We start from the raw sequence: 72,089 nt of genomic DNA, 5'->3' as shown, positions 1-72,089 counted from the left end.
TAGATTCAAGGCCTTTCACTTGCTAGGTAAGCACTCCACATCTCAGCAATTTTTATTTTATTTTGAAACTGGGTCTTCCAGAGTTTTTCAAGCTGGACTCAAATATGCACTCCTTTCGCCTTAACTTCTCAGGATGCTAGAATTACAGGCATGCATCACCACCTAGATTTGGTCACTCATCTGCATTTTCTAGTAAACCCAGGAATGTCTATTTCCACTAACTGAAATTTTATTTTCAAGGTTTATAACAGTAATCTCAGCAAACATTACTTAAAGGATGAGTGAAAAATTCAAGGTGGAAAAATTAATCAGAGATTTCAAAGAATTCAAAATAAAAAAAATAAGGCTGAGGGTATATCTCAGAAGCATTAAAAAAAAGTCAGAAAGAGAGCAAAGGTTTGAGTCAGATGCTGCAGCTGAGCAAGGACAGGACACACACACACACACACACACGCACGCATGCACGCACGCACGCACGCATGCACGCTGTTCTTGGCTGCACTCCTTGGAACCTTTCTCTGAGCATGGATGCCATGCTAAGGTCCCTGAAGCATCTGACATTTAAACCTTAACAGTGAACAGTGTCTATCTGGAGTCCAGCAAATGAGTGCATTGTTCTGCTGCCCCAGAGTACCTTTTTGCCTGCTCTAGTGCCATGGTAATAGTGCCCCTAAACACCTTGTACCTCCTATTTACTCTTCTTCCCCATCCCTCCTGCCAGTGCCCAAGAGCAGGCACTTTCCAGGTGTAGGCTCTGATAAAGTGGGACCCACAGAAACGAAACAGGCAAAGGAAACCAGAGCTTGGAGGACCTTTCTCCAGTGGTTAGCAAATGACAGAAACTTTTTTTATTTTTCTCATGCTAGAACCCTTAGTCCTTCATCCTTTTCTGGGGTGTACAGGTTATATCTGGCCCAGGTAAGCAAAGGGCATCTTGTGGTCTGGGAAAAGCACCTGCTCAGCCGTGGAGGGACACCAACCAGGAGGGCAGACAGATGACTCCAGGACAGCAGACCCCTTTCCCTAACCACCTCTTCAGAATCTGAGGCCAAAGAAGTGAACCCCCCACATCTTATGGGTCTAACAATCCAACAGAAGACAGAAGAAACCTGCAAAGCAGATGCAAGTCCACAAATCTCCACAAGCCACAAGTCAAGATGTAGGCACCAAATCAATAACATTTTAGATCTGAACTTAAAATGCAGTTCTCTTTTTTGCTTATCAAGGAAACCCTAGTCCAAGGTTCCAAATCAATTTTTTTAACTGTGGCACTGGGGATTGAACCCAGAGGCATTCTACCTCCAAGCTACAGCCCAGTCCCCCTTTTCCATTTTTCACTTGAATGGGTCTCACTAGGTTACTGAGCATTTCACTAAGTTGCTGAGGCTGGTCTTAGGTCTCTATCCTCCTGTCCCAGCCCCGGAGCACTGGGATTATGGATGGTTGTGTGTCATCACACCCAGCCCAAGCTTCCAGATCTGTCTTATGCAAAATCACTTCTCAGTAGCATTCACTCTGACCAGTGTGCCTTGAAGGGACCAGTCCAGTTAGGCCTTTCTTTTACTACAGACACGTTTAGTACTACAAATTTTTCTCATGCATTGCTTAGTTGTATACCAGAAGTTTTGTTCTGATGTGTTCTCAATATTATTCGATTAAAAATATTTTAAAATATCCCCATCATTGCTTCTCTTGCGTCTATGCATTTGTATGGGAACTACAAAGAAGAATAAATGGAGTGTGCTTAAAAGGAGGGACTGTGCCAGGCCAGGACTTGTATGTCCTCAGAATCTTTCCTCGCCTTCCCCCTACTCTCTACTGCACGCTGGCAGCCTCAGACCAAGGGCTGAATGTCCCAGGCTTTTGCATAAACTGTCTTTCAACAGGAACTGGAACACTTGAGAGACTGAGAGGAAGCCAATGTCACCATGCTTTTCCTTTAGGTGTACAGGGCACCATCTTCTTCATAGTCCAAGCCTCCACCAGCCACTGCTTCTGGGGGTAGAAAATGTCACCACCTCTCTGTTCTGCACTTTGGGTGGGGGGCTGTTCCCCAATAATACTCTTCTCTCTCTTATTCTACTACCTCTTTTCTGGTTCCTCAGCAGAGACACTGTAGCGCAGGCTGCTGCTGTAGCACTGGTCCTGGGCTCCTGGTGGCCAGCAGAACCCAGCTGCCAAGGGCTTCTCCTGACCCTGACCTTGGGAGGATTCATAGTGCTTCTGGCAAGACACTGCCCCAAACTATTTTTTTTTTTTTTTTTTTTTTTTTTTTTTTTTTTTTGGTCCTGGGGATGGAACCCAGGCAGTACACCCCCAGCCCTATTTTTTATTCCTTATTTGGAAACCGGGTCTCACTATGTTGTGGAGGGCCTCACTAAGTAGCTGAGGCTGCCTGAAAACTTGGATCTTCCTGTCTCAGCCTCTCAAATGCTGAGATTATAATCATGCGCCACCATGCCCGGCTCCTTTCACCAACATTTTGTACAGAAAGCAAGCTTTTAGGGAGTTTGCAAATGTGAATTTGCTGCAAGTTTTGCTAACACAGCACCAGGGCAAGTTCTCTGCCATGGAGTGAAGCTCATGGGGTGGGGAACTCTTCACAGGCTGCTCCCTGCTGGCCCTAGGGACAGTGGCCACTCTTTGTGTCTGTTATTCACAAATAGAATTCTCTTTGTTTTTACAGGGTATGGGGCACACTTTTGTAATACAAGCATTTGGGAGGCTTAATCGGGAGGATCTGGGTTCACAACCAGCCCCGACTACTTAGTGAGGCCCTCTGCAACTCGGTGAGACCCTGTTTCAAAATAAACAATAAAAAACAGGGCTGGGGGTGTAGCTCGGAGATTGAATGCTTCTGGGTTCCATCCCCAGTACTGCAAAAAAAAAAAAAAATTCTCTTTGCTTCTCACTAGATAATATTTGATGGTTTCAATGCTCTTATAGTTAATTATCCTTCGTATTACTTTCCCCTGTGTGGTTTCTCCTGATGGACCTGAACTGATAAATGTAGCATTCATGGAAGTGAATGCTGTGCCTTAAGGAAACCTGATGGTCTACAGCTACCATGACACAGACACACCTCAAAAGCAAGTGAAAAATTTAAGAATGGGAAAAATACGCATTGTATGCTTTTATTTGTAAAACTTCCAAATTTATACAAAGTTAAAACATGTAAGGGATACAGCTATGTATGATGAAATTATAAAAAAATACAGAGGAAGTTTGGTGCAGTGGAGCCTGCTTCTAATCCCAGCTAATCGGGAGGTGGAGGCAGGAGGGATGCAAATTCAAAGCCAGCGCTGACAACCGAGTGAGATCCTGCCTCAAACTAAAAAGTAAAATACTTGGAGATGTGGCTCAGTGCTGGAGTACCCTAGATATTCAATTTCCATATATGAGAGAGAGAGAGAGAGAGAGAGAGAGAGAGAGAGAGAGAGAGAGAGAGAGAGAGGGAAATTATTTAAATTTTAATAATTTTAAAATTTTAAATTTTAGTTTTTAAATGTTAATAATTAATAAAATCCACTGTGCTAGAAGAAGGGGCACAACTGCTCAGTAGTATATGAGGTCTAAAGCTATTGAAAATGGTCTTTTTGTTTGTTTTGCAGCATTAGGGATTGAATCCAGTATCTTGTGCATGCTTGGCAAACACTCGACCCCTAAGCTGTACCCCTGGACTGGATGTGGTCCTTTCTAATATGATTCTTGAATTTACAAATGTCCATTTAATTATTATTTTCTGTGTATATATTTATTAGTCTGATATAAATGAGATGTTCCTTAATAAAGTAATTCTCCTTTGTGATATATTTAGTAGATGTGTGAATAGATCAGAATTTCCCAAGTGGGGTAGAAAGACAGCCTCTCAGCCTTGGGAGGCCAGGCAGGACCTGGATGGAGCAGCCTCTGCATTGGCCCCAGCGTGCTCCATTGCAGACAGGTGAGTTTCTATGTGTGCACGGACACAATCAGACACAAGAGTGCTGTTTTTAGACTTGATAATGTAAGAGAAGAGTTTTACTATATTAAGGCATTCTTCCTCTTGATTTTAATACTTGGTCCAACTTTTAACTTCAGAATAACATCCTATATTTATAGAAAGAAATTGTCCATTTTTCTTCTTTGATCTGCAGGGAGGAACAAAGGCACATATAATCTCCAACTTTTATTTTTTAGTTTATCAATATACCCACTGGCACACCATACCAATTCAGTAAGGGTTCTCTAAAGAACCTTCTAGGCTACTTCTCTCAAAGTCCCTGCCGCAGCCTGCACTGTGAAGGCGGCAATAGAAATCTGTCTCTTCACCTCTCCCCAGGCCTTGGAAGGGTCCACTTTGCTTTCAATGCCAAACAGAGCATCATAAATTCCTGGAAATGACTCCCCTGCATACTTGTTGTGGCTGCTCGGAGCATAGATGACATGCCTGTTGGTGAAAGAGTTTGCCGTCTATTAGTTGAACAAACAATATACAAGAGAATAACACGAGCACACAACAGTGCTAAAGGGTGTATTCTTAATATTTTTATTTCAATAGGTCACTTGTCAAGTGGACTCACTAACTGAACAGTCTCCAAAAGACAAATCTGTGCAATATATACTAATTATACTTTCACTTTAAGCATATACCTCAAGGTGATTCAGAGTGATAACCGTAACAGTGGTGATAGCAATAGCTGATTACCTAGTGTGGATCATGTTTGGTATTAAAGAATTTACTTACAATTTGTCTATTCTTAAAAAATTATCTCTACAAAGTTGGTATGAATATTTCACAGACAGAAAAACTGAGATCTGAGAGGCTAAGTAAGTGCTAACTTTTAAAACATCTCTCTACCCTCGAGTTATAGCACTACTGTGATCATTAAAGCCCTGTGTGTAACCAACTAACACTTCTATTGTGGTGCTTTCTTCCCTTTAAAAATAAACTTAAGTCAGGCGTGGTGGCGCACGCTTGTAATCCCCGCGCTTGGGAGGCAGAGACAGGAGGATCATGCAGGTTCGAAGCCAGCCGCGCGCGCTGGCTTAGGAGACCTTGTTTCCAAATAAAAATGTAAAAATAGGTCTGGGAGTGTAGCCCGGAGGTAGAAGGGCTTCCAGGAACCCCAGTACTACCAAAATAAATAAATAAATAAATAAATAAATAAATAAATAAATAAATAAATAAATAAATCCAACATATTAGAATAAGTATACAGGATGGAAAATCATTAAAAATAATTTTGTAATGTTTCACATGATCTAGAGAGAAGATTGTTCTATAAAATTGGCTAAGGCAGTTCACGAACTAGCCTGGAGGAGGACAAGTTCTGAAATAAGGAGATGAAGAAGTAAAAAACTATAATACTGCCTTTGGCAAAACAGTCACTTGGTGGGATGCTACCTTTACCCCAACCCTGGCCCTTTGATGATCCCTCACAGCAAGATGGGCTGCTTCTGTCTACTCAATGGTCTGATTCATCCTGCATTACGTGGTGATCAACCCAGGAACAGTTGGTATTCATCAGAATAAGCCAAAATTCGGGGGAAAAAAACCTTATATGTTAAAATTAGGAAAATATATTTATTGTATATTATACATACATTTATAGATTAAATATGTGTTGTGTATATTCATAAACACAGTTAAAAAGGATAAAGACTAAAATAATATACACCCAAAATATAAATATGAAAGCCAGGCATAGTGGCACACACTTGTAATCCCAGCACTTGAAAAGCTGAGACAGGATGATCATACCAGTTCAAAGCCAACCTCAGCTACTGAGAGAGGCTCTCAGCAACTTAGTGAGACCCTGTTTCCAAATAAAGTATAAAATAGTTCTGGGAGTATAGCCCAGAGGTAGAAAAAGCCCCTGGGTTTCACCCCTGGTACCACAAAAACAACAATAACAAATAGAAACATGATTATAAATTTGACTGATGGAGCTGGAAAGAGTTTTGTTTTCTGCTTGTGTTCTGAATATTTTAAATTTCCTACAATAAACATATTTTCTTTATAAGCAGAAATAGAAAATGATTTCTAAAAAGAAAGATTTACATGAATCATATTAAATTTATGAAAATTCCTATATAACATATAAATTATTTATATATATGTTTAAAAATATCATATTTGCTTCCAAATAATGCACTATGATATTTTTCATAATGTGAAAACTTTCTTTTCTGGGGAGGGTACTAAAGTTTGAACTCAAGAGCATTCTATCTCTTAATTACACTCTCAGCCCTATTTTATTTTATTTTTTTTATTTTGAAACAGGGCCTCACTAGGTCCATGAGAGTCTCACTACTTGTTGAGGTTAAAGTCTAACCTGTGATCTTCTTGTCTCAGGCTCCCAAGTACTGGAATTACAGCATGTACCACCATGTCCAGCTCAGTGTAAAAACATGTTAAAAACTGATAGTAGAGTGAGAAATCATATTTTTTTGCTTACCTAAAAAAAGGCCTGTCTGGTAACCCTAAGGGATTAATGAATGCTTGTTCCAGAAACATCAGTTGATCATTCATAATTCTTAATAATATTGGCCTAAGAAGAAAATGAACATAGTTTTTGTGAAAATAAGTGTGCTCCCCAAACTAAAAATTCAGAAAAATTAGACTTACTAATGAATTATAAATTCACATAATATACAAATGAAGAATAAGAGCATACATAATTATCATATTTTAAAATCCTATAAAATACTATTCCATGGAGTCTTATGAAACCAATGAAACAGTTATTTTTATGTATACTGAGAAGTAATTAATTGATACAACCAAGTATATAAATACAGGCTATATTTTTTCACCTTAAGGATCCTAATAATCTACTCACAGAAGTAATATCAATATTAAATGAGGTAATTTATATATATTTAGTAAGGTGCTTGGCAAATTGTAACTATTTACCAAGTAAAAAGCAATAGCATTTTTCTAATTGTTAATGGTACACCCATTATGAACACAAAAGATGGCGTTTACTTCATCCTTTGGACAGTATTTGATGCCTGCTATGTGTCAGACTCTCTCAGGAATGAAATTATGTTCTTTACAGATAAATGGATGGTACTGGAGGATATCATGCCAAGAAAAATGTGCCAGACTCAGAAAATCAAGGGTATGTTTCTGTCATATACAGAGCCAGGGAGAATAAAAGGATAAGAAAGGGAACACATAAAAATAAAAAGAAGACCAGTAGAGTCAAGGAAGGGGATGGGGGTAAGATGAAAGAACAGGATTGAGGGAGTTACTGGGAGATGAAACTGAACAAATTATATTACGTTCACGTATGAATATATCAAATGAATTCCATGCTCATGTATAATTATAATGTATCAATATATAATAATAAAAAATCCCCACAGAACTCACATTCAAAACATTGGTGGTAGAAACTGTTATAACAAAAATGGTTCAAAAAATAAAAAAATTTGTAAACAAGCCTTGAGTGGTTAAAAATGAATATTGAATTCAATATACTACTTATGTCACAATTTAATTAACAAATGAAAATTATTATAGAAAGGGATGATTGTCTTATTTATTGATTTACTTAGATCTTACTTATTTAATATCAGTTTAATAAAACAGCATTTAGTAATCACTGTTCTGCATGTTTATACAGTATATTATTTTTAATCTTCAGGGCAACTCTGCAAGTTAGATAGGGTAATAACTCCATTTCATAAATGACATAACTAAGGATCTGTAGTTAATCAACTTACTCAGTTTTACAAGTAAAAGTTTTAGAGTTGAATTGAAGGTCAATGTTTTCCTGTCAACCATACTACATAAACAAAACCAAAATAGAATCAACTAAAGTCTCCATAATTTGGATTTGAGCTTTTTTTCCTACATCCATGTTTAGCATCATGAATTCAGGTTTTGTGATAGGATAAAGGAAGGATACACTTTACCTGTTAGTAGTTCACATAAAGGAGATAATTTAAATAAGAAATTACAGGTTTTTGAGCCAAATCCACAAAGCATTGCTACAAATACAAGAAATCACATGGATATAACCCATGTAAATGCACATAAACATGCCCTTCTCTTTCCCTCTTCCTCCCCTTCTCTCCTCCATGCTCCCCCAACCCTACCTCTCTCCCATCTTATGTCAACAAATAAAAACCCTTGCATGAGTCCTTGAGTTAAAATGAAAGTGACCCTGGGCTATAAATGCTCAGAGCAGGATAATCCAGCAGTCTCCTCACTCCTGGGCATGCTAGCCTCTGTGGCATCGCCAGAGGACTGGGGTTCTTGAGAGGACTACAGTGGAAGCGTTGAGGGAACTAAAGAGCTAACACCAAGTCCTCTGATGGATCCAGGCATGGAGACTTGAAAGGCAGGGCCAAGAGCCTTTATTTAGATTCCAAAGTTTTAGTTGAGCAATTCAACATTCAGCTTAATTTTCTCATTCATTATTTATTAGTTTGTACAATGCACAGGTGTTTTAGGATTTGTATCATCATATAAACACAGAGATTGAGCCGTGCGTGGTGTCAAACATACACCTGCAACCCCAGGACTTGGGAAACTAAGATAGGAGGATTTCAGGTTCATGGCCAGCCTCAGCAACTTAGGGAGGTCTTTAGCAACTCAGTGAGATTCTGTTTCAAATTAAAAATAAAAAAGGGTGGGAGTATATCTCAGAGGCAGAATGGCCTTGGGTTCTTTTCAAATATCATTTTTATTCTGCCATTCCTGGCTGGATAGAAAAATGAAAAAATATAATAAATATAGAACATTTAAAAAAAATTAGAAACTTCCAAGGTCATCCAGAAGTTCTGATTCACTGTTAATTGATTAATTTCCCCATATTTCTTTACTTTATTCAGAAATTTTTTACTTTCTACTTTAATACTGGTCGTTACACCCTGGGGGCATTGCACCTCTGAGCTACACCCTAATCCTCTTAATTTTTATTTCATGATAGTGTCTTGTTCAGTTTCTGAGGATACCTAAACCTGCAATCCTTCTGTCTTAGCCTCCCAAGTACTGAGATTATAGGTGTGTGTTACTGTGACCAGCTACTCTGTTCAGAAATTCTTTATCAAAGATCCAAGAAATTGTACAATCTAGCCGACTATTCCCTACTTTCCCCTGAACTCTCCTTTTCCCAAAGCAAACCATTCTCCATTCCTTACATAAGACATAGTCTGCATCTGTGACCTCTGTCTATCCTGTTGGCCCCCACCCCTCCTGCTGGCCCCCACCCCTAATGTTTGTTCTCATCTTTACTGATTCCAATCATAACTGTACTTCAAGATTCTGTTAAGTGCAGTACCCCATAAAACATTTCTCACCGATGCATGGTGTCCTCATGGACTGTAATAGCATGGTTGATTGCAGAAAGAAAACAGTTATTCTTTCCTTCTAGTTATAATTATTATTATTAAAAATTTATAGCAGGGTATGGTGGCACATGCCTGTGTTTAAGATGCTGAGAAAGGAGAATCACAGGTTCGAGGATAGGCTCAGTAAATAATGAGACTCGCATCAACCTAGTGAAACCCTGTTTCAAAATAAAAAATAGGACTGCTGGTGTAGTTAAGAGATAGAATGTTCCTGGGTTCAATCCATTGTACCACTATATATATATATATATATATATATATATATATATATATATATTAATTTCCACATATTTCTTTACTTTATTCAGAAATTATTTTCTTCCTAGTTTAATACTGGTGGTTAAACCCTGGGGGCATTGCACCTCTGAGCTACACCCTAATCCTCTTAGAGTCTTGTTAAGTTGGTGAGGATATCTCAAACCTGCAATCTTCCTGTCTTAGCCTCCCAAGTACTGAGTATAGATACAGTATACACACACACACACACACACACACACACACACACACACACAGAGTATGCAAGTGGCACGCTCCTATGTAATTGTAGTGCTTGGGAAGGTGAGATAGTAGGCTCTCTGGTTCATGGCCAGCCTCAACAACATAATGGGAACCTTCACATCTTAGTAAGATCCTGTTTCAAAATAAAAATAAATGAGTAGATAAATAAATAGAGCTGGAGTTGTAGTTCTGAGGCAAAATGCCCCTGGGTTCAATCCCTAGTATCCCCCCCCACACACACACACAGTTATAACTAGAATAGGATTATGTGTAATTATCCCAGTTACTTTAACAAGGATTGATTTTTTGCCTATTATAAAAGACAGTGGGGGGCCCGGGTCGCAGGACTCTGGGCCTCGAGCGGGATCGTGTGGAGCACGCCAGACCCCTAGAGAAACCGGGCCCAGTCGCAAGGCCCTGGGCCCCGGGTGGGGGTCAGACAGAGCACACTAGACCCCCTGGAAAACCGGGGCTGGGTAGCAGGACCCTGGGCCCCGGGTGGGATCGCACGGAGCACGGGAGACCCCTGGAGAAACCGGGGTCCGGTTGCAATACCCTGGGCCCCAGGCAGGAGTCAGGCAGGGCACGCTGGACCCCTGGAAGAGCCCAGGTCGCAGGACTCTGGGCCCCAGGCAGAGTCGTGAGGAGCACGCTGGACCCCTGGGGAAACCGGGCCCGGGTCACAGTGCTACTGAGTGCCTGAGCCCACAACCTCCTCAAACCACACATACTGTCTTCTCTTATTAAAAAAAAAAAAAAAAAAGAAAAAGAAAAAGATAAAGGAAAAAGAAAAATATTGGAGAGGGGTCAAGAAGGCCGTGGCGGATGCCAGGATACTGGAGATACAGACAAAACTTATCCAAATGAACTGGAACTTTTGGAAAAATTCCCCGTGAAGGAGGACTGCTTCTTCTCTACATTGTTAAGAATCTTGGACATCACCTGTAAGGAGAGAGTTTAGCGGAAACCTAGGAGAAAGTTGGTGTTGAAACCGGTCTGCGTGATGGCGGTGGAGACTTGTATTCAGGAGAAGCAGAAATCGGATCCTACCAACCTTATTTTTCTGGAGAAATTACACCAAATGTTGAATGCTACCATCGCGCATGCTTAGGAACACTGGACAACATTCAGGGTGGAAAAATTGCTTGGGAAAGATTTGAAATGGTGGAGGCAGTGGCACTGGCAGTGGCCAGTACTCAGGGGAGGCAGAGATCTGATGCATTACACCTGGAACCTTTGAAGTAATGACCCCAGAGGCAGAATGCTACCACCACGCACCCTCGAGAACATGGGACAAATGGCTGGGCGAAGAGAGTGCTCGGATTGGAGGCCAGAGACGGACACAGCAAAGCTGGGATTGGAGCCTGCCGTGAGGCAAGGCCAGTGCTGGGGCCTTCGAGGCCAGGATTGGAGCCTGCCGAGGGGTTAGGCCAATGCTGGGGCCAGCGGCCAGCGGCCAGCATCGGAGCCTGCAGTGAAGCAAGGCCGGTGCTGGGGCCTCCAAGGCTGTGATCGAAGCCTGCCGAGGGGTTAGGCCAGTGCTGGGGCCAGCGGCCGGCATCGGAGCCTTCTGTGAGGCAAGGCTGCTACTGAGGCCAGTGAGGCCAGGATCGGAGCTTGCCGTGAGGCAAGGCCGGTGCTGGGGCCTCCGAGGCCGTGATCGGGGCCTACCGAGGGGTTAGGCCGGTGCTGGGGCCAGTGGCCGGCATCGGAGCTTGCTGTGAGGCAAGGCCACTACTGAGGCCTCCGAGGCCGGGATTGGAGGCTGCCTTGAGTCTAGGCAGGTGCTAGGGCCACCGAGGCCAGGATAGGAGCCAGCTGAGGGGTTAGGCCAGTGTTGGGGCCAGCGAGACCAGAATCGGGGCCTCCCATGAGGCAAGGCCGCTGCTTGAGCCAGCGAGTTCTGGATCAGTCCACCGGGTAGCCAGGCCACTACTGGGGCTGTTAAGAGTGGGATCGGTACTTGCAACACGGCATGCACAGAGAAATATCGCAGAAAATAAAAATCAGATGCTTCCCCTAGTCAGCAATAACTAGGAGGAAAGGGGCAACAGGAAGAGGTCGAGCTATAGGAAGGGCCCTATAGTGAAGCAATTAAGGTGACCAATCAGAGGGTATGGAATAGGGGAGGATGAAGCCTCTTTAAAACACAGGAGGTACATAAACAAACGTATCAAAGTTAATCACTAAACAAGCATGGGATTGAGGGAGGGGGAGGGAATGGGATGGGGACTGGATGAGGGCTAATTGAATGATGTGTGCTTGTATATCCTCTCAAGTCTTGTATTCCAATGTGATATATGATTACAATGCACCAATAAAAATAAATTAAAAAATAAAAGACAGTGGCCAGATGCAGGTGGAATGTGAAAATAAAGACTCTGCCTTCAACAAGTTCCAGCATTATTCCTTTAAACAATGGTTTGTAATGGGCTGGGAGCATAGCACAGCAAGCCCATGGGCCTAGGGTTTTCCTTTAGCATCAGGATACAAAGCAAAACAAATAAATAATCCATATGCCTGTGTTAAGGCAGTGGCCTGCCTGAAATCGCAGCTATGGCCAGAGGCTTGTGAGTTTGAAGGCAGCTTGGACAACAGAGCCAGATCCTTGTCTCAATAAACAAATAAATATAAATGATTGATTGATTGGTTATTTGTGGTACTTGGGATTAAACTCAGGATCTTTCTAACTTCAAGCTACATCTCCAGTCAGTCCTGTTTGTTTGTTTGTTTGTTTGTTTGTTTGTCTTTGAACTGATCTGGAGAGGTTACTGAGAGTCTCACTGTTTCTGAAGCTGGTCTCAAACTTGGTTGGTAAATTCCTGTTTTAGCCTCTCAAGAACTGGGATTACAGGTGTGTGCCATCATGCCTGGATTAATTTTATTTTTTAAATGGAGGACAATACCCAAATATTTATAAATAACAATGATATTCATTAGGAGAGCCCACCCTCCCTTACCATTCAACCATACAAGAAAATATGTGGACCGAAAGCCATCTTTTCTGTTTGGATTTATACTGTATAGTACTGCAAAGTGCTCTGTGTGTGTGTGTGTGTGTGTGTGTGTGTGTGTGTGTGTGTGTTGTTAATCCGGGGCTACACTCTTGGTCCTATTTTTTTTTTTTTTTAATCAGAGTCTTGCTAGATTGCTGAGAGTCTAGCGAAATTGCGGAGGCTGTTCTTGAACCTGTGATCCTCCTGGCCTCAGCCTCCCAAGTACTGAGATTACAGGTGTGTGCCACCATGCCCAACTGTTACATAGTATTTGATAGCATTTTAGAACTGAAATAAAAAAAAAGTTATGAAGAGGTGATTGAGTCTATTAACTAACTAGGAGCCTGATAGGTTCATATTTTCCTAGGCATACTGAGGAGGGTCCTGTTGAGTGAGAGGAGTGGAGAGAGAGCAGAAAGTAGCGGTGCCCCAGCCTTTCTTATTAAAAAAAAAAAAAAAAGCAAAAGTGACATTTCCAAAAGAAACTTTCTTCTTTTTCTCCTAAGCGCCTCTTGAAAGGGGCCCAGTTTGCTTCTGGAGGCACTGGAGGCAGAGCGCCTCCGCCTCCTTGGCCCCGATTGGTCGAGAGTAAGATAGAACTACTCTTAGGACCGAGAAACTGGACCCCGCGCAGGGAGTGAATCCCAGCGGCCGGGCCTGGCGGGCGAGGCCGGGCAGAGCAGCAGCTGCGGGTCCGGCGCCCGGGGCCCCGCACAGGCTCAGGGCCGGCGGGACCGGCCGACCGGAGCGAGATGTGGAACCCCCTGCAGGACGGCGACTCGGGGGTGGTCGCCTGCCGCCGGCCGCGCTGGCTGTGCGCCGGGGCGCTGGCGCTGGCCGCGAGCCTCTTCCTCCTCGGCTTCCTCTTCGGTAGGCGCGGCGGCCACAGCGCCCTCGGAGCTCCCGGGCTCGGCGGTCGGGGCCCCGGGGCAGCGCCCCAGAGGCGCGGGGACTTGGAGCGGGGCCCTGCGGGCAGAGTCCGGGCTAGCCGGCGGAGGGCTGCTGGGGCGGTGCAGGGCTGAGCTCCCCAGCAAGACAGTCACATGGGTTAAGGAAAAGAACAGAACCTGAAAGTAGACCTAGAAAGGTTCTTCTCGCCGGAGCCCTGAAAGATTCAACACTTCTGGGCACAAGGGGGTATAACTGTAGGGCTGGTGGGAATTTTTATTTTTATTTCTTTGGTGCTGTACTAGAGACGGAACCCAGGGGAATTCTACCTCCGAGCGACACCCCCAGCCCTATTTTTTTAGTCTTTATTTTGAAATAGGGTCTCACTGAGTTGCAGAGGGCCTCACTAAGTAGCTGAGGCTGTCTGCGAACCGCGGTCCTCCGGTCTCATCCTTCACGCTCAGCTCTGTTTGAGGATTTTTCATCTATAGTACCTGGAGCGGCTTCAGGTGTATGTAGAATTCGGGGCGTTGCCGTAAAGTCTTCTTTTCGCATCCTTTGGTCCTTGGGAATAGCAGAGGGACGTTTGAGAAATGAGGGAATTATTGTCCGTACCTTACTTCTGCCTTGTTTCCTGTGTACTAATATACAGAATGAACACAACTACAAGAAACCCTGAGCAGTGAAGTCAGGCTCAGATTTTTTTATTTTAATGTTTATTCTACCACTTTGTAACGTCCTTGAACAAATTACCAAGTTTATTTCAGCCTTTGTTTTTCAATTGATAGCATGAGGATAATATCTGCAATTTGCTGATAATAGTCAACGAAACAACATTCAAAGCTTCTAGTCCAGTACTGGGGTGTTCGGTACTCCCTTACTTCTTGATAAGGAGATTCTCTCAAGAAAAATAGTGTAAAATATCACCAAGTTGGCTGCTCATTCTCTAGATTCTGGATCCCCTTCCTGGGATTTTGAAGACCAGTGTGGATCAGTTGAGTTTATGCAAATTCACTGTCTTTTGCTGGCTTGCCCTGTGACCTTGGAGTTTTAGAAGCCTGGCATGGTGGCGCTTGCCACCTGTGAGGCTGAGACAGGAGGACTGCAGGTTTTCTGCCTGCCTCAACTACTTAGTGAGGCCCTGTTTCAACATAAAGAATAAAAAAAAAAAATAGGGCTGGAGATGTAGCTCAGAGGTAGAATGCCCCTGAGTTTAATTTCCAGTACCCCCCCCACCAACTCACACACAAATTTAAGATTTTTGAACCATATAATGTGGTCATAACTAGCATGAGAATATTGGTAACCACTGGGGATGCAGTGGTCTTGAATGATACACACGTTCAATGAGGATACAATTCAGTTGAGTTTCCCTTTCTTCTACTGAAAATAGGGGAATTAATGATGCCTTAAAGGCATCATACTCTTCCTGCTATTGTCCACCCAGATCCTCACATTCTCTGCTTAATTGCTGGCATAGAATCGGTTCTCTAGTTTATGTATTGATTTATTTATTTGCCTTAGGAGTTTCTGCTCTCCTTTCCCCATAGACCTCTATGGTTTTTATTATGTTCATTTTCAAATCTCAGTTCAAATGTCTCATCCTCAGCGTGTCCTTCCCTGATCCCACAGTCTAATCAAAGCCTTTCTTTAGTTTTATGCACAGGTGGAATCACATCTTTCTTTGTGTCCAATCATGTACTTAATGTGCATTGTTTATATGCATTTGTGTTTCTATATAAACAGCAGTCATTCATTGGAACATGCCACATAAGCTGGCTGGGTGCTGAGTATTAATCCCAGATCATATAATTTTTATTTATCTGTCTATTTATTTATTGGTACTGGGGATTGAACCCAGAGGCATTCTACCTCCAAGCTACACCCCTAACTGGTTTTATTTCTTACTTGGAAACAGGGTCATACTAGTTTGCTGAGAGCCTTCCTAAGTTGCAAAGGCTACCTTTGAACCTGCGATCCTCCTGTCTCAGTCTCCCAAATTCTGGGGTTATAAGCACACATCACCGTGTCCAGCACATAATTTTTCTAAAGAATTCCTGTAATGATCCCCTCTCCCTCAGATTAAAAGGCAACTGAAGAGGCCAGTGGGCTGTGCATGATGTATCCGTGCCTTGCCTCTGGTCTTCTGTGTACTACATGCCTTGCCAAGACGTTGGGTAAATTGTAATTTCAGTGTAACTTTCTCAGCTTCAACTTCTATAGCCTGTTTCAACTGGAAACAAAAATCTCAGCTTTTTTTTTTTTTTTTTTTTAGTTTCAGAACCAGAACAAGTTAAAAGTCTTAGTTTTCTTCAATTCTGAAATAATTTATGTACTTGGAATATATTCTTAATTCATTATAAACATTTGTTAAATGCTTATTCTAGGTCAAAAGATAAGCAGTAACTAGAGAGAGAAGCTTTATATAGAAAAAAAAGTAGATCTACACATATTTGGGGGGGTGAAGAATACTGGATATTAAACTCAGAGACATTCTGCCTCCGAGCTATATCCCCAGCCCTATTTTTTATTTTTTATTTTGAAACAGTGTCTCACTAGGTTGATGAAGAATCTCACTTCTTGGTAAGGCTGTTGTTGAACTTGCAATCCTCCTATCTCAGCCTCCCACGTACTGGGATTATAATAGTGTGCTACTGGGCCCTCTAAAAGTAGATCTACTTTTATCTTCTTTTTATTTTTTATTTTTTGTGTGTGTGTGGTGCAGGGTGAGGTGGAACCCAGAGGCTTTCTACCTCCAGACTATACTCCCAGACCTGTTTTATGCTTTATTTGGAAACAGGGTCTCACTAAGTTGCGGAGAGCCTCACTAAGTAGCTGAGGCTGGCTTTGAAACTGCAATCCTTCTGTCTCAGCCTCCCAAGTATGGGGATTACAAGCATGTGCCACCACGCCCGGCTTATCTTCTTTTTAAAAGGATATTGTAGCACCATGTGGTGATGCATGCCTTCCAAGTGGTCCTACTACTTGGAAGGCCAAAACCAGAGGATTGCAGGTTCGACAGCCTCAGCTACTGAGCAACAGCCTGTCTTAATAAAAGAGCTGGGGGTGTAGCTCAGAGTTCCAATGCTGGGTTCATTTCTCAGAGTGCGCGCGCGCACACACACACACACACACACACACACACACACACACTGTTCATTTCTGTTAGTTGAAACTATCCATTCATACCATATGTGATTTGGGTGCTGGTTTCCTTATTTTCTAGAACAACAGCAATACATACCCCTGAAACTAAATTAAAAACACGTTGCAGTGCTTTGAAATTTAAAAATCTGCTTGCACCATCTTTATTCAGTGGAAGTAGGCAAGGAAAACTAAACTACAGAAAAATCTCAGCAAATGTCAGAGGTAATTCATAATTTCCTTCACATAGGAAGATACTTCACATAGGAAGATACAATAATAAAGAAAAATAAGACATGTCTATGAGCTCATATCTCATTTATATATTTCGATGCATTTCACAGGGTGGTTTTTAAAATCTTCCAATGAGGCTACTAACACTGCGGCACATTGTGGAATGAGGAAGGCATTTTGGGACGAATTGAAAGCCGAGAACATCAAGAAGTTCCTATAGTAAGCATGCACTTGAAAGTTTGTATGGATGTTTCTTGAAGAAATTTATCATTCTGTTAGAAAGTTTTTTTTTTTTTTTTTTTTTTTTTGTGTGTGTGTGTGTGTGTGTGTGTGTGTTACCAGGATAGAACCCAGGAGCACTTTATCTCTGAGCTCCATTCCCAGCCCAGTTTGTTTGTTTTTTATTTTGAAACAGGGTTTCACTAAGTTATGGAGAGCCTCACAGGTTGCTGAGGCTGGATGGCTGCAAATCTGTGATCCCCCTGTCTCAGCCTCCCAAGTACTAGGATCATAAGTGTGCGCAACCATGCCCGGCTCCATTTAAAAGTTTTAACCTAATATTTTATGTGCAGAAAATAAGATGTCAAAATTTTTTAGAAAATATTTATCTGTTGAGGATCTTGTATTGCATCTTATATGGAGAGAATTCCACTCTCTGTTGTACTTTATATCACTACAAAGGCTCCAGAGCAGAAGGCAGCAAACTTCTCTAAAAGGAGCAGCCTTTGTGAGGCAGCAGATCTCTATCACAACACCTCAGCTTTGCTGTTGCAGCATGTAAAAAGCCATGGAAAATACCGAAGAAAATAAGTATATCATTTCTGATAAAATATTATTTATGGGCACCCAAATTTAAGTTTTGTATACTTATGTATCACAAAATGCAATTATCATCACCATTATTATTATTATTATTATTATTATTATAAATTATTATTATTTTGGTACTGGGGATTGAACCCAGAAAGGGAGGGCCTCTCTAAGTTGCCAAGGCAGGCTTCAAACCTGTGTTCTTCCTGTCTCAGGCTCCCAACTCAGAGAGACCCTGTTTTAAAAATAAAAAGACTAAAAAAGTAGAGCTGGGTGTGTAACTTGGAGGTACAATACCCCTGGGTTCCATCCCCAGTACTGCAATTATAGTACTGGGATTACAGGTGTGTACCACCAAGCCTAGCTTTATTTTATGTAGCTATTTAAATGTAAAAAACACTAGTTTGTGAACTCCACAAAAACAGGCAGTAGGCAGTAGGCTAAATCTAGCACAAGGAACTTAGTTTGCTGATTCATGCTTTAGAAGATAGTATATTTTTAGTTTTTTTAAAAAATAGACTAGATTTGGACAGATTTGGCCATCCTAGATTCTATCTTTGCCCATTAATTATAAAGTAATTATGAATACTAAACTTCCTAAGCTTTCATTTCCACATCTATAAAAGGGGGATAATGATACTGCTGCAATGAAGACAAAATTAGAGAATAAATGTTTTACATATTTAAAAAATTATTTCCTTGCTTCCTGAAACAGTATAAAGCAAAAAGATAAATAAATAAATTTAAATATATTTTTAAAGCAACTAAAAATAAAACACACAAAACTAAAAATAAATTAAACAAATTAGCTAAGTGCGTGTGTCCAAAAATATTTGCAGTTCCTCTAGTGGTTTAAGAATCTTCTAGTCAATACAACTGATGGTTTTATGTAAAAAGACCATAATATATACATAGATCTGAACACATATAATTATACAAGCACATGTATGTCTCTACTAATTACAAAAGAATTAATTCTACATGTAAAAATTTGCTATGAGTAAAAATTTGGCACCTCCCAGTTTTTAGGAAGGATTTCTTCAAGTGAGAGACCTTGAAACTGAACTGTCCTTACTTTGTAGAAAACCCTCCCCTGCCTCCAACAATGATTCTACTTTAGTCATGTATAATAGATGTATTAAAAATGCAGAATTTTTTTGTTTATTGATGTGGAATAAAAGCTGATGTAAGATTCATTACTAATCACTTTTAATTTTTGTTCACCAGTAATTTTACAAGGGTACCACACCTAGCAGGAACAGAACAAAACTTTCAGCTTGCAAAACAAATTCAATTCCAGTGGAAAGAATTTGGCCTGGATTCTGTTGAGTTGGCCCATTATGATGTCCTCTTGTCCTATCCGAATGAGAGTCATCCCAACTATATCTCAATAATTGATGAAGATGGAAATGAGGTAAAAAAATTGGAACAAAAAAAACCCATCCTTCCCAACATATTCTTTTCAAATACCTTCTATGAAAGAACACCTAATCTCATCTTCAAATATTAATAGAAATTGAAATTATTGAAGCTTATGAATAATACCTTTAACATCTCTTTACTAGTATCAAATATTCCCTTAGAATGTTTGAATTCAATCTTGGGAAATTTCTGAGAAATTAATGTTTGATGATAGTTAATGTTTTTATTTTTTTCTTCTTTAGCTTTCTCTTCCTCCTCCTCCTCTTCCTCGTCCTCTTCCTCCTCTTTCTCCTTTTATACTGGGAATTGAATTCAGGGGCAGTCTAAGTTACATCTTCAGCCTGATTTTAATTTTTAAACAGGGTCTCACTAGGTTGCAAAGGGTCTGGGTAATTTGCTGAGGGTTTTTTTTAAAACCTGTGATTTCTCCTGTCTCTGCCTTCAAAGTACTGGGATTACTTACAAGCATGTACCACTACACCACGCTTATTGATTCTGAAGATATTTTTCCACTTGATCTTAGCCAAAAGGCCAAGAAGTGATAAATAATTATGTCTTGAAGTACCATGTATGAAGATTTGTGCCAAGAACTTGTGTGTGGGCTTTTGGCGGGGGGCAGTTTAAAGGCAGGTTCTGTATGATGATAGCTACTCTAAAGAATATATAGTCTTAGCTGAGAATGGTGGCACACTTGTAATGTCTGCATTCGGGAGGCTGAGACAGGAGAATCGTGGTTTGCGGCCAGCCTCAGCTACTACTTAGTGAGGCCCTCCACAACTCAGTGAGACCCTGTTTCAAAATAAAGAATAAAAACTAGGGCTGAGGGTGTGGCTTGGAGGTAGAATGCCCCTGGGTTCTATTCTCAGTACCACAAAAAAAAAAAAAAAAAATATATATATATACACACACACACACACACACACATACATACACACACACGCGTGCACACACACACACACACACAGTCTTGCATGGTGTGGTAGCACATACTTATAATTCTAGTGACTTGGGAGTCTGAGGCAGGAGGATCTCAAGTGTGAGGCCAGCCATGGCAACTGAGCAAGATCCTGATTGCAAAGAAAAAATATAAAGGGGTGGGAATGTAGCTCACTGGTAGAGTACACTTAATTCCCTAATACCAAAAAAAAAAAAAAAAAAATTCTTGTTTGCAAGTTGGGGCACATTAATAAGAAAGAGAAGACAGCACAAATAATTAGAATATTTCTTATCATTGTATTTATATTCAATATAAAAGCTTATACAATACAACTCAAGTATTCATCCCTATTTAGCGTATCTTACTTTTTGAGCTACCATATCTAGTATAGTCCCTTTCAGCCTAGATGGCTTTCTTCAATTCTTGTGTTAATGAGCCTTCTGAATTTTATTTATTTATTTATTTATTTATTTATTTATTTATTTTCTTGCAGCACTGGGGATGGAACCCAGGGGTATTCTACCTCCAAGCTACACCCTCAGCCCTATTTTTTAATTTTAAAATAGGGTCTCACTGAGTTGCAAAGGGCCTCACTAAGTAGCTGAGGCTGTCCTCGAATTGCAATCCTCCTGTATCAGCCTCCCAAGTACTGGGATTACAAGCGCGTGCCATCTCACCTGGCTTTCTGAATTATATTTAGCTTCAAACATGTTCAGCTTGAGCACTGAAATGAAAAAGTCCTGTGATTTAATATTAATTTTTTTGAAAATATGCCATTACCCTCCTCTTACTGACAATGTGTCAGTCTCTTCTTGCTAATTTATATAATTACATAACATTGTTTTTTCAGTCACTAATATAACCCCATGCTAAGTTTTTAATATGATTTGGAGCTTTTTATATTAACTATTTTAAATCACAGTAATTAACAATTTACTTTAAGGAAACAGTATTAATTTTTATACTTTTATTAGTATATAGGAATTATATATTGTAGTGAGGTTCATTGTGATACAAACTTATATTCACACAGCTCTTGTACTTCCCTTCACATACCACCCTGCTAAGGTATTAAACCTTTTAAATTTTGAAGGGTGTGTGTGTGTGTGTGTGTGTTACTGCACATTGAAACCAGGGGCATTCCACCTCCGAGCTACAACCTCAGCCCTATTTTATTCTTTATTTTGAAACAGTGTCTCACTAAGTTGCAGAGGGCCTTCCAAGTTGCTGAGGCTGATGGTGAACCTGTGAGCCTCCTGTCTCCCAAGTATTGGGATTACAAACCTATGCCACCACGCCCAGCTCTGAAAGGTTTTTTTTTTTTTTTTTTTTGGTGGTACTAGGAGTGGAACCCAGAGGCTTTCTACCTCCAGGATATACTCCCAGACCTTTTTTTATATTTTATTTGGAAACAGGGTCTCACTAAGTTGCTGAGAGCCTCACTAAGTAGATGAGGCTGGCTTCGAACCGGTGCAATCTTCCCTCAGCCTCCCAAGCGCGGGGATTACAAGCATGCCCGGCTGAAAGTTATTTTTTAAAGTATGAGAAATACTAATATACATCATGGAGTCACAATACTCATATAAAATAAATGATGGCATATCTCTACAATTAGGTAAAAAAGGGTCTTTAAAAGCAAGTTTATAAAGCTGGGCATGGTGGTGGTGTATGCTTGTAATCCCAATGCTTGGGAGGCTGAAACAGGAGGATCGCACAGGTTTGAAGCCTCAGCTACTTAGTGAAACCCTGTTTCCAAACAAAGTATACAAAAGGTCTGGGAGTATAGCCCGGAGGTAGAAAAGACCCTGGGTTCCACCCCCAGTACCACACACAAAAATAAATAAATAAATAAATAAATAAATAAATAAATGCAAGTTTATGCCAGCCAGGCATGGTGACACATCCCTGTAATGCCAATACTTTGAAGACTAAGACAGAAGGAACATAGATATGAGGCCAGCCTCAGCAATTTAGTGAGACTCCCAGCGAGCTACGGATACCCTGTTCCAAATTAAAAAATAAAAGAGGTTGGAGATGTAGCTCAGAGGTAGAATGCTCCTGAATTTAATCCTCAGTACCCTGTAATTTTAAAGAAAAATTATTTAATGACAATAAAATATTGACAATATTAAAAATTATATATGTATGTTAATCTCTGTCTTAATATCTGAGATATGCAGATTGTCTATGTATAAGGAGGAAAATAGCAGATTCACTTTTTTTCCTTTTCTTCTTTTTCCTTACCTCTTAGTTTTGGCTAGAACATTAATTTTATTATTGCATTTCATTGTTTATTTTTGCTATTCTAAACATTTATGAAGTTACTAAAGCCAGTCACATAATACAAAATAAACAATGTAGAAGTTTCATTTTGGAGATTTTCTTGAATGGCATTAGCAACCTAAAACACCCTAATTTTTAAAAATTATATCATTGGTTCATTTTCATTCATAGACAAGCTACACGTGTGTTTAATCCCAGGTTCCTTCATAGCATACTGCTAACAATCCATTTTCTCCTTTCCAGGGTCTTCGCTCTCCAACCATGAGTTGGTTGCTTTGATATTTACTTCTGTTTCTATAAATAGTAATCTTACATTTTTTTTTCGGATGCAGGCATTACCTGCTGATATTTGACCATTCAGCTCTATGCTCATGTCCAGCCTAACCCACTGATGCTCTGTCTCCCATCTCCCAGGACAGTTTAGTATCTATGAGTAACTAGTTATAGCTAAGCTACATGCTAAAACAATTTCTTCTACTTTTGCACAACACAGAGTTCCCTGTCCAAAGGCAACTGATATTAAGTAGTAGTTTGTGAATCCTATCAGTATTCCAGTATTCATAGTATATACAGGTACATTATTTTACCTTTGTTCATACAGAAATAACATTTCATGGAGATTGAACTATATATTGCCTTTTTATAAAAAAAAGAAACTTATAGGCTAAAATTGTTATAATACATAATTTAAAGTTACTTGTAAATTTTGGAAAGTGAGTAATGCTCTATAAAACTGGTATATACTTAATAAAGTCAACCAGGTGACTCATTTCCTTAACCTTAAAAGTACTTTCCTGACCATGAGAATAACTCGTAACGTTGCTGTAAATTTCACTGTTGCTCAGCAGTGCTATAAAACTAAAGATGGCCACAAATCAAGTGAGGTGAGCTGGAACACTCCCTTGCCTGAAATCCATACTGGTATAACTTTGTTTCCAGATGAATTTTATTGCACCTTAGCATAGTTTATCTTATAAACTTAATAATTCAGACGAGGTTCTGCCCTGTGTGAATCACAGAAAAATAATGGGACATTCAGATGTGGGGATTTTAGTATTGTAGTGATTTGGTTTCTTTTGAGGTTCTATGGGTCTCAGGAGAGGGAGATAGCTGAGAAATTAGCTCCTGTAACGTCACTCCATATCCACGCCTTTCTCCAGCCTCTGGATTACTGCCCTGGCCAGAATCTGTGGTAGAATGTTGGAAAGAAGCAGTGGTATCTGGTAGCCTTGAATTTCTTCTGGTCTTGAATGAGTGTAATGTGTAACCATTAATTTTTACATTTGCTAAAATCTTTATCAGGTTAACTTAATTTTCTTTTTCCTTAAGCTTACTAAGACTTTTGGTATGGATTTATTTATTTATTTATTTATGGTACTGGGGATTGAATTCAGGGACATTCCATTTCTGAGCTGCACCTCCAACATTGTTTTATTTTATTTCTTATTTTTGAAACAGGGTCTCACTAAATAGCTGAGGGCCTCACTTAAGTTAATGAGGCTGGCCTCCAAGCTATGATCCTTCTGTCTCAGTTTTCCAGGTACTGGGATTGCAGGTGTATGTCACCAAGCTGGGCTATTGATATAGATTTATGTTAAATTTTATCATCACACTTTTTTAAATGAGCATGTCATATTTCCTTCTTGATCTGCTGATAACACTAAATGATCTATCAACAACTGTTGAGCTACAACACCAGCCCTATTTTATTTTTATTTTTATTTTGAAACAGGGTGTCACTAAGTTGCTGAGGCTGGCTTTAAGCCTGCAATTCTCCTGTTTCAGCCCCCCAAGCACTGGAATTACAGGCTTTTGCCACCAGGCCCCATCATTAAATGATATTCTATTGTTAATCTAACCATACAGTTCTGGAACTGGCAATGATAGTGTTAGAGATTTAAATTCATATATATATATATATATATATATATATATATATTCAATTTATAGTCATGATATGTTTTCTTTTTTTTTTTTTTTTTTCCGGTATTGGGGGTAGAACCCAGGGGCATTCTACCTCCAAGCTACACTCTCAGCCCTATTATTTATTCTTTATTTTCAGGCAGGGTATCACTGAATTGCAAAGGGCCTCAGTAAGTAATAGCTGAGGCTGTCTGCGAACCTTGATCCTCCTGTTTCAGCCTCCCAAAAGCTAGGATTACAAGTGAGTATCACCACACCCAGCTTATTTCGTCTTATTTTTTGTACTTTACTTGTTGGGTTAATATTTCAATATTATGTTAGTCTTATAAATTGAGTTGTTTTTATTATCCTCTGAAAAAATATTGTGTTATATTTAAACTATCTTTAATCTTTTATTCTCAAGGAAAACTATTTGCCTTAACACTTTATTTTGTGAAATATTTTAACCACTAGCTTATTCTTTTTGTTAAAAACTATATTTTAAATATATTCTTTGTCTGTTTTTATACATTTTTAAAAATGCATTTTTCTACTTGATGTTTTCAAATATATGGTCATCTTTTCTCAATATTTTCTTACCTTTTTTCTTTTTTTTTTCTTTCTTTTTTTTTTTTTTGCAGGTCTGGGGATGGAACCCAGGGGCATTCGACCTCCGAGCTACACCCCCTGCCCTATTTTTTATTCTTTATTTTGAAACCGGGTCTCACTGAGTTACAGAGGGCCTCACTAAGTAGCTGAGGCTGTCCACGAACCGCAATCCTCCGGTCTCAGCCTCCCGAATGCTGGGATTACAAGCGTGCGCCACCACGCCCGGCTCTACTTTTTAAATCTGAGAAACATTTGCAGGTAGGTAGGCTTAATTGTACATTATATTATTTTCTGTGCTTTTGCTATTTTTTTTATTGATTTTGAGAGAGCGATGTCAATTTGACTGATGTATTCAAAAGTAAACCTTTGGTTCTGACAATCCTTTATATATCTTTGCTTTATGTTTTATTAATTATGTTTTTACTTTATAGTTGCCTCTTCTACCTTTGTGTTTAGTTTGCCATTCTTTGTGGCATCCTCTGTTGGATGCTAATTTACTGGCATTCAGCCTTTTTGCTAATATAAATTTTTAAGGAGATAGATTTCCCGTAAAGAGCCACCTCAACTAGATGTCACGAGTTTGAATAAGAAATATGTTTATAATTTTAATATCTAATTGTTTTCTAATGTCTATGTTTTGTTCTTTGACCACAGAATCATTTTGAATTCTAAAAAATTTGAATTTAGCCAGGCATGGAGGTGCACGCTTGTAATCCCAGCATTTGGGAGGCTGAGACAGGAAGATCACGATTTGCCTCGGCTACTTAGTGAGGCACTTCATAACTCAGTGAGACCTTGTTTCAAAATAAAGAATTAAAAATAGGGCTAGAGGTGTAGCTCTGAGGTAGAATGCCTCTTGGTTCCATCCCCAGTACCAAAACAAAAAATTGTTTGAATTTAAAGATAGCTCTCATTATCTGACCTGATCTGATTTTTAAATTCCATATATTCTCATCAAATAATGTGGTTTATAGGACATTAATACTGTAACCATTGTTGAAATTTCTTTAGAAACCTGTAGTCAATTTTTGTAAACGTTTTGTTTTCTTTTTTTAAGTACATGTATTGACTGAAGGGTGATTTTTATATAGGTTTATTGGATTGCATTTGTTAATTATTTCACCAAAATCATCTTTTTCCTATGTTTGATGTTAACCAAAGGCCAAGAAGCAATAATGTGCCTCATTTCATGTGTTTTCTTTGTTAACTACAAAGAGAGAAATGTAGCCAGGTAGCTACAGTAGCACATGCCTGTAATCCCAGGATTTGGGAGACGACTTGAGAACAGAGGGTCTCAGATTTAAAGCCAGTCTCAGTAACTTAGCAATGCCCTTTTTCAAAATAAGAAATAGTGCCTATAATCTCAGTACTTGGGAAGCTGAGATAGGAGGATTGCAGTTTCAAGGGCAGCCTCAGCAAATAGTGAGACTTCATCAACCTAGCAAGAGCCTGTTTTAAAATAAAAAATAAAATAGGGCTGAGGGTGTGTATCTTGGAGATAAAATGCTCCCAGGTGTGTACTACCACGTACACACCCACAAAATAATTAAAAATAAAAAGGAGCTGAGGGTATATCTCAGACATCGCCACTGCCAAAAAATAAAAAAAAAGAACACAAATGTTAAAGTTAAGTACTGTTTTATGTATTAACATTAAACTGTGATGGGATGGGTGTAAACTCTTGTTTATTTTGATTGGAATATACTGGACCTCCTAACTGTAATTTTTATCAGCTTTTGAATATTGATATTCATTAAATATTCAAGTTTATGTATTCTTTATGTTCTCTTCCTTAGGAACTCTAAAAGTATCCTCAGCCTTCTTGTTTCGTCCTTTGTCCTCTAAACATTTCTTCTATGATTCCTTTTATGTCTGTGTTTCTGTGTTGCACGCTGTATTACAACTTCAGATTTGTCTCCAAAACTTTCATTTAAATTTTTATTCAATATATTATTTCATTCAACACAAGAAATGTAGTCTCTGGAAGTATGATCCTACTTTCCTATCTTTCAGCTCTCATCCATAGTATTTTATGTTTAAAATTTTAAATAATTCTAAGTCCCTTCTTCCCCTTCTGGAAATTCTTTGATAAGGCTAACTCCTCTGGATAATTTCTGCCAGGCCCCAGGGTGCACCACCAGCTTGACACTTTCTTAGTTTGAGGAATTTTGTGCCACATAGGTCATAAGTGGTCATGAATGGAAAATTGTGGGGTGATGAATTCTCTGGGGTTTTTCTTCCTCCTCTTCCCCAAGCCACTGCTTTCAGTGGAAGAAGTTTTGATTTTTTTCCTTAGCTCTAGAGACTATTGTTCTTGGAGACCATCTATATGCAGGGTCCTCTTAGCCTCCATTATTTGCATTAACTTCAGACTTTCTTTACTCCTGTGTCTCTTTCATGGAACCCTAGGCTGTGATAGACTCAACCAAGGCAAAGAGGATTGTTTCCTCTTTCTTTGACTATAACAAAATAATTAACTTATAATAGAAGAGGTTTAGAGCAATGCAGTATAACCCAGTGGGAGAACTTTTACCTAGTATGTGCAAAACCCTTGGTTTAATTCACCAGCATTGTGAAAAACAGAGAAAAAAATGTTTATCTTGGCTCCTAGTTTTGAAAGCTCCAGTTCATGATGGGGACAAGGGAGAGGACTCATGGCCTTGGGCTTCTGATGAGGAGCACAAATGGCAAGGGTATGTGGCAGAGCAAATTGCTGACCTCAGGACCAGAAAGTGGAAAAAGAAGAGCCTGAGGTCCCATCATCCTTCTGTCTCCTCATGGTATGCTTCAGTGACTAGGGAATGCCTGCAGCCCATCTCCTCAAGATGCCACTACCTCCCAATATGCCATCCCTGGACCAAGGCATTGACACATGGACCTCAGCAGAGAGCGATCGACCTCTAAGTTGTAGCTCACATCTCACTGCTGCTTACAGGGCTCCTGCTCCCAGATCTTGTCTTGTCTTCTTTTGTTTTGTTTTTGCCTTCTAAGCATCCTTTACACCCTGTCAACTCAAAGATACTCTTAAAAATTTATATATATGTATATGTGTGTGTGTGTGTGTGTGTGTGTGTGTGTGTGTGTGTGTATGTGTGTATTTTGTTTCAAATGTCTCATTCTTTCCAGTGTGAATGTTGTTAAATGTATCCAGGTCCTGTTGGATATGAATCCCTGAATTATATAGTTTTTTTTTTTTGTTGTTGTTGTTAAAATGAATTTCTTTATTTATTTACTTGGTACTGAGTTATTCTCTTTCTTAGTGGTACTCTAGATGGAAACTAGAAGCCTTTTACCTCCTTCTATCCACATCTTCTATTTTACTTTTTATTTAGAAACAGAGTCTCCCTAAGTTTCTGAGAGTCTCACTAAGTTGCTGAGGCCAGTTTCAAACCTGCAATCCTCCAGTCTCAGCCTGCCAAGTACTCAGATTACAAGAATGTGCCATCATGCCCAGGTTTTACTTTACAATTTGAAACAGGGTTTCTTTCACTAAACATTGAGGGTCTTGCTCAATTGCTGAGGATGGCCTGAACCTTCCTCTCTCAGGCTCCCAAGTACTGGAATTACAGAAGTGTGCCACTATGCCCAGTGGGCAAAGTGAATTTAATATTTAATTTTTTTAGTAATTATCTTTGCACCATTACTGTTACTATATAATACTATATATTTGGGGATTAAAATATTTGTGAAAGATACTTTTTATTTTTCTAAATTGAAAGCTTGTGCTTACAGGTTCTCTCAGGGACTTCAAGAGGTTTATTTACTCCCAACCTTCTGTGAAGCAGTTCTGTATTTAGGCTTTTATTTATACTTGACTGGGATGTCTGCCACTTAAAAAAAAAATCTATTGCTTATTTTTTCCTTCTGCAGAATAGTCTTTTTCCTTCCTGTGGGAAGATCATCATTATTTTCTCTGAACCTCGCTTCCAGTTCTTCAGAAGCTGTCCACAAGCCTTAGTTATGTTCTGATCATTTCACTTGTTTGTTTTGTTCCTTTGTTTCTGTCTCCCTACATGGATTTTGAGGACAGGTTCTGGGTTCATCCTTCTCAGGCATTCCCCACAGCTCCTGGCACGGTGCTAGATATCTGGAATGGATTATCACAAGACTGAAGGATGAATTAACCCTCTATTGACAGAGGAGATAGTATGCATTTTTTCTTACCTGATTGTAGTAATCAAATTTTAATTCGATGATTGTATTTCTTCCTCCAGGTTTACAATACATCGTTGTTTGAACCACCTCCTCCAGGATATGAAAATGTTTCTGATGTGGTACCACCATTCAGTGCCTTCTCTCCACAAGGAATGCCAGAGGTAAAACTGCAATAAAGCGAAATAAAATGGCAGGCAGAAGTCCTCCTTCCCCTCATACATGTAGGCAATATACATACATATGGCACTGTGGATTGAACCCAGGAGAGTCTACCTCCAAGCTATACCCCCAGCCCTTTTTATTCTGAAATTGAATCTGCTGAGTTGCGGAGGGTTTTACTAAGTAGCTGAGGCTGGCCCCGAACCTGTGATCCTCCTGTCTCAGCCTCCCAAGTACTGGGATTACAAACACGAAAAATCACATGTAGCTACATGGAGACCATATTTAAAGGGTAATAAAAGGAGTTTCAATGTAGCTCAAGTTTGCTCTTTTTCCACATTTAAGAAACTAGAGTTTCTTAGTAAGAGAAAGGCAGCTGGGCGCACAGTTCTGGAGGCTGGACGTCCAAGCTTGAGGTGACAGCAGCCGTGGCTGCTGGTGAGGACGGCTCTTGCTTCCAAGATGGCATCATTTGTGCGTCCACCAGAGGTAAGGAACTCTGTCCTTACTTGGTAGAAGCAGAAGGCAGGAGGGCAAGAAAACCTAATGCTTCAAGAAGCCTTTTAGGTAAGGATCTAAATCCCATTCATGAGGGAGGAGACCTCGAGGCCCAAATACTTCTTAAAGGCCTCACTTTTGAATCCTGTCATACAGGTTTTAACACCTGGATTTTGACCATAAATCTGAATTCAGACCATAACAGTGGGACAGCTATATTTGCAAAGGTTGAATATTATTAGTATCTCTTAAGGTGTTCTTTTTCCTATTATAATGTGTAACTGAGTAAATTGAGTGTAGTGCCTAGAATAAATTGACAAGAAGTTGCTAATTAGCAGTTGGGCATATTGGATTCACTCAATAGAGAGGGACTTAATAATCATTGGCGATATCCTAAGTAGAATCTTTGCACTAAGAATTGGCTGCATACTATAAAATATATCTTTACGAATCATTTAGAATCTGTTGCCAGAACAGAAAGATAGGCTGGCTAAAATGGTGTGGAAGACTGGGTCAGGAGGATCACTTGAGCTCAAGAGTTCAAGATCAGTCTGAGCAACATAGTGAAATCCTGTCCAAGAAAACCATGCATAAGGATGATTTAATGTCAGGTAATTGCATATTTTTAAAGCATTATTTCTGTGGTTTTCAGATGAATTTGGTTTAATTAATTTTTACTTTGATCTTTTTAAAAAGCTCCAAATTGAAGAATATGTTCTTTTCCTTATGTAAAATTTATTTCAGATAAACAGTGGATATTATATGTAATAATATAGTAGGAAATTTCTCCTTTAAAATTGGTGCATAATAAGGATGTTTACAATCATTGTAATTATTTTATAATTTACATGAAGTAGAAATAGGGCATATAACAGCTGGAAACAAAGAGGCATATATATATTTTGGGTCTCAGATATGTCAGGTAAAATCACACTGGTATTTTGCTTACACACAAGGTCCTTCATTTATTCTGTTTTGTTTTCACTTTATGCCATGTTCTCAATCCCATTCTTTCTCCCACTCCCCACCCCACATACCCAGTCTAAATATTTACATCCTTAGGTGTGTAGGTATTCTTCAAAGTATATGACTCTGCTTTGTGTTCAATGTACTTTTTATATAGATAGCATTATATTTTAGAACTTACTTAATTTTTTACTATTTTAAGTCAACAAGCCTTTCAAAATATTTTCATTTTGAAACAAGGTCTCACTAAGTTCTGGCGGGCCTTCCTAAGCTTCTGAGGCTGGCAGCCAGCCTGTGATCTTCCCGCCTCGGCCTCCAGAGTGCTAGGATTACAGGTGTGTGCCACCATGCCTGGTTTAGCGTTTTTCTTTCCTTGTTGAAGTTTTTAATTTGTATGGGTTTCTTAAATATGTTAATTATTCCTCCCACATTGGTTTTAGATGTTGCAAATATCCTCTTCTAATTTTCCAGCTCTTTGTTCACTTTGCCTGAGCCACCCCTTATTGAAAACAAGTCCTTAATTTGATATTGTCAAATTGTTATGCTTGTGTTTTTGTTCCTTAGTTCTTTTTCCCCATTATAGCTGAATATAGCTGAATAACCAAAATATACAAAAGTATTTTATAAATTATCTTTTAAAAAACATTAATAAGTTAAATACGTATGGACAAGTATAGTAGCAGAACATGTAGTGAAGAAATTTAATTTGAAAAGTATACAAAACACGTTTAAATCCGAAACAGTCGAAGAGTATTGTGAAACATATGGACCAGTGAAAGGATTAAGTAGAAGAAACAGATCGTGCTTCTAGATGGGAAGACAGGACGTAAGGAGAATATTACATATACTGAGTTTAATTTGTAGGGTGAGCGCATTACCAATAAAAATTTGCCAAATAATTTCAGAACTTTGACATTATTATTCTACTCAAAAGCATTATAAAGGTCTTTATCAGTTAGTTATTTCAAATATGCTTATATTCTTCTTGATTAGTTGCAGGGTAGAAGGAGCATGCTATTCTATGATAGGGTTGTTGTTTAGTTCAAATATAGATGAGCTTGCTTTCTTGTGTGCTTTTCGGGTTCATCTGTAACCCAGCCCCAAAGGGTGTTCATTTCTTTGTAAATTGAGGACATCTGCATGCTGCATGTGACTGTATGATATTTCACTATCAGTTACCGTCACATCTACATCGGAAGCCTCTGGAGTGTGAAATACTCTGCTTGGCTCTAGGCTATTTGAAATCTGCAATTAGACAGTGTTTATAGAATATAATAATCTAAAATACAGTCTAGTGGCTCTCAAATTTTAGTGTGTGCCATAACAATTTGAAGAGTTTAAAATATACAGATTCTGTTTCAGTCGTGCCAGGGTAGAGCTTGTATTTTTAAAAAATTCTCCTTTAAAAATAGCATTAAGCCGGGCGTGGTGGCGCACGCTTATAATCCCTGTGCTTGGGAGGCGGAGACAGGAGGATCGCGCAGGTTCGAAGCCAGCCTCGCTGGCTTAAGAGACCCTGTTTCCAAATAAAAATATAAAAGAATAGGTCTGGGAGTGTAGCCCAGAGTTAGAAGGTTTCCATCCCCAGTACTACCACCACCACTAATAATAATAATAATAATAATAATAATAATAATAACTTAGATACATATAGACAAAATATAGTAGCAAAATATAAATAAAATATAGTATAAATAAAATATAGTAGCACAAATATGTATTATATTTGCAGTAGTCCTACAAATTAAACTCCAGCAAGGTGCTAGGCTAAGTTCTGAGCAGTAGGGGCCCTCGCTTTAGGAGCACGGTCTTGCCTCCCCTTCTCTCTATTATTGAGGGTGGGAAGATGGAAGCTTGAAGGACACAGGGAAAATCCTAAACCAACAGTGTAAGATTGTATTTATTCACAGCCACAGAACAAGGCTACAGTGTAGTTAAACAAGAGGGACATTGTCTGAAAACAAAGCTTTTTTTTTTCAAACCAACAATGACAACTTGCATTTGAAAAGTGCTGAGAGAGAATATCTATTGCACTTGTTTTTATTTTCAAAGTTTACTGTTATTTTCAAATTAATGTCTTCTCTAATCTCTTTTTGTCATAATTTTCCTGTGCATTGCCATTTATCAAAGGATAGCCACAAGTTAGTAACATTTAAAGAAATAGTCTCCCAAAAGTTGGTGCTATTAAGGATATATTTCAAGTAAAATACTTGATACTACTTTTAAATTTTGCTGAAATTAAATTGGGTTAATGATTTTGTAGCCATAGTTGAAGCAGAGTAAGAGTGTATTCGAGAGAAAATTAACCACTAAAATCCTATGTATAGTGCAGTCAGAACAGTGCAGTAATACTGTATTGGTCTTAGGAAGAAATACAATAGCAAAAAGTATTCCTTTTGCAGAAGCAAAGATTTACATGTCACCTCCTCGATTAGGCTTCCCTGCATTATATTTAAAATTACACATATTTAAGTGCTAGTTTACTGCTTACCTACTCTATGTAAACTTTTAAAAGTTTTTTGGTAGCCAGGTGTGGTGGTGGCACATGCCTATAATCCCAGTACTTGGGAGACTGCGATGGGAGGACCACAGGTCTGAGGCCAGCCTCTGCAACTCAGGCCCTCCACAACTTAGTTAGACCTTGTTTCAAAATAAAATATAAAATAGTGCTGAGGGTGTAACTCAGAAGTAGAATGCCCCTGGGTTCAATTCATAGTACCACGAAAACAATATATTTTAAGTGGATGATATTTAATAGTAAATACATAGAGATTGTGTTTAGATTCCTTTGGATACATATAAAAAGTCATGTAAACTGCTTCTAAAATATTAATATATTTCCAGTATGCTAGAAATCGTAGTCTTTGCAGATACTTTATAAAAAATTTAGATATCCATGTAGAATATATGAATAGGTACATTACTTTTTAAAATTAATTTAGAGACTAAGGAACAACAACAACAAAAAAATGTTGTTGAAAAATCATTGATTTAACCCAGCAGGTCATTTCACAGATGAGAATGTTGAGGCTCAGATGATGGAATACCAGCATATGATCATTGAAGCCAGACCAATAAAGCCATTGTCTTCACCAGGTGGTTGTGAAAACCATTACCCTCCTACTTGTGAATGCACTTTTAAGAGGAAAATGCTAAACTGGGCGTGGTGGCACACGCTTGTAATCCCAGCATTTGAGAGGCTGAAGACAGGAGGATAATGGTGCGTGGACAGCCTCAATTATGTACTGAGGCCCTTTGCAACTCAGTGAGACCCTGTTTCAAAATAAAGAATGAAAATAGGGCTGGGAATATAGCTTGGAGGTAGAGTGCCCCCTGGGTTCCATCTGTAGTACCACAAAAAAAAAAAAAAAAAAAAAAAAAGGAAAACGCTCTTCAGAGGCTTTGTAACCTATTGTGCTTTCAAACTACACAGAAGCCAGGTGCAGTGGCACAAGCTTATAATCCACATACTCAGGAAGTTAAGACAGGAGAATTGCAGGTTTGAGTCGAGCTTCAGTAACCTAGCAAGACCTCTTTTCAAAATAAAATCTCAGAAGAGCTGGGGGTGTACCTTGGAGGTAGAATGCTCCTGGGTCCACTTTCTAGTTCCAAAACAAAATAAAAGTAATGTATACATTTATAATTTATATTTATTTTTCTGGGGGAGTGCTTTGATTTCTTTTTATCTACTAAATAAAAGACATAATAAAACAAAAGTATTTGATTCATGTCTCTAGCCCATCTAATTTCTTTCTTTATTGAAATTCACTTCTCCCTCCAATGTTTTATTTGATGCTCATTCTTCTGCGACCCTTTTTCAAATTCTTGCTTCTTTCTTCTTTCAAAGTCATCAGACAGCCTTCAAGCAGAGGGATGCTGCATTTTTTTAAAGAAATCGTTCTTGATCTTCACAGGGGGACCTCATATATGTTAACTATGCAAGAACTGAAGACTTTTTTAAGCTGGAGCGGGACATGAAAATCAATTGCTCTGGAAAAATAGTGATCGCCAGATATGGGAAAATTTTCAGAGGAAATAAGGTAATACCCTCTTTGTTTTTTCTTCCCAATATAAAAGGTTAAAATTCACAGCATCTTACAGGTATAGAACCATGCTCCTTAAAACTTCATGAGGCCCATGATCTTCTTGTATTCTGCAAAGTCCCCCCTACAGTGTGGACTTAGAAGCTCATAGGCAAGGGTTTTAAATCTGGGCATTGGAATTTAGCCAGTGGAAGGCCAGGGTGAACAGAGCAGGTTTTTCTGCACCTGCAAATTATTCCTGCAGCCTACAAAGAAACTGGGTTTTCTGTCAACTTTCCCAATCTTTGTTTCTAATATTATCTCCAAAAATATTTACTTAATTAAATTTTAATGTGAAGTGTTATTATAGATAATGAGAGAAACCAATTTTCACATGGCTGTTTTTAAACTGGTGTCCCTTGATTTGTTAAAATATCTTCTCTTCTGTGGGCAATTAAATTTAAAAAATACTCTTATTCACCATAGAACAAAGAGAAATCTGGTCTGAGAAGGCTGCTTGCTAATTATACTTCTAGACTAGCAGAAAAAAAAACCCAGCAAGTACTTGCTACCAGGAATAAGGGAATTTTCCAAATCTGCTTACTCTGAGGGCTGATCCATTTTTAGAACCTGAAGTAGAAAAAAGGAAAAAAGGAAAATCCAGTGTAAAAAAGTTCTTTGTTGTAAGCCTAACGACAAAAGGTTGAGGAGGCAACTCAACTCAACGGTATAATTTTGAAAGTTGCCATTACCAAATTTGAAACACTTAGCCAGATGTGGTGGTGCACATGTGTTATCCCTGTACTTGGAGGGCTGAGGTAAGAAAAGTGCAGGTTCACAGCCAGCCTCAGCTACTTAGTGAGGCCCCCTGCAACTTAGTGAGTCCCTGTTTAAAAAAAAAAAAAAAAAATTAGAAGAATAAAAAAGTGGGCCGAACGTGGTGGTGCATGCTTGTAATCCCAGCATTTGGAAGGCTGAGACAGGAGGATTGTAGGTTACTCAGTAAGTAGCCTAAACTACTTAGTGAGGCCCCCTGCAACTTAGTGAGATCCTGTTTCAAAATAAGTAAATAAAAAATAGGGAGGGGGATACAGCTCAGAGGTAGAATGTCCCTGGGTTCCATCCTGAGTACCTTAAAAAAAAAAAAATGGGCTGTGGGTGTAGCTCAGAGGTAGAATTCCCCTGAGTTCAATTCCGAGTAGTGTAATTATTATTATATTTATTATTTATTATTATTTTATTTATTATTATTATTATTATTATTATATTATTATTATTATTATATAACAAAAGGACACTGTGTTTTCTAGGTTAAAAATGCACAGCTGGCAGGGGCCAAAGCAGTCATTCTATATTCAGATCCTGCAGACTACTTTGCTCCTGGGGTGGAATCCTATCCAGATGGCTGGAATCTTCCTGGAGGTGGTGTCCAGCGTGGGAATATCTTGAATCTTAATGGTGCTGGGGACCCTCTCACACCAGGTTACCCAGCAAATGGTGAGTGGCCAGGCCTCAGTCCTTACTATAGACATAAGAATATTTTTAAGTAATTTCCTTTTGGTACAATGGACAAAGACTATTTTTTTTTTTAATTCTCTTAGAATCTAGGAATAAGAGTTTCAAATTCTGAAAATTACTGTTTCAGGTCCCTTATCTCTATTTGGAACCCTTGAGATGATTTGGAATCATCTTATCTCTATTTGGAATTCAGAATTTTTTCAGATAGTCAAAAATAAAATACATAGACCATACAATTCAAAACATTTACATGGGAGGCTGGGAAAAATATAAGAAACAGGTATATAAATATTTTTATAGCAACATATATGAATATTGATATGGGATAAATAAAGAACATAAATAGACTCATGTTGGCTTAAGTTAGATTTTGCCATCAAGTGAGTTCAGGTTCAGGTCTATTTTTATTTATTTTTATTTTTAATTTTTTCAAATAAATCCACCCCAAATATATAGTTTCCACGGGAGTTTTGTGTGTTTGCTTGTTTGCTTGTCTGGTTAAAAAGGCTTGAGAGAACAGATTCTATGCCCTCATTAAATACCACATTTAGAACATAGAACCTAGGAAAAGCGTGTGGCTTTGTTATACTATTTGATCGTGACTATCAGGGAGTGTTTACTAAATCCAGCACTCCACATGCATTCACAATCATATAAGCTAGGCATTATCGTTATCTCTGACAGGGAGGAATGTGATACTGAAAGTAAGCTGCGGTCCCAAGATAACCCCACCATTAAGTGTGGAGTTTGAGTTCAAAGTCAGGCAGCTGGCTTCAGAGTCCACATGCCTGTCTTGTGCTGAAATGGCCACCTTGTAAAACATTAATAAAGATAAAAGTTAATTTGGACGTATTCAACTATCTGAATATATTTACAAAAACCTTTGATCGTTTAGTTTGGGTAATTAAAAACTAACTAAATTAATATAAATTCAATAAAAGAGTTTGCCAAAGTATCTGCGGCATTTATATATTTATTCTTCATCTGGATTTTTCGTCAAATTTTAGATTCCTCTAAAGCTTGTATGTCTTTTTGCTTTGTGAATCTTTCTAAGAACATAGTGCATTGTTCTTTCCTTCACATAGTGAAAGAAGTCCTTCCTTCCTTCTTTCCTTCGCTCCTTTCTTTCTTCCATTCTTTCTTTCTTTTTTTTTTTTTCTACAAATGTATTACCATGTGAATCTATAGCCAGATATGGTGGTGCACACCTATAATCCCAGTTTTTCAGAGGATGAGGTAGGAGGATCACAAGTTTAAGGCCAGCCTCAGCAATTCAGTGAGACCTTGTTTCAAAAAAAAAAAAAAAATAGGGTTGGGATTGTAGCTCAGAAAAAGAATGCTCCTGGGTTCAATGTACAATACACACACACACACACACACACACACACACACACACACACTATGGATCTGTCCAAACTTTATATACTTTATGTACTCTATTTTTTTATTTCATGTCTTAAAAAATAAAAGATTTTCCAAGTCCTGAGTGATACAAACCTAAAATTATGAAAATAAAGTGGGATTAACTGGAATATTTTTGTTGATTATTTTCACATTAAAGTGATGGAATTTAGAGGGAGAAATCATGTTATGCTCATTAGGCTACCATTTATTGAATTCCCTTTTTCTTTCCTTTAAATTTCTCTCTTATTTTAATTTCATATTTTATTGTGAAATAGTATTAGCAAATACAAAAGGGAAGATAGTTAGCAATATTTTATCAGTCTTGTCTCAGCTAGTCACTCCCTCTTTTTGTTACTGTTCTAAAGAATTTGCAAACAAGTCCCACATAGCATATCATTATGCCATTATACTGATAAAAAATAATCTCTTGAAATTGTATAAGTTTGCTTCATTTTGAAGTTCATATAAATGGAATCAGACAGTGGACATTCTTTTGTGCCTTGCTTATTTAACTCAGCATACAGGTTTGAGAGTTCCCATGTCTTTGTGCATATTAATAATGTCTTGTCTTGTCTTGTCTTTTCTTTTCTTTTCTTTTCTTTTCTTTTCTTTTCTTTTTTGCGGGTCTGGGGATGGAACCCAGGGGCATTCGACCTCCGAGCTACACCCCCCGCCCTATTTTTTATTCTTTATTTTGAAACAGGGTCTCACTGAGTTGCCGAGGGCCTCACTAAGTAACTGAGGCTGCCTATGAACCGCGATCTTCCTGTCTCAGCCTCCTGACTGCTGGAATTACAAGCGTGCGCTACCATGCCCGGCAGTAATGTGTTTCTTTTAACTTTGGGATGACATCCTATTTTGGGACTATGCATAGATTATTTATTTATTCTCCTCTTGTCTAGAATTTGTTGGAAGATATAAATGTGGCTACTTTTTAAAAATTTTTATTGGCGCATTGTAGTCATACATCTTAATGAAGTACAGGATGGTAGAGGCATACATGCACACATCACTCTTTTACCTCTTCCCCAATTCCCACCGCGTTTCCCTTCTCCTTCTCAGGTTTGGCTTAGTGATTGACCTTGACATGTTTGTTAATGTACATCATGTACATAAAGGCAGCTACTTTAAATAGTTTTATAAGTTATTTTTGTGTACATATGTTTTCATCTTTCTCAAGTCAATACCGAGGAGTAAAATGGCTATGCTGTAATGTACATTTTCATTTAATATTCTTTTTAAAAATAATAATTCCAAATTATTGTTTAATTCTACCCTCTTTTTTTTGGTGGTACTGGGGTTCCTGGAAGCCCTTCTACCTCTGGGCTACACTCCCAGACCTGTTTTATATTTTTTAATTTGGAAACAGGGTCTCTTAAGCCAACGCGGCTGGCTCCAAACCAGCGCGATCCTCCTGTGTCCACCTCCCAAGCACGGGGATTACAAGCATGTGTCACCACGCCTGGCAAATTCTACACTCTTATAAGCAATGTATGAGCTTGTCTGCTGCTCCACCTTGTTAACATTTGGGATTGCCTTTTTGCTTCTGTTGTCTTACTTGTTCTAGTGGATACAAAATGGATAAGTGTTCAATGGGGTTTAGAGACATCCATTTGAAGAAGGCTAAATTTTTATTGGAAATATGTTCATTTTTTTCCAGAATATGCTTATAGACATGAAATTTCAGAGGCTGTCGGTCTTCCAAGTATTCCTGTTCACCCAATTGGATACTATGATGCACAGAAGCTTCTAGAGTAAGTTTGCAAGAAGCAAGTGGGTGACTATTTGTGTAATGCTCATTTTCAAAAGTTATACTTTTACCTTCACATTCTTTGGTAAGTGATAGTATCCAAGATGGATAAAGCATGCAATTTTATCACCATTTCATAGGATAGTGGTTCTGTTTTAGAATATACTTTATATGAGTGTCCAATGTAAGAGCACCATGAAAAGTGAGGCTTTCAGCTCTCCAGCTTCAGGGAGAACAATTGACCAACTGCACTAGCCACTGTACTTTGAACCCCATCACCCTGATATGTCAGCTGCATCCTTAGATATTCCCAGGCAGTGGGCAGAGTGTGGCAGGGAGGCTAAGACAGGCTTGTTCTGGGGAAGGTGCAGGACTCTCAAGGTATGGCACTTTGGCTCAAGGACCCCTTGGCAACTTTGCTCAAGTAGATCCACCACTCTATCTCTCTTCCTCCCCTTTCTCCTTCCTCCTGTATCAGTCCCACATGGAGGCTGGCGGCTTTCTCAGTCTTCTCTAGTTCCCAATGGATTTCTTCACAGGTGTTATCTCTAATAAATCTCTTGTGCATCTGTCTTCCTAATTTTCTACTTCTTGGAGGAACTGAAGGAACACATGGTGTGAAAGCTACTCCCATTTTGTTCTATCTCTTCTTCTCTTCCCTCTCTGCTTCTGTTATTGAAACATTTTCAAATTTGTTATTATTATTTTTTTTTGGCAGTACTGGTGTTCCTGGAAGCCCTTCTATATCCGGGCTACACTCCCAGACCTATTTTTTTAGTTTTGGAAACAGGGTCTCTTAAGCCAGCGCGGCTGGCTTCGAACCTGCGCGATCCTCCTGTCTCCGCCTCCCAAGCGCGGGGATTACAACCGTGCGCCAGCACGCCCGGCCAAATTTGTTATCATTCAACCTGGCATCGAAACACTTTTTTCTTTCCTTTTTATTATCTACCACCTACATGCCCTCTTTCTATATTGTCTTTTAGGAGGGAGAATAAAACACTGATTTTTCTGAAAGCAAAGTTAAAGACCAAAGCATCTGGCCCATTTGCCCCTTACTTCTTTGAGTTCAAAGCATGCTTAGTTTTATTTTAGCATCCATGAGAAAACTTTTATGACCTAGTGTGAAATCTTCATTCTTATAGGTGAGGAGACTGATATCTAGAGAGTTGGAGGAAATGCATTTGATTTACAGGCATTTTTTTTCCTTTGGGGACTCTTGGTTCTGTCCCATGCATTAAAATTCAAGATCAGAACCAGGTACAGTGGCACACACTGTAATACCAGTAATTGGGAGGCTGAGATGGGATGATCTTAGCAAAACTCTGTTTCAAAATTAAAAATAAAAATAAATAAAAATGGACGTAGCTCAGTGGCAGAGCAGCCCTGTGTTTAACCACACACACACACACACACACACACACACACACACACACACACACAGATTCAGGATCAAGTACCACTTTTTAGTACACCATGGACTATGCGTTTGTCTAAACATATTAATAAATAAAGTCTAGTAGCTGGGCATGGTGGCACAGGCCTGTAATCCTAGTACTTGGGAGATTGAGACAAGAGAATCACAGGTTCCAAACCAGCTTCAGCAACTTAGGCCCTCCATAACTTAATCAGAACTGGTTTCAAAATAAAAAATAAAATAGGGTTTGGGGTATAGCTTGGAGACAGACTGCCTCTGGGTTCAATTTCCAGAACCATAGTAAATAAATAAATAAATAAATAAATAAATAAAATCAGTCTAAGTATTATTGGAAAAAGATAAAAGTGATTGTAGCATAACTTGTGATCATGAAAAGTTGTATATAACATAAAAATGAACAATTTATAAGTGTAAAATATGTTGCTGCTTATTATAATACATTTAGTCATTAAAATGTACTAAATCTATATAAATACTTTATGATATGGAACATGCTTATGATATATTAAGTTTCAATAAGCATCTTTTACAATGATAGGATGATGCCAGCTACATAGAAGTTTAAAAAAATGAACCCATATTTTCTTTGTAGCCAGGAGAATATATGAAATATTAGATAATTGGATTTGAGGCTTATGTAATCATTCCTGCTAATTGTCTTCTCTGAATAAATAGGTCATTATTAGCTATGTCCTAACTGTGTAGTAGAATTAGTTGATTATAAGCTAAGTTGTTTTTTTTAAAAATAGTGTTTTTTATTGTTGAATACTATTCCATCTTGTGATAGTACCAATTTGTCTAATGATTCACCAGTTGAAGGACACCTGGGTTGTTCCTAGTTTGTGGTGATTATGAACATGTCTACTAAGGATATTTGCTACCAAGGATTTCTGTGTCAACATAACTTTGTATTTCTCTGGAGGACAATCCCTGGATCACATGATAGTAGCATATTTACTTATATATGAAAGTAGCAAGCTGTTTCCAGAGTGGCTATATCATTTTACATCCTAACAGCAACAAATGAATGCTGTAGTTTCCTTCCACACATTTATTATCACTTCTTCTGTCCTGACATCACAAAATATCAGACTCATTTTGTATTTTCTTTCAGTGTTCCCAGTTTTCAGGAAGTTTTATCAGGAATGGGTGTTGAATTTTGCCAATTTATTGTTGTAGTTCACTTAACTATTGTTTAAATTGATATGATTGTTTTTATTCATCTATTAATTTAAAATATTTCCTTGATTGACCTTTGTATGTTACACCAGCCTTGAATTCCTGGGATAAATCCTAAATGGTTGTAATCTGTAATCCTTTTAACATGTTGAATTTGGTTAGCTAGGATTGAGTTGAGGATTTTTGCATCCATGTTCCTAAGAGATATTATTAATCTGTAGTTTTCTTTACTTGTGATTCCTTTATCTGTTTTGGTGTCAGGATAATGTTGCTAAACCTGAATGAACTTTGCTGCACAGAATAACTTTGGAAATGTTTCCTCCTCTATTTCTTTGAAGAATATGTAAAGAATTGGTGTTTGTTTTTAAATGCTTGGTAGAATTCAGTGTTGAAGCTATACAGCACTCAGCTTCTCTTTCTGGAAAGTTTCTAGTCCTTATTCAATTCCTTTACTATTATAGATTGTTCACAGTTTATCATCATGAGTGAGTTTTGCCGACTGGATCTTTCTAGGTATTTATCTACATTGTTTAATTTGTTAGTCTATAATTGTTTGTGGTATCCTTTTTTAATCTTTTTATTTCAGTAAAGTTAGGCAACCTAATAGTATACCAAGCAGACTCATCACCAGGCCTTACATTGGCTCTGAACCCTCCTGCCTTCCTGCCTCTTTTGTGGTACTTGGTCTCTGGGTGCCCCTCCCCTTCCTCTTCCTAAGCCCAGCTCCCACTTACCTTCAAAATATAGATAAAGAGAAATCTCCTTCAGAAAGTTGTTTCCAATCCCAGATGCTGCATTAAGCACTCTTTTGTACATATTCTATAGAACTTTATACAGAGTGTTGTATTTTATATTGAGTTTTATAGGCATCTTCTTCTGAGTGATATATAATCTCTTTGGTAGAAAGATCATGCCTTGCAAAAGCTTGTATCCCTCACTAGTTAAAAACAGCACATTTAGCATGGAAGACAAAAAAATCTTTTCCAAATGTTCAAATAAAAATTAACGTTAAAGCCAGGTGTGGTGGCGCACCCTTGTAATCCTCATGCTTGAGAGGCTGAGACAGGAGGATCACACAGGTTCAAAGCCAGCCTCAGCTACTTAGTGAGGCTCTCAGCAACTTAGTGAGACCCTGTTTCCAAATAAAATATAAAATAGGTCTGGGAGTGAAGCCTGGAAGTAGAAGCCCGTGGGTTCCACCTCCCGTACCACACAAAAAAATTAATGTTACAGGATACAGATTTTTAAATTCAATGCTATTTGTAGATATTTGTTAACTATCATCTACCAAATTCTTCCAGATATGTTCAGAATTTATGTATATCACCTGGTATTTTATGCTGTGATTTTTAAAATTTTTTCTGGAGTTTATTTTTTATTGATGGAGAGAATTACAAGTAAATTTACATTGAAGTAATATTTATTAACTAAAACCTCCATTCTCATGTGTTAGCTCCTTCATCTGTATGCTAGGTTATTATACATGACTATTAATATGTTCTGTGATATATTTATTTGTCCTTGTAGGATCACTGTAATCTCAGCATTACATTTTATTGTTTTGTGAGAATGAAGACTATTCATTTCCCTTCTCCTCCTCTTCCTCCTCCTCCTCCTCCCTCTCCCTCTCCCTCTCCCTCTCCCTCTCCCTCTCCCTCTCCCTCTCCCTCTCCCTCTCCCTCTCCCTCTCCCTCCCCCTCTTTCCCTCCCTCCCTCCCTCCCTCCCTCCCCCTCTCTCTCTTTCTCTCTCCAGGGATTGAACCCCAGGGCATTTTACTTTGAGCTAAACCTGGAGCCCTATTGTTGTTTTATTTTTTAAGCTAGACTCCCAGCTCTATTTTTTATTTTAAATTTTACACAGTCTCTCTAAGTTGCTGCGGATCTTGCTGGGGCTCTACTTGAAACCTCCGATCCTCTTTTCTTAGCTTCCCAAGTACTGAGAGTACAGGCGTGTACTACCCTCCCTGGCTCCTTATGTTATAATATATAATTGCCTATTATTCTTCCTCCTGATTTTACTTTGTTTTGATTTTTATGTTCGTTGTGAAAAAGAAATGCATTTACAAATTTAAGATTTGAAAGGATTTACATTTAAAAGTTGCCCTTTCAATCATTTCTACTCCGAAAGCTACCGGTATTCACAGCCTAACATTGCAGAAGTATTGTATGCCTGGTCAAGAATGTATATATCCTTCACCTTCTTTTCTATGACTTTTACTTTGCTTTTTTGACTGTGGATTATGCCTTCTAACATGTAAAAAATATCTTTATATAATTTGATGTTTTTATGAATAAATTTTTTTAAGTAAATAAGTTTTGTGGTACATCACTTGAAATTATATTTATTAGCCAAACTTCCCAGTAAGAAAGGGGAAAAAAGAATATATTTACTCTCCGATAGAGTTTTAAAAAGAGAATATTAGCTGGGCGTGGTGGCGCACGCACAGGTTCAAAGCCAGCCTCTGCTACTTAGTGAGGTTCTCAGAAACTTAGTGAGAACCTGTTTCCAAATAAAGTATGAAATAGGTCTGGGAGTAGGAAAATCCCCTGGGTTCTACCTCCAGTACCACAAAAAAGAGAATATTATTTCTAATTATTTTTCCATGGAAAGATAATCTTACCAATTGCTTTTTTATTATTACATGTGTAGTAGATTCCAGGTCAAAGGGACAAGCACCTGTGTTTGGGCACAGAAAAAAGCAGGATAGAATGTGCTCCTCCACAGAGCCTAGAGTGTCCGGGTGTCAGCAGAGGGAAATCCATTAAGGACAAATGGAAGTTTTCAACTTTATGTTTCATAAGCAAATATCTCAGTATAACTTTTAAAAACGATCTTTCTTTTTCTTGGTCCAGACATTGTTTAACTGGAACTGCATTTAAGGTTTGAAATATTTATTTAATAGGAAATAGCCCTGGTAGGCCCAAACAAGTCTGTTTCTGCCTTGCAGCTGAATTTTCATCAAAATCTAATTATAGTTCAGGTAGAAATAATGCACATTGAACTTTCAGTTAACTTCATAAGTTTGCCCGGGACCAAATTCATCTCTCTGTTGCTCTGCACTGAAGCTATGTTTGATTTTCATCCCCAAATTAAGAATAAGTAGGTCCATGCTCTGAATACTTTATGGGCTGAAATGACAAGAACTCCACCATTCCATAAATATTGCCAGCATACTTTTCTCTGCCCCTGCTGAGAGATTACTGAAGGATAGTGACATATAATGGTTCATCCTCCTGAATCTTTCCACCTTTCCAACTTAAAAAAAAAAAAAAAAAGAGCTAGTCATGGTTGTGCAAACCTGTAATCCCAGTACCTGGGAAGCTGAGACCAGGAGGATCAAAGGTTTGAGGCCAACCACAGCAACTTAGCATGACCTCATTTAAAAATAAAATATAAGACCAGACATGGTGGCGCACGCTTGTAATTCCCACGCCAGGAGGATCATGCAGGTTTGAAGCCAGCCTCACTGGCTTAAGAGACCCTGTTTCCAAATAAAATATAAAAAATAGGTTTGAGATTGTAGCCCGGAGGTTCCATCCCAAGTATCACCAAAATAAAATAAAATAAAATAAAATAAAATAAAATAAAATAAAATAAAATAAAATGAAATAAAGAAGGTCTAAAGTGTAGCATGGAGGTAGAACACCCCTGGGTTCAATCTATAGTACCAAAAACAGAAACAAAAAGCCTATAGGGGATGTTAGTTAAACTAAAATCCTTTCTGTTGCTCTTCTACTCTTCCTAGGAGATATGTGAGAAAGTACTTTATAAAGGATGACCGTAGACAGGTTTAGGAATATATTTATCAGTGAGGGAAATAACATAATGGAAAATTCCAGAAAGTTAGACATCAAGCTCTTCCTTCAGGATGTTCTCTGCAGAGAACTTCTAACATGATTTACTACTGGATAGTAGTAACGCGGAGGCCAAATTCTTGTTGAATTTGAGTCTCAGCTGTGCTATTTACCAGCTGCTTGACTTTGTGCATGTTACATAACCACGTAGCTTCATGGTTCTTCTCGGTAAAACAGGAATAATAATAGACCCCCAACTTACAGGATTAGAGGACTGAGTGGCATATTATATGCAATGCACTGTACACTATTACTCACTCATAGAAACAATTGTAGGCAGATGTTTAAGAGATAAAAATTCATTGACACTTAAACTTGTTACATCAAAATTTTTCTACAACTAATAATATTTTTGTGTGTCCAACAGGCGCATGGGCGGCTCATCCCCACCAGATAATAGCTGGAAAGGAGGTCTCAAGGTGCCCTACAATGTGGGACCTGGCTTTACTGGAAGCTTCTCTACACAGTTAAGAGGCTATTTTAAGTCTTTTATGAAGAATCTTGTGTGTGTGTGTGTGTGTGTGTGTGTGTGTGTGTAGCAATGGGGACTGAATCCAGGGACATTTTACTTCTGAGCTGTACCCCCAGCCTTATTTTAATTTTTATTTTGAAACAAGGTTTCTCTAAGTTGCCCAAGCTAGCCTCAAACATGAGATCTTCCTGCTTCTGTCTCTCAAGTACTGGGATTATAGGCAAATACCACATTGCCTGGTTTATGCTAAACTTTTTTTTTTTTGTACTAGGGATTGAACCCAGGGTCATTCTACCTCTAAGCTACACCCCTAGCTCTATTTTATTCTTTATTTTGAAACAGGATCTCACTAAGTTGCAGAGGGTCTTACAAATTGCTGAGGCTGGCAGGGGACCTGTAATCCTCCAATCTCAATTTCCCGAGTACTGGGATTACAAGCGTATACCACCATGCCTGTCTTGTGCTGAACGTTTTAAAGAATGCAATTATAAAGGGTGATATGAAAAGTAAAATCTAGTACCAGCAGAAAACAAAAGCAGAGACTGAGCACTTTCAGAACTTTAAAATTGGCTAATGGGCAGGGCATGCTGATACACATTTGTAATACCAGTACTTGGGAGTGAGACCGTGTTTCAAAATAAGAATAAAAAGGGTTGTGGGTTTCACTCAGAGGTAGACTGCCCCTGGTTGCAATGCATAGCACTCCCTCCCAAGTTAGACTATGGGCAATTAAAAATCTTTTAAAGAATGATGGAAAAATTTAATTGTGGGTTTTAATCTGTTAGCCAGTGTTTTAAAGAATATGTCCTTTGTCTTTGCATTAGAAAAGTCAAGATGCACATTCACTCAAACAATAAAGTGACAAGGATCTACAATGTGATTGGAACCCTCAAAGGAGAGGTGGAACCAGGTAAACTAGCCATTTTGCTTGGTGAATATTGATGGCTCAACTCTGATGTGCTGGGTACCCCTCTGGGCTCTGGGGATGTAATGCAAATGAAGGAAACTCTTTGCACTAATGGAATTTGCCTAAACATAAAATAGATATACATAGGGTAATAAAAAGGCAAATGAATGTTTGGGTTAGGTCTGCTGGATGACTAATAAATTTTAAAAAATAATAAATAGCATGTTACAGCAAAAGACTCAAGGGAAGATTGGTAGAGTTTCAAGGTTTTTTTCCTCGCAGTTTTTTAGACTTATTTACAATATGTATTAGGAAACATTTTCATGATGCCTGTAGACATCTGTACAAAAGGTAACACTCAGGAAACCAAAGTAATCTTGAATTAGTGAATTCTTCATAGTTGTATTTTCCACAAATAATTGATGGTACCTAGACATGCTTTCCATCAGATTTCAGAAGACCTGAATTAGTTTGTTATGTTTCAGTCCCTAAGGAACTAGCTGGTTTCTTGCCAACCAGGCACAAATAGAAGCGTATGATTTTATTTAGGGATCGAGAATATTGATATTCTTACAATGAGTGCTAAACAATATGTAATCAGTTCTTTTTATTTATTTATTTATTTTTGGCATTGAGGATTAAAGTCTGGGGAATTCTACTTCCAAGTTATACCCTTAGACACTTTTACATTTTGTTTGGAAATAGGGCTTCTCTGTGTTGTTGAGAATCTCCAGAGGTGGCTGAGGGTATCCTCAAACCTATGATCCTCCTATTTCAGCCTCCAAGTACTGGGATTAAAGTCATGTGCCACCATACCTGGCTATAATCAGCTCTTAATTGAATCTTATTACATATCTATATTATATGGGAGCTATGTTGAACATTGGGGATAGAAGGATAAAAAAAAAAAGACAAGGGACAAGATGCTCACAGTTTGGGAGGGAAGCTACAATAAATGCTTTGTGAAATATCCAAAGATTGCCAGATTTTGTGGCACATGCCTCTAAATTCAGTCCTGCAAACCCTGGCTGAGACAGGAGGATCACAGGTTTGAGATCGGCCTCATCAACTTAATGAGACCCTGTTTCTAGATAAATTTTTTTTTTAAAAAAATGGGGGTGTAACTTACAGGTAGAGTGCCCTGAGTCGTTCAATCGTCAGTACCAAAAAAAAAAAAAAAAAAAAAAAAAAAGTTTAAAGATTGTCCTGAGAGCTCAGTAGACAGTGAAAATCCCTCTTCCTACAGAATAAGAAAGAGGTCCATAAAAGGAGGAAACTTTTTTATCTATATCGTGAAAATTGAACAAGAGTGGAGAACTATGTTTTCTTATTCTGAAGATGTTGGAAACAATGTGGGGAGGTGAGAGAAAGCAAGAGAATTATACAAAGAGGCAGATAGGGATAATTTCATACTTTCCTATAGTTGTTAGTGTACTTTAAATTACAACAATACAGTTAGGTAAATACTTTATCACATTAATACTTTCATAAAATAAAGGAAGCATTAAAATCAGAACAAATAGCATATTTGCTGAAGGCTTCAACCACCTCGCTATTTTTTTTTTTGAGCTGTGAATACTCTATGTTTAGTTGCTGTTGAGTCATTTGCAATTTGCTCTGTTATTGATCTGAAATAACAATTTTGCCATGTTGCTTTCTAGACAGATACGTCATTCTTGGAGGTCATAGAGACTCCTGGGTGTTTGGTGGCATTGACCCCCAGAGTGGAGCAGCTGTTGTTCATGAAATTGTGAGGAGCTTTGGGGCACTGAAAAAGAAAGGTAATGCAAAGAAAGAGAAAAAGACTGGCCTTCTGAGTCTCAGTTTAGTCTCTTAAAAAGTGAGTCTAAGCCAGGCGTGGTGGCGCACACTTGTAATCCCAGCATTCGGGAGGCTGGGAGGGTGGTTCTCAGACAGTCTCAGCTACTTAGGCCCTTCGCAACTCAGTGAGACCCTGTTTCAAAATAAAGAAAAAAATTGAGCACGGGGTGTAGCTCGGAGGTCAAATGCCCCTGGGTTCCATCCCCAGACCTGCAAAAAAAAAAAAAAAAAAAAAAAAGTGAAGTGAGTCTAAAAATACAGTCTTTATCATTACTATGTATCCATTTCTTTCTGATGCAATTATGTTAATTTGTTTTGCCAAGCTACCATGAAATCTTATGAAAGGAAATTTTGTAAGTTGCGATTCTTACCAAAAGTCACCCTTTTTAATCAACAAATATAAGGGTCCCTCCCATTTGAGCTTATTTGTGTTGGATATAATATTCATTTTCCCAGTATTTATATTTATGTACATATGTATTTTAGGATGGAGGCCTAGAAGAACAATTTTGTTTGCAAGCTGGGATGCAGAAGAATTTGGTCTTCTTGGTTCCACTGAGTGGGCAGAGGTTAGTTGATAATTTACAATAAGGTGAATTTTCATAATAACAAAGGACTGTGCTGGGAGTTAGCTCAGTGGTAGGGAACACTTGCCTAGCAAGGTACAAGGCATGGGTCCAGTCCCCAGCACTGTAAGACAAACAAACAAATTTAAAAAATGAAGAAGTTAGTTAGGACTTAATTATCAAATATGTATTAAAAAAAAAAAGTAAACCCAGTGAGAAAATGCTTAAAATTATCTGAAGCAATTAAGCCTTATTAAAAAATTAACGTGAAGCCGGGCGTGTTGGCACATGCTTGTAATCCCAGCATTAGGGAGGCAGAGACCTGGAGGATCGCGGTTCGCGGACAGCCTCAGCTACTTAGTGAGGCCCTCTGCAACTCAGTGAGACCCGGTTTCAAAATAAAGAATAAAAAATAGGGCAGGGGGTGTAGCTTGGAAGTCAGATGCCCCTGGGTTCCATCTCCAGACCCGCCCCCCCCAAAAAAAAATTAACGTGAACATGGGTATGCATATATTACTCTAGTTCTTTGGTTTCAACCCCTTTGGAAAGATACCAATTAACAGTGGTAAGGCCAGATCATATGGTGGATCTAAGTTTTCTAAGGACTCTCCACACTGATCTCCCAATTTCTAAGTACTTTCCACTCTGATCTCCATAATGTCTAGACTAGTTTTCAATCCCATCAACAATGTAGAAGAATGTCTATTTCACCACACCCTCGCCTACATTTTTTTTTTGTTGTTGTTATTTGACTTCTTTACGATTGCCATTCTGATTGGAGTTAGATGGAATCTCATTGTAGTTTTGATTAGTATCTCCCTGATTGCTAATGATATTGAACATTTTTTAATTTATCTATTGGCCATTTATATCTTCTCTTTTGTGAAATGTCTATTTAATTCAGTTGCTCATTTCTTGATTGGGTTGTTTGTTTCGTGTAAAGTTTTTTAAGTTCTTTGTATATAATAGATATTAGGTCTCTGACAGAGGGCTACCTGGTAAAGATCTCCCATTCTGTAGGTTTTCTCTTTAAACTAGAAGATTTCCTTTGATGAACAGAAACTTTTTAGTTTGATGCCACCTCACTTCTTAATTCTTGTTTTAATTTTCTGGGCTCTGGAGGTCTTATTGAGAAAGCTTCTACCTGTGCCTATATGTTGGAGTATTGAACTTCTGCCCTCTTCTAAAAAACCTATAGACTCTGGTCTAACTTCTAGGTCTTTGATCCATCTTGAATCAATTCCATGTTCATAGCAGCACAATTCACAATAGCCAAACTATGGAGACAACCTAGGTATCCATCAACAGATGACTGGATTGCAAAATTATGGGAAATACAATGGAATTTTACTCAGCAATAAAGAAAAATAAATTTACCTCATTTCCAAAAAATAAAATAATGGAAGAACCCAGAGAACATTATTTTAAGTGAGATTAGCCAATCACAGACAGTGAAGGGTCATATGTTTTCTTTAATATGTGCAGGATAGGGAGTGATTGGGATACAAGAGAGACTCCATATAATGAAAAACCTCAAGGGGGCAGGGAGAAGATATAAAGATAGAGGTGAAGGAAGACTTAGGTTAATTTGTAGAAATATTACCATAAATTATGTGTATATATGTGAATACATACCAACGTTAATCTGGGTACTCCGTATTGGGAAGGAGGAAAACGGGGAGGGGGCACGAAGAGTATGCATGTATGTGATTGTCAACATGATTTATATTATGATGTGAGACTCTAGTGCACTAATAAAAGCACAAAAAAATCAACATGAAAAAACTATCTCACCTTAAAGATTTACATTTTGTTTGAACTTTTTAGAGACAAAATGTTAATTGTTAAAAAATAATTTATCTTTATTTTCTGGAAGTGTGATAGTAAATAAATGATTATACTAGAAATCAAACATCAAAGCATGCTTGGTTTCTATTATTATTCTATGACATTTTCCAAAGTAGCTTTTCATGCTACCCACACTTAAATACATCGTTGAGCTCATACAGTGAGTTCTATTTTCTACACTTTTCTCCCTTATATAATAAGACATATTCTATAAATAAGTAATGCTAACAGTGAGTCCGAAAATCTCACCACAGCCTATTTACCAGGTTTCTTGAATATTCATTTTATCTGTATGTATGGCTGGTTTTGCATAATAGAAGCATTAGCTAGAAAGTAAATATATACAACGTTGATATTTATTCCATTAATGTATTGCCATGCTGTAAATACTTATTTGGTTTCTACTGTAATTTAGGTATTATATACAGCTTTGTAAACTTCAATTCTGTTTGAATAAAAAACAAAAGTTGTTTCCATAGAACTAGGTGAAGAGCCTAAATATTTTCAGGGTGTGCCTTGCTCCTTTTCAAATTATTTTTGTAAATCAAACTTTTCATTCTTTCTCTTACGGTCGACATGCTTAGAAAATAGCATTTTTTTGGAGACTCAAATCTACATTGGAATCTCAAAAACATTGCTACACTTTGTTAGTGCCCTATAGAAGGTGTAATTATCATGATTTGCCACTAGGTGGTGTCATCCTACAAGAGAACTTGATTTCCTCTGATTATGATTTAACCTCATAAATTTTTCAACTCATGAATTTGAAAGAGCCCATTCCCTGGGAATCCGTAAAGATTTTTCTGCTTAAATAATAAGGAATTTGTGAGAAGATTTTCACTGAAAAGTCTCTGAGGTCATTCATGTTTGCTAAAAAGATTTTTCTGAAGGACAAACCACAGCATGGTTAAGAAATTAACTCCTTTTCCATAGACTCTAAGTATATGGAGAGGTTTTATTTATTTATTTATTTATTTTGGCACTGAAGATTGAACTCAGGGGCACTCTACCTCTTAGACTTTTTCGGTTTTTATATTTTCTGGAAATAGGGTCTCACTAAGTTGCTGAGAGCCTCATTAAGTTGCTGAGGCTGGCCTTGAACCTGTAATCCTCTTGTCTCAGCCTCTCAAGTCCTGGAAGCACAGGCTAGTGCCACCACACCCGACTCAGGTCCATCTTAAACATTAATTTTTTAAATTGCTTTTGTTTCTAGCTTAGGATCTTTTATTGCAATTCTTTCCAACTAACTCTTTTGAAAATCTCACAAGCCAGATCTGTAGTTAATATGGATCAGTTGATTGAAAAATTTACATTTGACAAATGTCATGGACCTTTTTTGAGGGGAGAAAGTGGGATATGACCATATGTTTAAAATTTTTTCCATATTTTTTTATCCTAGGATAATTCCAGACTCCTCCAAGAGCGTGGCGTAGCCTATATTAATGCCGATTCCTCTATAGAAGGTGAATACCATTGGCCTCATAAGAAGCGATGTGATTGAAGGGGTTGATGAGCTCTGCCCTTATCAGGAAGGAGAATATCCCCTTGTGGTTAGGGGTCTACTGCTGGGTTTTCATGTGCTGCCTGGGACTCGGGGCTGGGTGTGAGCCCTAGCTGAGAGATTCTTAAAATGTTTTTCAAGCCAGGCGTGGTGTCAAATGCTTGTAATTTCAGCATTTAGGAGGCCGAGACAGGAGGATCCAGTTTAGCGGACAGCCTCAGCTACTTAATGAGGCCCTTTGCAACTCAGTGAAACACTGTTTTAAAATAAAGAATAAAAAAAAAATAGGGTTGGGGGTGTAGCTCGGAGGTAGCATGCCTCTGGGTTCCATCCCCAGTACTGCAAAAAAAAAAAAAAAAAAAAAAGTTTTTCATTTGCTTTCCACTATAAAATGCTAACTCAGGAGAGCAGTATTTCATTTGTTTCGTTTGACAGATTATTTTAAATATGACAGAAATTTAGCAAGTACTTGTTGAAAAGGGTATGGGTAAGTCATGAACTTAAAGAATTTTATGACTTGTAATGGAATATATTGTGTGTGTGTGTGTGTGTGTGTGTGTGTGTGTGTGTGTGTGTGTTACTAGGGATTGAACTCAGGGGCATTCCACCTCTGAATTACACGCCCAGCCCTATTTTACTTTTTGAAACACAGTCTTATTAAGTTGATGAGGCTGGCTGTGAACCTGAAAACTTACTGTCTCAGTCTCTCAAGTACTGTGATTATAGGCATACGCTACCATAGCCTACCCTTTTGAATTTTCATTTTTGAAGTAGAATCTTGTTAAAGTTGCTGGGGCTGGGCTTTAGCCTCTCAAGTACTGGGATTACTGGTATGTGGCAGAGCACTGGGCCAAAAAATAAAAGTATTTAAACTTAACTCTCAGTTTCATCAGAATATCATTCATGCAAATTTTGAAAAATGCTAATTTCCAAGATTTCATCTTTTGTCAAATGTTTTTATTTAAACTATTTTCTTGAATTCAACATGTGTTTACTGCACATCTTTCTAGGCACTGTACTTTTCCAGGGTTCAGAGGAGTCAGAGGTGTTAGCAAGGAATTATCTTATAATTGGGAGTTTATGACTCAGTAGATATAATAAAATAAGTCAGTCTTGGATTACAATACATGTAGATACTGAAAGAATAACAAGTTGAGGCCAAGTTTAAAGTTAGATATATATGTATGAGTGAATGTTGCCTGCTGAGACCTTTCTCTACACAGATGATTTGAGAACTTATTAAGGTGTGCACCTGCTCCCATTGAATTTATAGTCCCATTGAATATATAGGGAAGGGCAGGTGAGTGCTAAATAGATTAAAGTAGGTGAGAAATGTGGAGAAAATAGGCCAAAGGTAAGAGGGGAAGACTGGTGAGAATAGGGAGTGGAGGGAGTGTCTGTTTAGCTAGGGTGGTCCCGGAAAATCATTAGATCAGAGAAGGAGTGAGTCCTAAAGAGAGAGCTCTCTGTTCTAAGCTAGGGGAAGGTCCAGCTCTTGGACAGAGTGAAAGACTAGGATTTAGAAAGATGAGCTGGGCTTGCTTCATATCTGGTACTGTAGGCCAGGATAAAGATGAAAGATTTTAGAAAACAAGATGAGGAGCCTTGGGAGAGTTTTAAATTCAAAGTTTAGCTGCGCCCAATGGCACACCCCTGTGATCCCAGTACTTGGGAGGCTGAGACACTAGGATTTCAGGGTCGAGGCCAGTCTCAGAAACTTAGTGAGCCCCAATTTCAAAACAAACAATAAATAATATATATAAATATATAAATAGGGTCGGTGGTATAACTTGGAGATAGAATGCCTCTGAGTTCAATCTCTAGTACCACAAAACAGCAACAACAACAAAAATTACATTTTAAAAGAACATTTTGTCTAGTGAGTTAGCAGTTGTCTTTGAATAAAAGAATAACAGAGATAAATGAAATGAAAAACAATCTACCCTTTCCCTATCTTTCAGGAAACTACACTCTAAGAGTTGACTGCACACCGTTGATGTACAGCTTGGTATACAATCTAACAAAAAAGGTGAAAATAATTACATATAATTTACAAATATCTGAATTCTACAAATGGTGTTTTATTGAGGTACCCTCATTGTGTTAAACTTTGGTGTTCCTTTATAGCTCATTCTTTTTTATATAGCAAGTCCCCCTCCATAGACTGCCACGTCTAGCCAACATTTACAAGTACCAGTGCACCTCTCCCACCACAGTGAGGCCGCCTTTATGAAGCATGATGTCTACCACTTCCAACTTGAACATGGCAGCCAAGCTCAGAGGACATTGGGCATCCATGTCACCCAATCTGCACTGTAGACAAACCAAGCTTCATCCTTTGGCTTAAGGCCTTGGGTGGCTAATTGTTTTATACTCCTTGATATAGTGGAGTACCAGGTTAATTCAGGACATAGGAAGAACTAAAGATTTTAAGTGCTAAGACAGTGTGCACAAAACCCCAAATCATTTGGCACAGAGAGCAGGTGAAACCTTGCAGGCCCCTTTCCAGCCCTTCCAGGCCCATCCCACGGCTGAACCCGGCTGACAGCTCAGCGTAATCTCTTACAGCAGCAGGAGATGCTGGACCTGGTTGAGAAACACTACCTAAATTTCTGCAGGACAGGCAGTGCTTTCCTTCAGCTCTTCTGCTCCTTAACTCTGGTCCTGGCACAAAAGTTAGAATAAAGATTTTGCAAGACAGATTTCTTTTTTTTTACTGCTAATTGTCTAAAATTGACCTGAAATGAAATGGGGAGGGAGTGACAGAACACTTCTCATTGAATAAGATTAGCAATTAAACTGTAGGTGTGGCTCAGAGGTAGAATGCCCCTGGGTTCAACTCTTAAAACTAATAATAAATGCCGGGCGTGGTGGCGCACGCTTGTAATCCCCGCGCTTGGGAGGCAGAGACAGGAGGATCGCGCAGGTTCGAAGCCAGCCGTGCGCGCTGGCTTAGGAGAGCCTGTTTCCAAATAAAAATGTAAAAATAGGTCTGGGAGTGTAGGCCAGAGATAGAAGGGCTTCCAGGAACCCCAGTACCACCAAAAAACAAAACAACAACAACAAAAAAAAACAAACCTAATAATAATAATAATACCCAATAAAATGCAATTATATTTCTTTAGCAAAGGATAATATATAAAAAACTGTGTTGTTAAGGTTTTGTTTCAAAAGCATGGAATTTAATTGTGTAACTCTTACTGAAATAGAAAAAAATTAATTTGAAAATATCTTCATCTAGTTATTTAAGATCTCTAGCATTTGGGGGCATTTTTCCAATTACTGTGTAACATACAAAATTTCAAGTATGTGAAGCATTATATTTCGTGAATTCCTACTACTCAAATAATTTACAATAAGTGCTTGGTGAACATTGTGCTTATTCCATGAACTGGCGGCATCTGGTTGCTGTAGCAGAAGCAATGCTCTGGGCCGGGTAGGAGATACATGATGCTTGGGAATTTCTTAGATTTGTTCTATTTCATTTTGTTTGGGGAGGATGATATGGAGTCTTTCAAATTTTTCTGATAAACTGATTATTATTTTTATTTTTTTAAATAAATAAATTATAGTCATACATCTTAATGGGATAAAAGACTTGTGGAGACATACATGCACACATCACCCAATTAGCCCATACCCATCCCTCCTTCCCATGCTTGGCTTAGTGATTGACTCTGATATGTTTGTTTAAGTACATCATGTGCTTTAGAGAGTTTCCCTCTTCTCCCTCCCATCCCCTCAGTTAGGTCGCCTTATTTTCTCCTCTATACTGATTATTTAATAGTATGTTTTTATACTGTTTCAAATGTCCATTTCTTAGAACGATGAGGTCACTCTGTCCCTTATAGTTTTATGTGAATTTATGAACTCAAGTAAATACTTTTGTTTTTTACTCATATTTTACAAGTTAGGGTGGTGATATAACTTCCAACTCTTTCTTTATACAATGCAAATTTGATTTGTGGCCCTGTAAACTTTTACAGAGCCATCTATTGTAGCTCATAACACATTAATTTCCATGTTTTGCTTATAGCTCCCCTGTAGAGACATTGCTATGTGTCTTATTGGTCTCCAAATTTCTGCTATCTGCAAAAATTCTTAAACAGTGTAGGTAATCTATAAATATTATTAATTACATTTATTGAAAACTAGTACATTCATTTGAATTTTACTATATAAAAAATAAAAACTTTTTGCATACGCTATTCAATTACCTATAAATAACTATGGAACATGAGTTTGCTAAGAGATTTTGACATGTGTAACTCTCTGAGTCTAGAATTTAATAACAAATCATGTTTACCTTTTTTCCTCATTTATAAAACCAGAAACGCTGAGCATGGTAGTGCGCATTTGTAATCCCTGTGCTTGGGAGGCTGAGACAGGAGGATCACACAGGTTCGAAGCCAGCCTCAGCTACTTAGTGAGGCTCTCAGCAACTTAGTGAGAACCTGTTTCCAAATAAAATATAAACTAGGTCTGGGAGTAAAGCCTGGAGGTAAAAAAAGCTCTGGGTTCCACCCCCAGTACCACCAATAAATAGACAAATAAATGAATAAATAAATAAATAAATAAATATAAAACCAGAAAATAAGTTTAAATCCCAACATTTAACACAACCACAACAATCAATTGGTTAAACAAGATATTGAATACATTGTGCTTTATTACATATTATTTAATGACAGACAATCTTGCAGAAGAGAAGCAAAAGGAATATATGGAGGGAAATACACCAGGTAATGTGTATATATATATATGTTTGCCTCATTTTAATTCTCACTATGATGTATAATTACATTGTATCAATAAAAACATAAAAAATAAATTTCCTTAATTAACTTGCTTTATTTATTTATTTATTTATTTATTTATTTATTTATTTATTTATTGTGGTACAGGGGTTCCTGGAAGCCCTTCTACCTCTGGGCTACACTCCCAGACCTATTTTTTAAATATATTTTTTATCTTTGAAACAGAGTCTCTTAAGCCAGCATGGCTGGCTTCAAACCTGCTTGATCCTCCTGACTCCGCCTCCCAAGCTCAGGGATTACAAGTGTGCGCCACCACGCCTGGCAACTTGCTTCTTTTTTAAGAGGAGAAATATATGATTTTGAGAGTTGCCTCCTTCAATTTAGAAAAAAAATTTGACAGAAATTCTGCAGTGTGTCTATCTAAAGACAATGAGTTGGTAATAATTTGGTATAGCTTTCTTTTTGATGTGCCTCAATCATTTTTCTTGTAATATAGTTTCACCTATACACAACAATATGAGACATTTTCCCTATTGTCAGAAACTCTCTATTGCGATTTATTTATTTATTTATTTATTTATTTATTTATCTATTTATTTTTGTAGTGTGGTGCTGGAGATCAAATGTTTAGGGACTACTAATATAGAGAATGCATTTCTTGTTTTGCTGAGCTACAGTTTAGCTCTTCACTGCCATGTCGGTGAATATTTAAGCTTTAATACATTCGATTTATGTATGAGTATTCTCTTTTCTTCTTTAAATTTGTGTAGCTGCAAAGCCCTGATGAAGATTTTAAAGGCAAATCTCTCTATGAGAGCTGGAGTGAGAAGAGCCCCTCCCCTGAGTTTAGCGGCGTGCCCAGGTAAGCACACACGCAATCCCAAAACTCCATGTGTTGTATGGGATTGCTTTGAAAATAAAAGGGCATTTTTCTTATAGTTGATAGTTTAAGAAATTAACATTCAAAAAAATCTGATAAAAAATAGATGCCTAAGATCATGAACAAATTAAATACTCTTTTAAAATTAATTCTGTGGTCCCTCAAAAATGATTTATATTGGAATATATAATACGTACACATGGTGTTTACATAAAATGCTTAATGGAGATCATGGTGGAAAGTAATTTTTCATATTTCTGACACATTATTACTTTGTAATTATTTTTCAGAATATTATACAATTACCAAATAGTTTGGTTACTCTAACAAATATAAGTATCACTTCAACATTGGTTGTACACTAGACAGCAAAGGGAAATAAGTATCTCAGCAGTTTTAAAATGTAGCTATCATTGGCCGGGCGTGGTGGCGCACGCTTGTAATCCCCGCACTTGGGAGGCAGAGACAGGAGGATCGCGCAGGTTCGAAGCTAGCCCTGCGCGTTGGCTTAGGAGACCCTGTTTCCAAATAAAAATGCAAAAATAGGTCTGGGAGTGTAGCCCGGAGGTAGAAGGGCTTCCATGAACCCCAGTACCATACCAAAAAAAAAAAAAAAATGTAGCTATCAGCAGTATTTAAGTTATTAAGCGCACACTTACATCTGAATCATCTGAAAAGCAGTTGCTTATTTTCACTTTGTCAAGCATAACACATAACAAATTATAAACTGAATAAAGTCATGTGAAAAAAATTGCTTTTCAACCCTTAGTGATGATCTTTTTAAAATATGGTTTATAAAATAATCACCCACAGAATACTGTTATAAAAGTGGGTATTTTGTGATAAGAGCTAAGGTTCCTCTCATTTTTTTGTTGCTGCATGTTTCAAGCTATCATATTTATAATAGTAAAAATAGAGTTTAGCTGAATTGATCTTTAATCTGTACACAATGGAAAAATTATTCTGAAGTAATTGTCATTTTATCCTTAAAAGGATTAACAAATTGGGGTCCGGTAATGATTTTGAGGTGTTCTTCCAGAGACTTGGAATTCCTTCAGGCAGAGCAAGGTATACCAAAAATTGGGTAAGTCTATTTGAATAAATTTTTGAAGATTGTTTATAAATATATTTTAACTAAACAAATAAGTTTGACTTCAAAGAGTGGCTTACGCATCAGAGGAATTTAAAAGCAGGAGAGAGACTTCTCAGTGGTTGATGGTGCCTCCCTGACCTGGGATAGTTCCTGCATCTGGGTCCTGAGTTGTTGTTCCAGTGCCACTAGGTACCCAAACATCTGTTCTATCTGCACACTTCTGTGTTCCATTAAGTCTCTTTGTTTTATTTGGTGGCACTACAATCACTCAGTCATTTAAATTGGAAATATAAGAGCTGGGGGCAGAGGTGCACACCTGTAATCTCAGTATTTGGGAGGCTGAGAGAGGAGGATTGCAGCATGATAACTTAGAAACTGTTTTGATTTAAAAAAAAAATAAAAGGGGTAGAGGTGAAACTGAGGCAGAATATCTCTGGATTCATTCCCCAGTACTGTAAATTAAATAAATAGGAAAGAAATATATGAATTGTTTTTAACTCTTCTCTCCTCATTATCATTCAAAGTTAGACATATCAAGATTTGCAAAAATTTGGATTTTTATCTCTTATTGTAGTTCCAATCATTAAATAAACAAGTCATTGAACAAATGGCACAATACACCATGAACTCATATCTGCTATGCTTTTTTCATTTTGTCATTGTTGAAAAATTTTGGGTTTTAATATTTATCAAAGTAATATAGATACACAATTTATAAGAATCTTAATAAGGTCTATCAGAGCTTATAACTAAAGCTGGGTTATCTGATTTCTATGTCAATCCCACTCACTCTTGATTTTTGTTTATTAAATGAAAAGTTTTTAATTCTTTTGTTTTTCTGATACTACCGCCATGTTTATAAATAATAGCATATCCTGCCACTCATTTTATTCAAGACTATTCCAAATAGGAATATTGCAATAAGGGAAAGAGACTGAGCTCCACTCCAAATCCCATTGAGCTCAATTCCCCAAAGACATCTGTGAGTTAACAACCAACTTTAAGTGTCTGTAGATTTTTCCTCTTTTGCGAGGTATTCTTTCCAGGCAAACAATCTTCATCACCTGCCACTGGGCTAGGAGGCAGGGTTCTATGGGGTTGGTGATGAGACTAGATATTAATATAATCTACATTTTACCTCTGAGAAAAAGGTCAAATAACCCCCAAAAGGTTTTGACAATAAGTCCTGAAGCATGGATTGAAACCCTGGCAGTATAATTCCAGTGCCTCAGTCTCCAACACATCACAATGTAAAGTGCTCTTTTATATCAATAGCAAAGTATAAGCACTTTAAAAAATGACCCAAAGAGAAATCAGCAGTTCACGGTTTGAAAAGGCCTTCGGCTTGCATGAATGCTCTTGGTCTTCCTTCTTCCTGTCTGACATCCCTCTCTCTGCTTAGAAGGCTTTAGGTTCGCTTCTGAGCCCTCACCGCTCAGACACCCCACTCGGCAGCACACTGCTTGTCAGAAATTTATTTACCATAGAATTTCAGTGTTTAAATGATTCAGTATGCCGGGAGTGGTGGCGCACGCTTGTAATCCCCATGCTTGGGAGGCTGAGACAGGAGGATGGCACAGGTTCGAAGCCAGCCTCAGCTACTTAGTGAGGCTTTCAGCAACTTAGTGAGACCCTGTTTCCAAATAAAATATAAAATAGGTCTGGGAGTATAGACTGGAGGTAGAAAGCCTCTGGGTTCCACCCCCAGTACCACCAAAAAAAAAAAAAAAAAAAATAATAATAATAATGATTCAGCACATCCCACTAATTAATGCTATGCAATGCTAATTCTTTGCCTCTAACAGTCCTCTGTCTTCTTAAATTATTTCTAAGTGCAATATTGTCTATAAACATTTCCATATCACTCATATTTTTAAAAGCAAGTCTGTTAGTACCTCTCTCCAAAATAATGTTTTTTTCTAGGTTTACAAGGTGATTGATTTTTTACTATTTATTTTTGTCAAGTCTATTTCAAATCTTTTTTTTGTAGAATTTTATGGGTGCAATGTAATTATGGATCCTAGTAAAATTCAAAGTTTATGCATGCCATGTATGTCTCTTGGTGTATTTCCCTCCGTATGCCTCCCTCTCTACCCCGCTCCTCCCACCCCATATACCTGCGAGGGAGACTGGTAGTGAAACCATCATTATGAACATAACATTACTTGGTCTGTCTCCTTCCTCAAGGCTCCTTGTCCCCTCCTCTCTTCCTGCCCCAGTTCCTTTCAGCTACTCTACTGGTTTCTCTCTTCTTTCATCTGAAGTCTTGTTCTTTCCTGTATTTTCTCGTCCTTCTACATATGAGAGGAACCGTGACCCTTGACTTTCTGAGACTGATCTCACTTAGCATAATGTTCTCCAGTCCCATCCATTTTCATGCAAATTACCTAATTTTGTTCTTCTTTATGGCTGAGTAAGATACCATTGTGTGTGCATGCCACATTTTTTCCAACCATTCATCTGTTGACAGACACTCAAGTTGGTTCCATAATTTGGCTATTGTGAATTGTGCTTCTATAAACATGCACAACATTTTTCCTATAACATATTTATTAATAAGCACAAACATGAGGTGTGTTTAGATATTATATTAGACCTTCACTAAGTAGCTCCTTGAGGTGCTTAAATACATTTATTTATTCATTATTTATCAAATAGTCTTCCTAATTTTAACAATATGTATAAAGTAATACATTTTTATAAGCTATCTATAAAAAGAGACCTGTTTTGTTTTTGTGTGTGTTTGTGTATAGGAAACAAATAAATTCAGCGCCTATCCACTATATCATACTGTCTATGAGACATATGAGTTGGTGGAAAATTTTTATGATCCAACGTTTAAGTATCACCTCACTGTGGCCCAGCTTCGAGGAGGGATGGTGTTTGAACTGGCCAATTCCCTAGTGCTCCCTTTTGACTGTCAAGATTATGCTGTAGCTCTAAGAAAGTATGCAGACAAAATCTACAATATTTCTATGAAACATCCGCAGGAACTGAAATTACACAGTGTATCATTTGGTATGTTACATTTTATTTTTCAAAATTTCTTATTTGAGGGGGGTACAGTTGCACATATCTTTAATCACTTTAGGAGGCTGAGATGAGACAGGAAAATCATACTTTCAAGACCAGTCTCAGCAATTTAGCAAGACTGTATTTCAAAATTTAAAAAAAAAGAGAACTGGTGGTATATGTAGCTCAGAGGTAGAATGCCCTTAATTCAGTCTGTAGTATCCCTCCAAAACACGCACAAAATTTATTATTTGTATGTTTCCATTAATTTCTAAAGTGTAATGACCTACCTTGGGTCATTTTTATTTATTGGTATTGTACATGATCAAATATTCCATTTATGTCTATAAATGTATTTCTATTCCACAGACAGATCTTATAACAAACAAAATATAAATACCTCATAGAACAAAAATAGTATGGGCTTCTCTATTTTTCTTATTTCTTTAAGTATAGAATTATAATATTAGAAAGTGTATTCTTAAAGCGTTTGATGATTCCATTTTCTATTTCAGACTCACTGTTTTCTGCAGTAAAGAATTTTACAGAAATTGCTTCTAAGTTCAGCAAGAGACTTGAAGAACTAGACAAAAGCAAGTATGTTTCACCTTTATTTATGTAGATGATAGATCTACTTAAGAGGAAACACTAGTTAACATCCTTGTTGCCAACATATCTTTGGGAACGCTTTGCTGCTTTCTGTCTCCCCACTCTAATACATCTTACAGGTCACTGTATTTCTCAAATGCCTGACATTCTGAGTGGGAACACGCTGCTCAGGAATGCGAGTGGCTCCTTACTGCCAGAAGATGAGCCACAGCCACCTTGTTTTTGAAGGCCCTTCACTGTGTGACACCAGCTTTTTCCAGTTTTATAACTTACTCTCCCCCCCACCCTCTCGCTTGCTCGCTCCCTCCCTCCCTTCCTTCCTTCCTTCTTGTTTTGGCATGTGTGTGCTTGGTATTAAAAATTGACCCAGATTTCCTCCACCAAATGTTCTTGGAAACCTTGTCAAAATAACTTGACAATATATGGAAGAATTTATCTCTAAGCTTTTATTTAACACCAATGGTTTATATATCTGCCTCTATAACAGTACTACACTGTTTCAATTATTGTAGCTTTATAAGGTTTGAAATCAGAAAATATAAATTGTCTAGCTTTGTTCTTTTTTGAGATCATTTTGGGTATCTGGAGTCCATATTTCATATTAGGATAGATTTTTTTCTGAAAAATAAATAAATAAATAAATGTATGATAGTTTCACCAAAAAAAAGAAGAAAAAATATTCTCTGGTAAGACAGAAAGCAAAAAGAAATATTGAAATGTTATCTTTAAGTAATCAAAAGCTTGGCGTCAGACAAATGAAACTATTATGTTTTTTGTTAATTTTGGATAAATTGCTATAATACTAGATGTCAACCACTAAGCGAAGCATGAGAAGGAGGAATGGGGAGGGAACGGGGTGGGGATTGGGTATGGGCTAACTGGGTGATTTGTGCATGTATGTCTACAAAAGTATTATTTTTTATCCCAATATGATGTATGAATACAGTGCACCAATGAAAAGAATTTTAAAAAAATGGACCCAGGGCAATTCTACCTCTGAGCTATACTCCCACCCTTTTTTATTTTTAATTTGAAACAGAATCTCACTAAGTTGCTGAAGACCTCCCTAAGTTGCTGAGGCTGGCCATGAACCTGAAATCCTCCTATCTCAGTTTCCCAAGTCCTGGGGTTACAGGTGTATGTTTGCCACCACTCATGGCTCAATCTCTGTGTTTATATGATGATACAAATCCTAAAACACCTGTGCATTGTACAAACTAATAAATAATGAATAAGAAAATTAAGCTGAATGTTGAATTGCTCAACTAAAACTTTGGAATCTAAATAGAGGCTCTTGGCCCTGCCTTTCATGTCTCCATGCCTGGATTCATCAGAGGACTTGGTGTTAGCTCTTTAGTTCCCTCAACGCTTCCACTGTAGTCCTCTCAAGAACCCCAGTCCTCTGGCGATGCCACAGGGGCTAGCATGCCCAGGAGTGAGGAGACTGTTTGCTGGATTATCCTGCTCTGAGCATTTATAGCCCAGGGTCACTTTCATTTTAACTCAAGGATTCATGCAAGGGTTTTTATTTGTTGACATAAGATGGGAGAGAGGTAGGGTTGGGGGAGCATGGAGGAGAGAAGGGGAGGAAGAGGGAAAGAGAAGGGCATGTTTATGTGCATTTACATGGGTTATATCCATGTGATTTCTTGTATTTGTAGCAATGCTTTGTGGATTTGGCTCAAAAACCTGTAATTTCTTATTTAAATTATCTCCTTTATGTGAACTACTAACAGGTAAAGTGTATCCTTCCTTTATCCTATCACAAAAACTGAATTCATGATGCTAAACATGGATGTAGGAAAAAAAAGCTCAAATCCAAATTATGGAGACTTTAGTTGATTCTATTTTGGTTTTGTTTATGTAGTATGGTTGACAGGAAAACATTGACTTTCAATTCAACTCTAAAACTTTTACTTGTAAAACTGAGTAAGTTGATTAACTACAGATCCTTAGTTATGTCATTTATGAAATGGAGTTATTACCCTGTCTAACTTGCAGAGTTGCCCTGAAGATTAAAAATAACATACTGTATAAACATGCAGAACAGTGATTACTAAATGCTGTTTTATTAAACTAACTTTAAATAATTAAGATCTAAGTAAATCAAGCTGGGCATGGTGGTGCATACTTGTAATCCCAGCATTTGGGAGGCTGAGACCGGAGGATCGCGATTCGCAGACAGCCTCAACTACTTAGTGAGGCCCTTTGCAACTCAGTGAGACCCTGTTTCAAAATAAAGAAAAAAAAATGGGCAGGGGGTGTAGCTCGGAGGTCAAATGCCTCTGGGTTTCATCCCCAGACCTGCAAAAAAAAAAAAAACAAAAACTAAGTAAATTAATAAATAAGATAATCATCCCTTTTTATAATAATTTTAAATTGTTAATTAAATTGTAACATAAGTAGTATATTGAATTCAATATTCATCTTAGCCACTCAAGGCTTGTTTAAATTTTTTTTTAATTTTTGAACCATTTTTGTTATAATATCAGTCCCACCACCAACGTTTTGAATGTGAGTTCTGTGGGGATTTTTTATTATTATATATTGATACATTATAATTATACACAAGCATGGAATTCATTGTGATACATTCATACATGTACATAATATAATTTGTTCAATTTTATCTTCCAGTAACCCCCTCAATCCTTTCCTATCATCCTACCCACCCTTCCTTGACTCTACAGGTCTCCTTTTTATTTTTATGAGATCCCTTTTCTTATCCTTTTATTCTCCCTGGCTTCTGTATATGACAGAAATATATCCCTTGATTTTCTGAGTCTGGCTCATTTTTCTTGGCATGATATCCTCCAGTACCATCCATTTATCTGTAAAGAACATTATTTCATTCCTGAGAGGGTTTGACAATAGCAGGCATCAAATACTGTTCAAAGGATGAAGTAAACACCATCTTTTGTGTTCATAATAGGTTTACCATTAACAATTAGAAAAATGCTATTGCTTTTCACTTGGTAAATAGTTACAATTTGCCAAACACGTTACTAAGTACATATAGATTACCTCATTTAATATTGATAATACTTCTGTGAGTAGATTATTACAATCCTTAAGGTGAAAAAAGTATCGCCTGTATTAATATACTTGGTTGTATCAATTAATTATTTTCAGTATACATAAAAATTACTGTTTCATTAGTTTCATAAGCCTCAATGGAATAGTATTTAATAGTATTTAAAAATATGATAATTATGTATGCTATTATTCTTCATTTGTATATTATGTGGATTTATAATTCATTAGTAAGTCTAATATTTCTGATTTTTTGGTTTGGGGAGCACACTTATTTTCACAAAAACTATATTCATTTTCTTCTTAGGCCAATATTATTAAGAATTATGAATGATCAACTGATGTTTCTGGAACGAGCATTCATTGATCCCTTAGGGCTCCCAGACAGGCCTTTTTATAGGTAAGCAAAAAATATGATTTCTCACTCTAATATCAGTTTTTAACATGTTTTTACACTGAGCTGGGCATGGTGGCACATGCTGTAATCCCAGTACTTGGGAGACTGAGTCAAGAAGATCACAGATTAGACTTTAGCCTCAACAAGTAGTGAGACTCTCATGGACCTAGTGAGACCCTATTTCAAAATAAAAAATAATAAAATAGGGCTAAGAGTGTAACTAAGAGATAGAATGCTCTTGAATTCAAATTTCAGTACCCTCCCCAGAAAATAAAGTTTTCACATTATGAAAAATATCATAGTGGATTATGTGCAAGCAAATATAATATTATTAAACATATATAATAAATAATATATATGCTATATAAGATTTTTCCTATATGTAATGTGATTCATGTAAAGCTTTCTTTTTAGAAATCTTTGCTATTTCTGCTTATAAAGGAAAATATGGTTATGGTAGAAAATTTAGGAGATTCAGAAGGACACAAGCAGAAAACAAAACTCTCCCCAGTTTTATCAGTCAAATTTATAATTATGTTTATATTTTGTGTATATTATTTTAGCCTTTCTTATATTTTATGTATATGTGTATTTACGAATATACACAACACATAATTAATCTATATATTTATCTATATACAATAAATATATTTTCCTCATTTTCCTAATTTTATCATGTAAGATTTTTTTCCCCTGAATTTTTGGCTTTTTTCTGATTAATCCAACTGTCCCTGGGTTGATCATACCACGTAATGCAGGATGAATCAGACCATTGAGTGGACAGAAGCAGCCCATCTTGCTGTGAGGGACCTTCAAAGGACCAGGGCTGGGGTAGAGGTGGCATCCCCACAAGTGACTGTTTTGCCAAAGGCAGTATTATAGTTTTTTACTTCTTCATCTCCTTATTTCACAACTTGTCCTCCTCCAGGCTAGTTCGTGAACTGCCTGAGCCACTTCTATAAAACAATCTTCTGTCTAGATCATGAGGAACATTACAAAATTGTTTTTTTTTAAATTTTTCATTCTGTATACTAAGTATTCTACTATGTTAAGTTTATTTTTAAAGGGAAGAAAGCACCACAATAGTAGTGTTAGTTGGTTACACACAGGGCTTTAATGATCACAGTAGTGCTATAACTCGAGGGTAGAGAGATGTTTTAAAAGTTAGCACTTACTTAGCCTCTCAGACCTCAGTTTTTCTGTCTGTGAAATATTCATACCAACTTTTTAGAGATAACATTTTAAGAAATAGACAAATTGTAAGTAAATTCTTTAATACCAAACATGATCCACATTAGGTAATCAGCTATTGCTATCACCACTGTTACGGTTATCACTCTGAATCACCTTGAGGTATATGCTTAAAGTGAAAGTGTAATTAGTATATACTGCACAGATTTGTCTTTTGGAGACTGTTCAGTTAGTGAGTCCACTTGACAAGTGACCTATTGAAATAAAAATATTAAGAATACACCCTTTAGCACTGTTGTGTGCTCGTGTTATTCTCTTGTATATTGTTTGTTCAACTAATAGACGGCAAACTCTTTCATCAACAGGCATGTCATCTATGCTCCGAGCAGCCACAACAAGTATGCAGGGGAGTCGTTCCCAGGAATTTATGATGCTCTGTTTGACATTGAAAGCAAAGTGGACCCTTCCAAGGCCTGGGGAGAGGTGAAGAGACAGATATCTATTGCCGCCTTCACAGTGCAGGCTGCGGCAGGGACTTTGAGAGAAGTAGCCTAGAAGGTTCTTTAGAGAACCCTTACTGAATTGGTATGGTGTGCCAGTGGGTATATTGATAAACTAAAAAATAAAAGTTGGAGATTATATGTGCCTTTGTTCCTCCCTGCAGATCAAAGAAGAAAAATGGACAATTTCTTTCTATAATTATAGGATGTTATTCTGAAGTTAAAAGTTGGACCAAGTATTAAAATCAAGAGGAAGAATGCCTTAATATAGTAAAACTCTTCTCTTACATTATCAAGTCTAAGAACAGCACTCTTGTGTCTGATTGTGTCCGTGCACACATAGAAACTCACCTGTCTGCAATGGAGCACGCTGGGGCCAATGCATAGGCTGCTCCATCCAGGTCCTGCCTGGCCTCCCAAGGCTGAGAGGCTGTCTTTCTACCCCACTTGGGAAATTCTGATCTATTCACACATCTACTAAATATATCACAAAGGAGAATTACTTTATTAAGGAACATCTCATTTATATCAGACTAACAAATATATATGCAGAAAATAATAATTAAATGGACATTTGTAAACCCAACAATTATATTAGAAAGGACCACATCCAGTCCAGGGGTACAGCTTAGGGGTCAAGTGTTTGCCAAGCATGCACAAGATACTGGATTCAATCCCTAATGCTGCAAAACAAACAAAAAGACCATTTTCAATAGCTTTAGACCTCATATACTACTGAGCAGTTGTGCCCCTTCTTCTAGCACAATGGATTTTATTAATTATTAACATTTAAAAACTAAAATTTAAAATTTAAAAATTATTAAAATTTTAATAATTTTCTCTCTCTCTCTCTCTCTCTCTCTCTCTCTCTCTCATATATGGAAATTGAATATCCAGGGTACAATAGCACTGAGCCACATCTCCAAGTATTTTACTTTTTAGTTTGAGGCAGGATCTCACTTGGTTGTCAGCGCTGGCTTTGAATTTGCATCCCTCCTGCCTCCACCTCCCGATTAGCTGGGATTACAAGCAGGCTCCACTGCACCAAACTTCCTCTGTATTTTTTTTATAATTTCATCATACATAGCTGTATCCCTTACATGTTTTAACTTTGTATAAATTTGGAAGTTTTACAAATAAAAGCATACAATGCGTATTTTTCCCATTCTTAAATTTTTCACTTGCTTTTGAGGTGTGTCTGTGTCATGGTAGCTGTAGACCATCAGGTTCCCTTAAGGCACAGCATTCACTTCCATGAATGCTACATTTATCAGTTCAGGTCCATCAGGAGAAACCACACAGGGGAAAGTAATACGAAGGATAATTAACTATAAGAGCATTGAAACCATCAAACATTATCTAGTGAGAAGCAAAGAGAATTTTTTTTTTTTTTTGCAGTATTGGGGATGGAACCCAGAAGCATTCAGTCTCCAAGCTACACCCCCAGCCCTGTTTTTTATTGTTTATTTCGAAACAGGGTCTCACCGAGTTGCAGAGGGCCTCACTAAGTAGTTGGGGCTGGTTGTGAACCCAGATCCTCCCGATTAAGCCTCCCAAATGCTTGTATTACAAAAGTGTGCCCCATACCCTGTAAAATCAAAGAGAATTCTATTTTTGTGAATAACAGACACAAAGAGTGGCCACTGTCCCTAGGGCCAGCAGGGAGCAGCCTGTGAAGAGTTCCCCACCCCATGAGCTTCACTCCATGGCAGAGAACTTGCCCTGGTGCTGTGTTAGCAAAACTTGCAGCAAATTCACATTTGCAAACTCCCTAAAAGCTTGCTTTCTGTACAAAATGTTGGTGAAAGGAGCCGGGCATGGTGGCGCATGATTATAATCTCAGCATTTGAGAGGCTGAGACAGGAAGATCCAAGTTTTCAGGCAGCCTCAGCTACTTAGTGAGGCCCTCCACAACATAGTGAGACCCGGTTTCCAAATAAGGAATAAAAAAATAGGGCTGGGGGTGTACTGCCTGGGTTCCATCCCCAGGACCACAAAAAAAAAAAAAAAAAAAAAAAAAGTTTGGGGCAGTGTCTTGCCAGAAGCACTATGAATCCTCCCAAGGTCAGGGTCAGGAGAAGCCCTTGGCAGCTGGGTTCTGCTGGCCACCAGGAGCCCAGGACCAGTGCTACAGCAGCAGCCTGCGCTACAGTGTCTCTGCTGAGGAACCAGAAAAGAGGTAGTAGAATAAGAGAGAGAAGAGTATTATTGGGGAACAGCCCCCCACCCAAAGTGCAGAACAGAGAGGTGGTGACATTTTCTACCCCCAGAAGCAGTGGCTGGTGGAGGCTTGGACTATGAAGAAGATGGTGCCCTGTACACCTAAAGGAAAAGCATGGTGACATTGGCTTCCTCTCAGTCTCTCAAGTGTTCCAGTTCCTGTTGAAAGACAGTTTATGCAAAAGCCTGGGACATTCAGCCCTTGGTCTGAGGCTGCCAGCGTGCAGTACAGAGTAGGGGGAAGGCGAGGAAAGATTCTGAGGACATACAAGTCCTGGCCTGGCACAGTCCCTCCTTCTAAGCACACTCCATTTATTCTTCTTTGTAGTTCCCATACAAATGCATAGACGCCAGAGAAGCAATGATGGGAATATTTTAAAATATTTTTAATCGAATAATATTGAGAACACATCAGAACAAAACTTCTGGTATGCAACTAAGCAATGCATGAGAAAAATTTGTAGTACTAAACGTGTCTGTAGTAAAAGAAAGGCCTAACTGGACTGGTCCCTTCAAGGCACACTGGTCAGAGTGAATGCTACTGAGAAGTGATTTTGCATAAGACAGATCTGGAAGCTTGGGCTGGGTGTGATGACACACAACCATCCATAATCCCAGTGCTCCGGGGCTGAGAAAGGAGGATAGAGACCTAAGACCAGCCTCAGCAACTTAGTGAAATGCTCAGTAACCTAGTGAGACCCATTCAAGTGAAAAATGGAAAAGGGGGACTGGGCTGTAGCTTGGAGGTAGAATGCCTCTGGGTTCAATCCCCAGTGCCACAGTTAAAAAAATTGATTTGGAACCTTGGACTAGGGTTTCCTTGATAAGCAAAAAAGAGAACTGCATTTTAAGTTCAGATCTAAAATGTTATTGATTTGGTGCCTACATCTTGACTTGTGGCTTGTGGAGATTTGTGGACTTGCATCTGCTTTGCAGGTTTCTCCTGTCTTCTGTTGGATTGTTAGACCCATAAGATGTGGGGGATTCACTTCTTTCGCCTCAGATTCTGAAGAGGTAGTTAGGGAAAGGGGTCTGCTGTCCTGGAGTCATCTGTCTGCCCTCCTGGTTGGTGTCCCTCCACGGCTGAGCAGGTGCTTTTCCCAGACCACAAGATGCCCTTTGCTTACCTGGGCCAGATATAACCTGTACACCCCAGAAAAGGATGAAGGACTAAGGGTTCTAGCATGAGAAAAATAAAAAAAGTTTCTGTCATTTGCTAACCACTGGAGAAAGGTCCTCCAAGCTCTGGTTTCCTTTGCCTGTTTCGTTTCTG

At 38.0% G+C, this 72,089-nt stretch overlaps 1 protein-coding gene across 2 annotated transcripts; it reads left to right on the top strand.

The window, feature by feature from the left end:
• Positions 1-13,591: 13,591 nt before the first annotated feature.
• Positions 13,592-68,651, top strand: FOLH1 (folate hydrolase 1; the record flags this gene model as incomplete). Of its 2 annotated transcripts, XM_080711355.1 has the most annotated exons (19): positions 13,592-13,709; positions 17,216-17,324; positions 19,143-19,329; positions 29,283-29,384; positions 34,761-34,886; positions 36,179-36,365; positions 39,451-39,544; positions 46,377-46,475; positions 47,306-47,391; positions 49,050-49,169; positions 49,696-49,778; positions 53,023-53,086; positions 55,086-55,153; positions 58,652-58,743; positions 59,755-59,845; positions 62,608-62,872; positions 63,382-63,463; positions 66,816-66,908; positions 68,462-68,651. In XM_080711355.1, 19 exons carry the CDS (start codon positions 13,592-13,594, stop codon positions 68,649-68,651), a joined length of 2,256 nt encoding a protein of 751 aa, XP_080567481.1. The 2 variants fall into 2 exon arrangements, with proteins under 2 accessions (XP_080567481.1, XP_080567482.1); XM_080711356.1 differs by lacking the exon at positions 66,816-66,908.
• Between the last annotated feature and the right edge of the window lie 3,438 nt (positions 68,652-72,089).

This window comes from Muscardinus avellanarius (genome assembly GCF_963383645.1).
Source record: "Muscardinus avellanarius genome assembly, chromosome: 1".
NCBI classification, from domain to species: Eukaryota; Metazoa; Chordata; class Mammalia; order Rodentia; family Gliridae; genus Muscardinus; species Muscardinus avellanarius.
The sequence above is the reverse complement of the archived record's forward strand: the minus strand, read 5'-3'. Positions and strand labels throughout refer to the sequence as shown.